Source organism: Cherax quadricarinatus, chromosome 60, assembly GCF_038502225.1.
Source record: "Cherax quadricarinatus isolate ZL_2023a chromosome 60, ASM3850222v1, whole genome shotgun sequence".
NCBI classification, from domain to species: Eukaryota; Metazoa; Arthropoda; class Malacostraca; order Decapoda; family Parastacidae; genus Cherax; species Cherax quadricarinatus.
Window position 1 is genome coordinate 26,142,612 of NC_091351.1, and position 72,089 is coordinate 26,214,700.

At 42.7% G+C, this 72,089-nt stretch overlaps 1 protein-coding gene across 1 annotated transcript; it reads right to left on the reverse strand.

Annotated features, from left to right (window-relative positions):
* Positions 1-20,311: 20,311 nt before the first annotated feature.
* On the reverse strand, positions 20,312-32,332 carry LOC138854456 (uncharacterized). Its single transcript, XM_070097835.1, has 3 exons — positions 32,311-32,332; positions 22,757-22,903; positions 20,312-21,344 (listed from the first exon to the last, which is right to left on the reverse strand). Exons 2-3 carry the CDS (start codon positions 22,875-22,877, stop codon positions 21,109-21,111), a joined length of 357 nt encoding a protein of 118 aa, XP_069953936.1. The 5' UTR covers positions 22,878-22,903; positions 32,311-32,332; the 3' UTR covers positions 20,312-21,108.
* Positions 32,333-72,089: the final 39,757 nt, after the last annotated feature.

Consider the following 72,089-nt stretch of genomic DNA (forward strand, 5'->3'; position numbering starts at 1 on the left):
TATGTCGACACCAGACGTCTGACTCGTCTAGGTGGCATAAGTTATTCGCTATGCACAGTACGATTGCAGAATACCCCAACGTAACACGTTAATTTGCAGAACACGCTTAGCTATGCACAATACGATTGCAGAATACGCATACAAGCGAAGCTGACTGCAAAATTCTCCACAGTAACAACTGACACGCAAAATTGTAAAGCAATGCCAGACAGCAAGCTGCACAATGTTCCTGCTATGAGCTTCACCTTAAGCTCAACCGTTTCTCTAAGTCCAGCTCCAGATCCCGGACAGGCCCCCATATTACAACCCAGGATCCAAATGGCCTGTTACCCCGGGTGTAATGGGAGCAAATAAACACAGTAGAAAAAGTTTAGACTTATATTATCCTTCACCAATTTATAACAGCAATATGTACACTATGTACAGTGATAAGTATAGTGCACTCCACGGTAAGCAAAGCAGAAATAGAAGCCACAAGATAGCAGACCGTGCTTCAACCAGCTCTAGAATGGGAATGACAAGGGCAGACAGGAGAGCGGTACCCACATAACCTCTGCGATTGCCAAAACCATCTTCTTATTGGCTAGAACCTGGTCACTAGTTGAACGACGGGGCCCCATCATCAACTCTTAGCAACCTGGTTCGCTGGTTGGGGGAGATAGCCTGTAAATGAGGGTGTGTACATGCGCCGAATAAAGGTTACGTACTCTTTGCATGCCACAGTGATCAAGGATTTTTTGGATGGGGAGGAGTCCTGTGCAGAAGGTGTCTTCAGTTTATGTGAGGACAGAGCACTGGAGGGACAAAACATGGAGAAAGCCTTGAGTAAGGAATGACTGGAGCGTGTGGTGGTCGTGGAGGTACACCAGGAAGATTCACCTGATGATGATATGTGTGTAAGCGGAAGTTCTAGGAAAAGAACTGCAGGAGCATCAGAGATAGACGAGGTCATCACCCCAGGGCAGAAGCCAGGGAAGAAATCATAAGCAGTGGTGGTGGAGCCGATGGCTCATAGTGGTAGAGGCGTGCCTGAGTTCCACAGTGGGAGAGGGAGGGGGTGAGTGCACAGGAAAAAAAGAGTGAAAAAGTAGGTACACGTAATGTGAAAAGTGCAGTGAGTAAATCCCAGTGACACGCTTAATGTTAATGGCCTTAAGACAGAGGTCAAGAAAGTTTGGTTGGTGTGGTTTTTACGGAGGTTTGATGTCGACATTTGTTTTTTGCAAGAGCATAATCACAGGGCTGGATGTGAGTTGAGGTTGAAAGGATATCGGATGTATGTTTGCAGTGGTTTGCAATTGTAGGGTCGGGTAGCAATGGCGGTAAAGGAGACCAGCCCCTTGTGTGTCATGGGTTGGGAAGAAGGGGGTGGGAGGGTAGTGAGGGTGGATGGTGTCTGGGGTGAGAGTCGGGCTAGTTTCATAGGTGTTTACATGCTAGCGACTAGCAATACCAGGGTAAAAGTAGATTTTATCAGGGAGGTATTGCTGTATCACTCGAGAGGTTTGCCTGCTATAACAGTAATAGGAGGTGATTGGAATTGTGTTATACGGAGTGGTGATTCTGAACCGAGAGGGGCGGGTTGCATGTTGAGTGTTCTGAGGGATGTATTTCGGGATGTTGGGGTTGTTGATGTGGTGGGGAGGGGGGATACCTAGTGGAGCATACGTTCGTCTGTAGGGGATATGAGGCGCGATTGGACAGAATTTATGTTAAGCAGGGTATAGATGTGGTGAGGGTGAAAACATTCGATATGGGGTTTTCTGATCACAGGCAGTGATTGCGGATCTGATGTGGGATGGAGTAGTGCGTATTTATTCTGGGTACTGGAAATTAATCGTAAAGCTTCTTAAGGAGGAGGGGGAGGGGCCTTTTTTCAGTGATTGGTGGTTGCATTTTTGGAAGGCTAGGGATAGGGAGATAGATCTGTTAGATTGTTGGGAAACACAGGCTAAGCCTGAGATAGCGAATTTTTTTGAGGTTAGAGGACGGGAAGAGGCGAGATTTCATTATGGGTTGCAAAATTATCTGGAGGGACAGTTGCAAGACTGTTATGATGGGGGAGGTGGTAGGAGAGATGACATGGACAGTCTTCGGAGTTGAATAGCTGAATTACACTGACAGGTTTGATGCAATCAGGGTTAGGGCGGGGTTAGAGGATGTATTATGGGGTGATAAGCCGTCCGGGTTTGTTTTACGTAAATTTAGAGAATGTCACATGGTAACCACCATATTACAATTGGAGACAAGCTCTGGGGTGGGAGGGTACCCAGAGGGTCGGGTCCTATCCAACACAGAAAGTATGAGTCTCTATGTTGATAGTTGGTTTAGGGAGAAATGGAGTAGGAGGGGGGATGTTCCTGGGAGGGAATTCTTGGAGAGGGGTACCATAGTGTTTTAAGTGAGCAGGATAGAGTGGGGTTGGAGGGTGGTATAAGTGAGGTTGAGGTGGAAGAGGCAGTTTTAGGGATGAGTACCCGAAAAACACCAGGGATAGACGGTATACCAAACGATTTTTATAGAGCACATTGGGGGTGTATTAGGCAATGCTTTGTTGGGGTATTGAATCATATGTTAACTAGTGGGAAGTTGGGCAAATCGCAAAGTATGGGTGTCATAGATTTGGTGCCAAAACAGAGGGGGGGGGGGGAAAGAGTTTTGAGTGCTTATCGAGCAATATCTCTGATGTGCGCAGATTACAAGGTTTTTGCGAAAATCTTAGGCAATAGACGGAGGAGGTCATGGGGTTGGTGATACATGGGGGACAGTTTGGAATTCCGGGGAGGAGCATGCGGGTAGGTCATGGACATATTAGGGATTTCCTCGAGGGTAGCAGTGGGAACGGTATTCTAGGTCTGGATTGGGAGAATGCTTATAATTACGTGGATAGGGATTTTTTGATTGAGAGTATGGTAAGAATGGGTTTTGGAGGGAGGGTGGTGGGATGGGTGAGGACATTGTATGCTGATGCATCGATGAGAGTACAGGTAAATGGTAGGTTGGGTAGTCCTGTACGCATGGGGAGGGGTTTGAGGCAGGTGTGTCCGCTCTCCCAAATACTCTTTGCATGTATACAGAATCCTTTCTATGTGCTTGTTGATGGTGGGACGGGAGGGATGGGGGAGAATGGAGGCTCTTGTGGGAATATTGTTGGTTATGTAGATGATACAACTGTTTTACTTAATGAGATAGAAGAGTTAAGTAAGGTAGGAAGGGTACTTGAGATTTTGGGGAATGCTACTGGGATGAGAGTTAATAAGCAGAAATCATGGTTGCTGGAGGTCGGTACTTGGATAGGCGGGACCTTGGGGAGGAGTTTGGTTGGATAACTGTAGAAAGGCTCAAGATTTGTGGGATTTTGTATTTGGCAGATGCACAGGAGAGCAGGAGGGTTAATTCAGAAATGGTAATGGACAGAGCTTTGAGTAGGCTTAGGAGTTTCCGGGCCGGGGACGTAACCTTGCATCAAAGGGTTGTGGTGGTAAATACGCTGATTTATAGTAAGGTGTGGGGAGTGGCTGAAATTTATCCCTTAAGAAGTCAGGATATTATGGAATTACAAAGGAGAGTATTAAGGTATGTGTGGGGTTTTGGGAGGGAGTGGTTGGGCAAAGATGTGGTAATGACTGCAGTAAGACAGGGAGGATTGGGATTGATGGCAATAGGGTCTAGGGTGAAGGCGCTGTATGTTAAGCAGAGGTATATTCGGGCAGGGGGGGAAAGGGGTCTTCGAGTGGGGGAGGTGATGGGGGATGTCCGCAAATGGTGGAGTGGCAGGGACTTAGTGGAGTGTGAGGATATATTGAGGTTTATGATAAAGGTTCGCAATGTTAAAAAACTCAAGGTACAACGGTTGGTGGGAGTGAGTCGTCGCCAGGAATCACTGCAGGGGATGGCAGTGTATCCCACATATGATTGGAGAGTGATATGGGTGGAATTTAGTAAACTAAGAATACAGGCAAGAGTGAGGGAATTAGTATATAGATTTCTTATGGGGACTTTGGCATCGAAAGAGGTGCTATGACAAATGGGTTTTGTGAGAGAGGCGTCATGCGGTTTTTGTGGGGAAGTTGAAACTTCTTTCCATGTAGTATATTTTTGTTCTGCTTTGGAGGTGGTAAGGTTGTGGATGAAGAGGGTTTTCCTTTTATTGGGGGGGGGAAAGATATCACCCCTTAGGGCTTTAATGTTAGATATGGGAGGGGTGCCCAACGAGGTGGGGAGGGCTATCAGATACGTAATAGTTGATTACTTGTATGTCTCTTGGGAGATGGGGGAGGTGGAGGGAAACATTAGGATAAAAGTGTTGGCGGTGTGTTTTTATAAGACAGCATGTAGGAACAAACAATTATATGGGGGACGGTGGGCAACTTGTTTTCTGGAGGGATATCGTGGACTTACTTTTGCACGTTTACTCCATTTGGTGTCGGGGTGAGGAGGCAAGGGGTTGGTCTTTTCAGTGGTGTGCCCTATTGGAGTGCTTGGATGCCTCAATGAGGAAGGTTGACTAGTTTGCATGGTGTTTTAACATGGAGCCGCGGCAGCGGCAGCGGCAGCGGCAACAGGAACCTTGTCCTCTATTTTTACTTCTACCTGAGGTTCCCAGCAGCCCAGTGATGACCTAATCAAGACCCGCATAACACTAACATGTGTGGATACCCAGAATGATATAAAGCAACTGCAGAAATCACCCAAAAGTTCACAAATTACCAACTAATAGGACTCGTTCTAGCAACTCCTACCCCGCTGCCACTGAAGTGATACTCCACAAGATTCACCCAACACCCATCGCCTACTATTCACCCGAAGCCACAGCCAATGGACAAGGGTCAGAACAATAAAAGAAGATCCAGTAACCAGCTAAGGACTCCTAACATCAAAGGTGAGAGCAGTAATAACACAAGGAAAACTTGTAGTACTGCCAGCCAGGACACAACCCTCATCACCCACCGACACCACCACAACACACGACAGACGACAACAAACATGGCCGCCACTACAGTCCAAGATAACTCCTTCCCAGTATTTGATGTCAAGAAGATCACCGACCCAGAAATAGCTAAACTCCTTATGATTCAGAACCAAACGATCACCAAACTAACTCAGGAAATGCAGGAACTAAAGGCTAGCAATGCAGATTACCTCAACAAGATCACTGCTCTAGAACATAAACTAGACACTCTAGAACAACAAAGCAGCACCCACACCCGGTCCCTAGACACCATCAACACTTTAAAAGACCAAGTCATCCTACTTACTACCAACATTACAGAGGAAAGATCAAGAGTGGACCAACAACTTGCCAATGTCATAACCAACTTCCAAGACCATAATGACCAACAGCAGCTATCTGACGCTGTTGTAGTTAACTGCAAACATCTCCCAGCCACAGTCACCCAAGAGACCTGCATGGAGACCACCCTGCAGCTTATCAAGGACCACCTTCGCCTTAACATACGTAGTGATGACTTAAAGGATTGCAAACTGATGGGCTATCATGCAGGTAAAAAAACAGTGCTGTTAAAATCCCAAACTAGCTTACAAAGAAACAACCTACTAAAAACATCTATTTCTATGAAAACTGATGTTTACGTCAATGAGTGCCTTACCAAAACGAGACAAAACCTTCTTTATCGGCTAAGAAAACTGCGCTATGCCCAAAAAATCCACCAGTGCTTTGTGAGGGATGGAAAAATAGCAGTTAGGAAACAGCCCACTGGAAAGAGATACTTCATCTCCACAGAACATGACCTTAAAACATTCCTAAGTGAGGCTGGACTAACAGAATCAGAGTAAAGTGCAGATAATACCCATAGTCCACCTTTAGTGTTATATTGTCATAAATTTGTGCCCCCCTAAAATTCTAATACTCCAACTACTTTTAATTGTCATTGTTGTATTCAACGACCATTCTACCTCATAGTCTTAATTGTATTAAATATCTACAGAATCTATCTCCTTTTTTACAACTTACCACATCACTGTTCCATCTTATTTTTTTATAAACTAACCATAACTTGTCTTCAATAATTCTACCTCACTTTAAAAAATACTCAATTGCCCAATTTTATTCTAAATCCCTATTATTGCCCAATTTTACTTTAAACTATATTGATCAAACTTATTGTAAACTTCTTTTACTGACCATTTTTATTCCATACTTTTTCAACTACAACTTTTATATCATCCTGTCTACCATCTTACTAGCATATTATAACCAAGTCATTGCCATTTTTATTTTTATCAATTCTTTTTTTTTATTATCTTGCTACCTTAATTTGTGTATTTTATCCTGTCAATTTAAATCTAATTATACTCTAATTCTTGTAAACAACTTATATAAGACCTTAGTGCAATTACAATTGAGAGTCTTGTTCCTTTATTATATTATTAGATTAATCACAGTTTTACTCTAGCTCATTCTAGCTCAATACATAGTCAATACCAAATTCACTATATTAGACAATTGTGCAATTACTAGTGAGAGACTGGTGCTACTTTTAATTTGTATTTTTATATTAGATTAAATTCAGTTGTACCATAGCTCATTCTACCTCAAGACATAGTCAATACCAAATTCACTATATTAGACCATAGTGCAATTACAAGTGAGAGTCTTGTTCTATTTTTAATTTGTATTTTTATATTACTAGTTTATACCTAGTTGTACTTTAGTTCATTCCAGCACAACACACAGACAACATCAACTTCATTATGTGTAGTAGTGACTATACCCTACATGACCAAAATACTCTAGCTATATACTTGTCCAAACTTCCAACCACTACAGATATCAGTAGTAGAACTCAACACACAACTCACGATATAAATAACCATAATTTTAAACCTAGAAGATGATTGATCACGTTGACCCTGATCTAAACCTCCATAATCTGACACCCAATCAAAACCTATTGGAAAGTAACTGCCTTTATTACACAGCATCACAAGCCACCACTATCCTAAACAATGCTAAAAGTCTATCAGTACTTAACTACAACATCAGGTCCTTAAGCAAACACTATGATGACCTCCTAGCACTCCTTGAATCACTAAAGACACCCTTCTCCTGCATTATTCTTACTGAGACCTGGCTTAAGCTGGAGACTTCAACATCAACCTTGGCTTACTAGATGATCAGCCTGTAACTGATTTCATCAACAATATGAACAACACACTTCTCATACCAACAATAACTAAACCAACCAGGCTCACTGAGACAAGTGCAACCATAATAGACCACATATGGACCAATATACTAGCCCCCCTTAAATCAGGGATAATCACAGATAGCACTACAGACCACTACCCTACCTTCCTCCTGACAAACATTAGTAAACCACCACTTGAATACAACAAAGTCTCATTTAGACTCCATGACGAGGCCTCAGTAAGGAAGTTCACAGCTGACCTAGAGACTTGATTGGCCTACAGAATTCTCCAAGGCCAATGGTATTGATGACTGGACAGACATCTTTCTTAACAAATTACTTAGACTATACAACAAACATTGTCCTATAAAAACAAAACAGATCACAAACAAACGGCTTGGTTGCCCATGGCTAACCAGCACCATTCTGAAATCCATAGACAAGAAACACCAATATGAAAAGCAATATAGACAGGGCTTAATACACAAAGATACTCTTAAACACTATTCATCAGCTCTCACCAAAGTAATAAAAAAAGCCAAACAACTATACTACTCCAATAGATTCACAGACACTAGAGGAGATATAAAAAAGACCTGGAAAACACTCTCTCAGATTCTAGGAACCCACAAACTGAGAAAAACCAAGAATATTGTCCTAACTAAACCTAATGAAACACCACTACATCCCACTGACACAGCTAACAAGATAAACGACTTCTTCTCAAACATAGGATCTAATCTCGCCAGTAAAATCCCACATACCAATGCCCATGCCGGGGACTACCTAGATGGAAATTTCCCTAATTCCTTCTATCTTGCACCAACTGAGCCCACGGAAGTCATTGGGATCATAAAGTCACGGCTAAGCTGCACTATACTGCACTTCACTACACTTCACTACATTACACTACACTATTCTACACTACACTTCACTTCAATACACTATGCCACACTACACTTCACTACACTACACTTCACTACACTGCTCTTCACTACACTACACTTCACTACACTGCTCTTCACTACACTTCACTACACTGCTCTTCACTACACTGCTCTTCACTACACTACACTTCACTACACTGCTCTTCACTACACTACACTGCTCTTCACTACACTACACTTCACTACACTGCTCTTCACTACACTACACTTCACTACACTGCTCTTCACTACACTACACTTGAAATATAAACACATATGCAGTATAATGTGATCCTTTATTGACTACGTTTCGCCCACACAGTGGGCTTTTTCAAGTCACAAACAGATCTACCTGGGGTGGAAGGGACGCGAGTATTTATAGTCAGGTTCAGAATGCTGAGGTCAGGTGGAGAATGCTGCATCTGATGATGTACCGAGTGGGGTTATAGAGTCTAAAATCTTGGGTAGCTTGGAAAGGAAAGGAAATTTCATTGTACAATCTCTTAGCAATTAAATAATCAACTACCTCATTTTGTGATTTTACTAGTAAGCATAAATCACCTTATGTGATTTTCTTATTTACTATTGTTCGCTTGAACATTAGCTGAATTGATACTTTCTCTGTCCATATTACTACCTCTTATTTTTTTAAATACTATCAATTGATATTACTTACTAAAATTAATAAATATCATTTTTACTAAAATTTCAATTTACTCTTAACATTTTTGACATTTAATAACCATTACTTGTCTAATTACCTTTACCTGTTTTAATACCACAATTACTATCCTAGATTACTCTTAATTACCTTGTACTGCCATATAACCTCAAGTATAACTACCAGTGCAATATTGAATGAAATAAACATTACTTTTTCACTTTTTTGTAATCATTATTACTTATTAAAATTTTATTAAACACCATATTTACTACCAGTCAATTTTACTTTTGTACATTAAACATTATTTTATACTTCCCATAACATTTTGTTGCTAAATTTTCAAGTTTTTATATTCAACCCCAACCTTTATATTATCCTTTGTACCTGTGTACCTGGGTACCTGTCTACCATCTTACTATCATATTATAACCAAGACATTACCATTGTGATCTTTTACTATTATTCTTTTGGTACTTTAATTGTGAATTTTATTTTGTCAATTTAAATCTATAGTTATAATCTTGATCTTGTCAACAACCTATACCAGACTAGTGCAATTGCAAGTACCATTTCAAATTGTATTTTTATATAAGTTTATATTATAATTCCTACCATCTGTTCATTTAACTTTGCTTACCATTACTTAATTTTAGTCCCTTATATATTTTCTCCTTTATTTTAGCTTTATATAACTATCCTAGTTTATATATCCACAATTGTTAAAATAATCAAGGTGCTATTCTCAGGTGCTAAAGTAGAATAAGTTCACAATTTTGCCATTATATTCCAAAGCTCATTTATTTGATTACCACTTTATTGTTCACCACAACCTATATTAGTCCCTTTTATATTATAATTTTATACTATAATTCTAACTTTAAAAAATTACCTTTATAGTACTACCTACTATCATATTCCCAAGCTCTATTATATGATCATCACTTTATTTGTATTAGTCCCTTAGCTCATTATTTTACATTTGTTAAATAATTCAGGTGCTCTTTTTTAGCTTAAGACTATTTACTTTGTTTTATACTTAATTCTAACTATAGATTCACTACAAATCTTATGATTACAAGCATTGATCCTGATACCAACCTCTTATTTAATGACTTAAATGAATCAAACAGTTACTGTAATTACTACACTGCAGAACAATCAAAGGCACTTCTCAGTGCCAACAACAACATAACTATCTTTAACTACAATATCAGATCTTTAAGCAAGCATTACGATGACCTCATAGCATTACTAAATTCCTTACATGCCAATATGTCCATCATTACACTAACTGAAACCTGGCTAAAGCCTGATAGTACAGATGTCTATGCCATTCCTGGTTACACAGCCATACACAACTGTAGGCCAGACCAACAAGGGGGTGGCACAGCCATATACTACTCAGACCAATTAAAATGTATCACTAATACTTGCACAAGGGATGAACATGGGGAATATATAATAGCTAAATTCAAATCCAAATACCTACAAAAACCTCTCACATTGATAAACATCTACAGAGTTCCACAGTCAAACATTAGCCAATTTAGTCAAAATCTAGGAAGTATGATAACTGATGCACGCATGAACAAAGATCACTTACTACTCTCAGGTGACTTCAATATAAATCTCCTGCAAGACCAGGACCCACACGTTACTGAATTCACAAACACAATGAGTAACTGTATGTTACTACCAACAGTAACAAAACCTACAAGAGTTACAGAGACTAGTGTTTCCCTACTTGACCACATCTGGACCAACACCATATCCCCTTTAAAATCAGGCATAATTACAGATAATACCACAGACCACTACCCTACTTTCCTCATAACAACTCTTGGTAAACTACCCCAAGACACTACTAAAGTCACCTTCAGACTTCACAATGAGGCAGCCATTAATAACTTCACAACAGCAGTAGCAAACATTGATTGGCACACTGAGCTAGAAATCTATACAGATATTGACGAATGTATTAATAATTTTCTAAAAAAGACCCAATACCTCTATAACAAGCACTGCCCTAAAAAAACTAAACAGATGACAGCAAAGAGACTGAACAGTCCCTGGCTAACACCCAGCATTCTCAAATCCATAAATACAAAACACCAATATGAAAAACAGTACAGAATGGATCACATAACCAGAGACCAAACAAAACGTTACTCGTCAATCCTAACCAGCCTGATAAGAAGGGCAAAAAAATTGTATTATGAGAACAGATTATCCAACTTACGAGGTGATATAAAAAAGACCTGGAAAACCCTATCAGAAATTCTGGGAACAAAAAAGATATCACGAAATAGCGAAATAAAATTAGCAAAATCAGATGAACCCCAACTCCCACCAACAGAAACAGCAAACAGACTCAATGATTTCTTCTCCACTATAGGACAAAACCTTGCCAATAAAATCCCAAGCTCAGATACCCCACCAAATGACTACCTCACCGGCAACTACCCGAACACACTGTTCCTAGCTCCGACTAACCCATACGAAGTCTCCCTTATTATCAATGCACTAAAAAACAAGGCAGGAGATTTAAGTACCTTACCACCCTTTATATACAAAAAAGTGTCACAAGTGCTATCTCCAATCATTGCAACACTCTTTAACAAATCCATTGAATCCTCCACCTTCCCTACAGTACTCAAAATAGCAAGGGTCACCCCGATCCACAAAGGAGGAGACCAAACAGAGTTGAATAACTATAGGCCAATATCCAACTTACACCCTCTCTCAAAAATCTTCGAAAAATTCATAAACGAATCTACTCCTACCTTATCTCCCAAAACATGCTCAACCCCTGCCAATTTGGATTCAGGCCTAATAAAAATACTAATGATGCTATTATACACCTGCTAGAACATATATACACTGCAATAGAGAAAAAAGAAGTCCCACTGGGGATCTTCATTGACTTACGTAAAGCTTTTGATACAGTTGACCATGACTTGCTCCACGTAAAATTGTCACACTATGGTATAAGAGGGCACTCCCTCAACTACCTCAAGTCTTACCTCAGCAACAGAAGCCAATATGTGTACGCAAATGGGGCAAACTCTTCTGCGCAACCAATTACAGTTGGTGTCCCACAGGGAAGTGTCCTTGGCCCTCTTCTCTTTCTCCTATACATAAATGACCTTCCAAATGCTTCGCAATTACTCAAACCCACACTATTTGCAGATGACACTACATACGTCTTCTCTCACCCGAGCCCAGTCACACTAGCCAATACTGTAAATACCGAATTACAGAAAATATCTACCTGGATGAGGACTAACAAACTTACACTAAACATTGACAAAACCTACTTCATTCAGTTTGGTAACAGAGCTACAGATGTCCCTCTTAACATAATGATAAACGGATCACGTATCACCAAGCTAACAGAGGGAAAATTCTTAGGAATCCACCTTGATAATAGACTCAAATTTCATACACATATACAACAAATTTCTAAGAAAATTTCCAAGACTGTAGGCATATTATCGAAGATACGGTACTATGCTCCACAGTCAGCCCTCCTGGCCCTATATCACTCTCTTATTTACCCCTATCTCACCTATGGAATTTGTGCATGGGGCTCAACAACAATTAACCATCTCAGACCACTAATTACCCAACAAAAGGCTGCAGTTAGTATGATAAATTCTCACTACAGGCAGCACACTCCACCAATATTCAATACACTAAACCTACTCACCATACAAAACATCCATACTTATTACTGCACCTATTACATACATAGAACACTTAACTCTGATATTAACCCTCCCCTCAAACATCTTGCCAACCTCAACAGAACACATGACCATAACACAAGGCACAGATCACTCTTTGATGTTCCTCGTGTCCATCTCACACTATGCAAAAACTCAATGCACATATAAGGCCCTAAAATCTGGAATTCATTACCTGTAAATATAAAAGAAACACTACCTGTTTATAAATTCAAGTCTCTACTCAAAGATCACTTACTCACCCAAAACCAAATAAATACTGAATAACTGAACCTTATAAATTGTATATCTTAAATGTTTCTCACAATTATATCACATAAATGTTAAACCTAAAACCGAATCTAACTTTATTATTTTTTAAATACACTACCTAACAGAATCCTTCATATGACTGAATGCAACCATATGACCTGTCTTTGTAATACTCACTTGTGCTTTATAGTAATCTGTTTACATTAATGTTTTATCACTGATTTCATCATTGCTTAGTTAATCTTAAGTTAATTTTAAGCCAGCCCGTAATGCTATGCATAGTATAAGTGGCTTTGGCATGCTGCTCTTATCTGTATTTTTTGTACCTCTGTATGTGTGCTCAAATTGATAATAAATAAATAAAAAATAAGTTTGTGAGCTTCTACAGTGTTCTTCCATTCCTGTGTTCTTATGTGGGATAGCGATGAAGAAGTTTCTTGGCTTGTGGTTCACTACATTACATTACTCTACACTACACAGGCGACTCTCCTCCCTCACCTCCTTATACTGTACTACAAACCCCTCACACCTCTGGCTCTGAATACATGAACACAACACTGTTGTTAATTCTGATACAAAGAATAAACAAATACTTAAACAACAATTCACAAGTAAACACGATGTTCTTAGGTTCACTAAGTTACGCTGCTCAGAGTTTTTCCCCTCAAGGAAGGTTCCTTGATGTTGGTGAGGAGCTCTTGATTTAGATTATTATAATTATTATAATCAAAAAGAAGCGCTAAGCCACAAGGACTATACAGCGCTGCAGGGCAGGAAGGAAGCGAGGGCATCAGGTGGCAAAAGGGAGATGGATGAGCAACAGGTTACGGATAACAGCGGGGCAGTGGATGGTGAAAGGGTAAAGGGCAGCAAGAGACTGAACCAGAAAGGGCTGAGGGGAGTGCGAAAAGTATCATCAGAGTTTGTGGAGTAAATCAGTCGTTGTCAAGAAGTCAATGAGAGAGTCAGGATTAAAGGAGGGTCCATCAGCAAGAAGGGAAGGTAAAGAGAGAGTAGGAGAACGAAGACGACGTTGGAGGTAAATTCTGCGTGCTCGTTGATAGAGAGGGCAGTCTAACAGAATGTGGCTAATCGATACTGGAACTTGACACTGCTCACAGAGAGGAACAGGGTGCCTCTCCATGAGATACCCATGAGTAAGACGAGTGTGGCCAATGCGAAGGCGGGAGAGAGTGGTCTCCCAACCTCGGCACTGATGACAAGAAGACGGCCAGTAACCTATGCTCGGTTTAATAGAATGAAGTTTGTTACCGAGCAGAGTTGACCAACGTTGTTGCCAACGGGTGCGAAGGTGGGTAGCTATTGCAGCAAAATAGTCTAGAAATGGAACACCTCGATAGGAAATTGGTAGGTCATATACTGCTGACCGCGCAGCAGTGTCTGCCTGTTCATTGCCCTGTACGTCGACATGACCAGGGACCCAACAAAAAACAATATCTTTATGTTTGGTAGAGATACGGCGTAGCCAAAGTTGGATACGGAGAACTAGGGGATGAGATGTATCAAATTTTCGTATAGCCTGTAGAGCACTAAGGGAGTCTGAGACTACTACAAATGATGACACAGGCATAGATGCGATACGAATAAGTGCTGCAAGAATGGCATACAGTTCAGCAGTAAAAATGCTAGCTGAAGATAGTAAATGCCCTCGTACGACGCTGTCCGGAAACACTGCTGCGAATCCGACGCCGTCTGAAGACTTAGAGCCATCTGTGTACACAGCGGTGGCATGAGAATGAGAGTGGAAGTGATCAAGAAAAAGAGAGCGGGAAGCCACCGTAGGCAGTTGAGCTTTCGAGCAAGGGAGTGAGAAAGAACAGACCCGAACAGCTGGAACTTCCCAGGGGGGTAGGGAAAAGTGAGATGCTACATGAACATATAAAGGTGGTAACTGAAGGGAAGACAAGAGTGAAAGTAGGCGAAGAGAAAAGGGACGGAGCAAACAGGGGCGGCGAACAAATAAAGAATGTCTACTAATATCGGTGACCATTCTATAAATGGAAGGATTGTGTAGATCGTGAGAGCGTACATAGTAACGAAGGCAATGGGCATCACGGCGATCAGACAAGGATGGAACATTTGCTTCTGTATAGAGGCTCTCAACAGGGGAAGAGCGAAAAGCACCAAGGCACAAACGTAAGCCTTGGTGATGGATAGAGTTAAGGCTAGAGAGAGTAGCAGGAGAGGCCGCGGAATAAATCTGGTCACCATAATCGAGTTTCGATAAAACGAGGGCTGAATGTAGGCAAAGCAGAGTTCGACGATCAGCTCCCCAGGAAAGATGAGCAAGGGTTTTAAGAAGGTTTAGCCGGCTGTGACAAGTTGCCTTCAGAGAGGTAATGTGAGGTTTCCAGGTTAACCGACGGTCAAAGAGAAGGCCTAGAAACCTGACTGTATCACGTTCGGGGATACGGGAGCCATAGAGATACAAAGGATGATCGGAGATAACAGAGCGTCTAGTGAAAGTAATTTGGTGAGTTTTGGTACTTGAAAATTTAAACCCATGTGTGGTGGCCCAAGTGGAAACACGGTCGACCGCATGCTGGAGAGAAACTGCAATAAGGTGACAGTCAGCGCCTGCACAAGCAATAGCGAAGTCATCAACATAGAGTGATGACCAAATATTGGGTGGAAGAACAGAGGCCAAATCATTTATAGCAAGGAGAAAAAGTGTTGTGCTTAGAACACATCCCTGAGGGACACCTTCAGCTTGGACGAAGTCCGGGGAAAGAACATTATTGACTCGAACACGGAAATGTCTGTCAGTTAAAAAGTTCTTAAGGAAGGATGGTAGATTGCCTCGGAGGCCTAAGGAATGGGCCTGGGCCAAAATATTATACCTCCAAGTTGTGTCATATGCCTTCTCAAGGTCAAAAAATATGGCAATAACTGAGTGATTATTCGCAAAGGCATTACGAACATACGTATCCAAGCGTAGTAAGGGGTCTATGGTAGAACGACCCTTACGAAAGCCCTATTGACTAGCGGAGAGACTGTTGTGAGTCTCTAAATACCACATTAAACGTCGATTTACGAGGCGTTCCATCACTTTGCAAACTGCACTTGTAAGAGCGATGGGGCGATAGTGGGAGGCATCATGTCCTGTAGTACCCGGTTTGCGGAAAGGGAGAACAATGGCAGATTTCCACAGCTGGGGAAGAACTCCTTGTGCCCAAATAAGATTGAAGAGGTGTAAGAGGACTACAAGGGCTGACCGATGTAAATGTTGTAACATACGAATATGAATGTCATCAGGCCCAGCTGCCGATGATCGGCAAGCTGAGAGCGTTGCCTCCAGTTCTTGAAGTGTAAAAGGCACATTATACTGTTCTTCTCCGAGAGAAGAAAAGTCCAAGGGTACTAACTCTCTGGCAGACTTTGAGGAAAGAAACGAGGGGCATAGATGGAGCCCTCGGGAAATACGGACCAGATGTGTGCCAAGTTCAATGGCAACGTCGAGAGGGTTTGCTATATCAACACCAGTGACCCGTAGAACAGGAGCCGGGTCAGGAGAGTATTTACCACTCAATTTCCTCACTTTTTTCCAGACTGCACTCATAGAAGAAGCAGAGGTGATGGTGGAAACATAGTCTCGCCAACAAGTGCGTTTAGCTTCACGGATGACACGGCGAGCGATCGCACGCTTCTGCTTAAAATCAACAAGTCTCTCAGCGGTTCTATTGTACCGGTACCTGCCCCATGCAGCACGTTTCAAACGTACTGCACGAGCACAAGCAGGAGACCACCAAGGCACGCACTTCTGAGAATGCCTGCCTGAGGTGTGGGGTATAGAATGAGAAGCTGCGGTATAAACTGATGTCGAGAAGATGTGTAGGAGCTCATCAATGGAGGATGAAGAAGGAACCTCACTAAAAGCAGTGAGGTGTGAGTAAAGATCCCAATTTGCCCGATCAAATTGCCAGCGAGGGCTACGGGAAGGTGGTGAATAGGAAGGAGAAGTAAGAATGATCGGAAAATGATCGCTGTCATGTAAGTCTGGTAGAACAGACCAGGTAAAGTCTAGTGCTGTGGAGGAAGAGCAGACTGATAGATCGATGCAAGAGAGAGTATGAGTACGAGGATCAAAATGGGTGGGAGTACCCGTATTTAAAACATGGAGGGGGTGAGAGGCAAGAAAAGCCTCCAACTGAATGCCACGTGAGTCACAATGAGACCCCCCCCAGAGGAAATGGTGGGCATTAAAATCACCAAGTAACAGAAGTGGTGGTGGTAAGGATGAAACAAGAAAGGCAAAGTCTGGGATAGAAAATGCTCGAGAAGGAGAGAGATATAAAGAACATATTGTAAACCACTTATTCAAGTGGATACGGGCTGCAGTGTAATGCAGCGAGGTATGGACAAATAGTTGACAGTACGGAATATCATTGCGTAGAAGAAGGGCACTTTCATTAAAGGTCCCATCTGAGAAAGGATCCGAAGAATACAATAAATTATAGCCTGAGATAGGTTGGAAAACAGCCGAGTGTAATTTTGGTTCTTGTAAGCAAGCACCAACAGGGGAAAACCTGGAAAGCAACATCTGAAGCTCACCCCGATTACCCCTGAGGCCGCGGATATTCCACTGTAAATAGGCCATGATTGGCGATGAAGAAAATATCAGGAATCTGTAGGTAAAGGCACCTACGGACTAGAGGGGTTAGAAAAGTCAACGTGTGGTGGCATTGGAAGATGTTCAAGTAGCGAAGGAACGGAGCGTTGCAAAGAATGGGGTTGTGAAGATGGAGGAGAGGGAAGAGAAGGAACAGGAAGTGAATCAGTGTCCATTGAAGGTTTAGTCTCTGCAATATATTCTGAAATGGCTTCAAGTGTTTCTGAATTCAAAGATGTATGGGAAACCATATTGGAGATAGGAGGAGGAGGGTGAGTAAAGATTGGGACAGTAATGGACTGTACCAAAGTAGAGGGGGAGGGAAAAGTGTAAGGGACTGGAGATGAAGTGTGGGGGGGGGACAGAAGAGGTAGAAACCTGGGAGGTGACAGAAGAGGGAGAAACTTGGGAGGGGACGGGGGTGGAAGGCATAGTACGAGGAGGAGGGTGAATCTCCACACTTGTAATAGAGCCAGAGAGAGGGGAAGAACTAGGTACAGAGACTGGAAAGGTAACGTGTGGAGGTGGAAGAAGGGAAGGAAGGGGCAAAGAAGATTTGAGCAATGTGGATTTTTTGGACTTCTGAGTAGAGGGGCGATTGGTATTAGGTGTCGTACGAGGTCTTGTCGATACTGGGGCTTGTGAGGAAGGACGCGAAGATGTGAGAACAGACTGAGTTGTAGTCGGGACGTCAGAGCCAAGGACAGCAAAAGGATTAGATGCCGTAATGGCTATGGGAGGGGTAACAACAGAGGAGGCTGCAGAAGATGGGATCCCAGAAGTGGGGGGATGTTTGGAAACACGAGAATAAGAAACACGGGGTAGTCTCCCTTGGAGGCGGAGATGAGTAACTGCCATAGCATAAGGGAGACCTTCTGCCTCTTTGAGGCAACGGATTTCACGTTCATTTAAGTAGACCTGGCAACGGCGGGAGTACGAAGGGTGAGCTTCATTACAATTAAGGCAAGATGGAGGTTGACTGCAAGATGTATTAGAATGGTTGTCGGCACCACAGACTGGGCATTCGGCCATAGATCTGCAATATTTCGCTGGGTGACCAAAACGCCAGCAATTTCTACATTGTTGCGGTGTAGATATCACCTTTCGAACTTGTAACCGATGTCCCGCGACATATACAGAGGACGGGAGTTCTCGGCTGTCAAAAGTTAAACGAGCCACATTGCAAGGGTAACGTCTCCGCCCCCGGGCAGGAAGGACATAAGTGTCTACTTTGAGGATTGGGAGATCCTGGAGTTCCAGCTGTTCAAAAATGTCATTGCCACATGACTGGAAATTCTGTTGGACTATGGTATGGGGCAGAATGACAGTACCACTACAAGAATTGAGAGAAAGATGTTTTTCAATAGTGATAGGAGTAGTATCGATATTCGAAAGGAGAGAAAGATCATGAGCTTGGGTAGCATTCTGGACAGTGACGATGCGCGTACCGCTCTTGAGAGCGTGAAATGAAATATCTCTGCCAACACGACGCAGGAGCGCTTTGGCAATACTATGGTCAGAAAGGTAGGCAGAAGAAGAAGTTGGTCTTAAAGTAAAGAATTTAGTCCATTGTGTGGTCCGAAACTGAGCGTGGAGAGGGAGTGCTTGACGTGTCGGTCGTTTCCGAGTAGAATGGGAAGGTAACGATGGAGCATCATCAGGAGATTGACGTTGGCGTTTAGGAGTAGGACCGGAGTTGGTCCGGCATGAAATGGGTGGGCGATTCGAAAATTGCCGTACCGTAGAGGGAGAAGCCGGAAGCATAGTCAAAGGAGAGCGGAGTTCAGACAAATCGAAGGAGTCAGTCGAAGCCCCGGTACCTGAAGCGGGTGAGGAAACAGCACCAGCAAGAGGTACAGGGGCATCAGGAGTGTCCGAAGAGTGGTCTAAACACAAGGCAGGGTCAGAATGGGGTGCGGTATCAAGAAGGGGCCCGGGGGTAGTGGTTTCATGGACTAGGGCTGCCATGGTTAGGTTACTCCTTTGCTTTTTGTTTTTAAGAAAAAAAAAGAAAGAAGAAAAGAAAATAAAAACAAAAAAAAGAATAAAAAAAAGGGGGGGAGCGGGGAGGAATAGTTCCCAGGAGGAATGAAAGGGCCGGAAATCTCCCTCCGCGCCCAAGAGGACTCGACACCGCTAGTAGCGCAGATGCAGCATGGAACCCGTGCCATACCCTACCCTTCATGCCAGTAAACCAGCAATCCGGGATAGCAACCTCACATCTGCCGAGCTACCTCGGTGGACAAAAGAGAGGGCGGCCGGATATCCGCCACAAAGCATACCTCCTTCAGCCACCACCCCCGGAATCCGAAAGGTGGCTTCCAGAGATACACCCGTCGCCCAAAAGACACCCAAAGCTACTCCGGGATACCGGAGAGGGATCGGGACATCCCTAGGCAATCCAGATTCCACGGCAAACTACGCCACCGCCAAGAAACCTCAACGGAATGGGATCGACCCCGGTGTCCTTTCCCCTACCTAGGAACTAGCACGCCTGTGGGAGAAATCACGAAGGCTAAAAAGAGGAAGGGCAAAAGGGAGGGGTGAGGAGGAGGAGGAGGAATGGAAAAAGGGGAGGATGGGGAGGATGGGATAGGGGAGGGGAGAATGGGGGGTAATTAGGTTCGGTCTGAGGAAGAAGACCGACAGGGCTAATTCCTCAGACCAAGAGCCTCTTCACCACGCCAAGGAGCCCCCCTTGAAGAGGTCTTGATTTAGAGAATTGAATCTGTGCTCCAGTTCCTCGAATTAAGCCTGAATACTTTCCACATCCCCCCAGGTGCTGTATAATCCTGCAGGTTTAGCGCTTCCCCCTTTATAATAATAATAATAATAATAATAATAATAATAATAATAATAATGATAATGCTCAGAGTTTTTCTTTATTCCGAGGTTGATAGAATTTTTGAAATTGCAAGATCTTCAATATTGACACATCTGAGTCAAGAAGGACTTTATTAAAGTTAAGACATCTTTTAGCAGAACATCCTCAAGAGTTGAGTGTAAACATGATAATGGACTTATTCTACCTTATAATAAAAACTTGTCTGACCTCACTCGACCTTTTGAAACAACTTAGTGTAGGAATTGACTCTAACAAATACTGTCAAGCATCTACTGATGAACAAATCTTTTAGCCCATCAACAGGAAGAATTTACTCTGTAACTTCTAGGCATACCGATTTTAGGTGTATATATCAAACAAGAAAATATTGGGTGATTGAATCAAAATAAATATGCTGTTACATTGGGAGAGGAGTCTAACACCTTGTTTATACATAGGGTGGACACAGGTTTTATGGCTGGGACTTTGCCATGGTGCTAATCCCATGGAATTCATCAAATTAACATAATATATATAATCTTTTGAATTCAGAATTGCACACATGTCTTATTCATCCCGTGTCTTATTCATGTACTATCAACAATAATAGCATCGGAAAAACTCTCTTCTCTTTTAGTCCAAATGTCGTACCGCTGTTTGTATTGAAGAAAGTACGTAGTTGTTGAGCAATATTTTATAATGACTGCGTTTAAATATGCATAAGAGCTTTTATCATGTCATACAGTTATTAAATCAACACCATCTTAAAACTCTAAGGGCAAACTGTTGTTCCGGTGGCATTTAGTTCTGTAACGCATCTGTGTTTTCTTTATTTCTCAGATAAAAACTTCACATAGTGTTGAATAATATAGAGAAAAGGGTGGTGGTAGCGATGATGCTCAAGTCAGTTTTTCTTCATTTTTCATGTAAAATCTTCACCTGGTGCATAGCATCACCGCTGCAGTAGTAGATGAAGGATAAGATGACAAAGAAGGCGGTGAGGAGGCCCATGGCTGCGGTCATATAGAAGAACACCAGCAAAGGGAGACTCAGGAGGACGATGACTACCACAGAGAAGGTGGTCAGGTCACTGCTGCATGGTGCTGACCCAGAACAAGCTTCTTCTCGAGACTCCGCCAGCCACAGGTATCCTGAAGGAGGAGGTTGCTATTACGTTGGTGTGCTGCATTAAAAAAGACAGACACGTTGCTATCTAGTTGAAATCATAGGACGAAGAATTTTTATAGGAATCATTCAAAATGGAAATGTAATGGGGTTATATCGAGTCCCAATAATGTTAGGTTAGCTCTGATCTTCTAGATCAAGAGCCCTTAGAAGTTTACCACTGACAAAAGCCTTCATAGAAGAATGTGTTAATGCTGGTGAATGGCTCTTGATACAGGAAATTAGTACTATCCTCCACTTCCTACAATCAAACTTAATTACTGACCATTTCCCAGGGACTGTAACCCAGTATGGGTTACAATCCGAGGAATAGTCAGTATATAAACATAGTGAGTGATGGTCAGTATATAAACATAGTGAGTGATGGTCAGTATATAAACATAGTGAGTGATGATCAGTATATAAACACAGTGAGTGATGGTCAGTATACAAATATAGTGAGTGATGGTCAGCATATATATATATATATGTAGTGAGTGATGATCAGTATATAAATATAGTGTTTACACTGTCTTGGGTATTCTTGAGCGAGTGGCTCAACAAGTTTACTTTTCACCATAAACAATAATAAATCTGAAAAACGTAGCAGAGAGGATTAGGAAGGCTAGGACGACTGAGGGTAGGTTCATAATGCCACTCACCCACGAAGATAACAGAGAGGAGCAGGATAGCTAGGACGACTGAGGGTAGGTTCATAATGCCACTCACCCACGAAGATAACAGAAAGGAACAGGATAGCTAGGACGACTGAGGGTAGGTTCATAATGCCACTCACCCACGAAGATAACAGAAAGGAGCAGGATAGCTAGGACGACTGAGGGTAGGTTCATATTGCCACTCACCCACGAAGATAACAGAGAGGAGCAGGATAGCTAGGACGACTGAGGGTAGGTTCATAATGCCACTCATCCACGAAGATAACAGAGAGGAGCAGGATAGCTAGGACGACTGAGGGTAGGTTCATAATGCCACTCACCCACGAAGATAACAGAAAGGAGCAGGATAGCTAGGACGACTGAGGGTAGGTTCATAATGCCACTCATCCACGAAGATAACAGAGAGGAGCAGGATAGCTAGGACGACTGAGGGTAGGTTCATAATGCCACTCACCCACGAAGATAACAGAAAGGAGCAGGATAGCTAGGACGACTGAGGGTAGGTTCATAATGTCACTCACCCACGAAGATAGCAGAGAGGAGCAGGATAGCTAGGACGACTGAGGGTAGGTTCATATTGCCACTCACCCACGAAGATAACAGAGAGGAGCAGGATAGCTAGGACGACTGAGGGTAGGTTCAAAATGCCACTCACCCACGAAGATAGCAGAGAGGAGCAAGATAGCTAGGACGACTGAGGGTAGGTTCATAATGCCACTCACCCACGAAGATAGCAGAGAGGAGCAGGATAGCTAGGACGGCTATGGGCAGGACAAGTGCTTCTTGTGGTGCCACCCAGCTAGCGTCTAGATGATTGTAGTCTCTTACTTTGTAAACTAGCATCACCACAAACACCACCGTCACTACCCCTGAAGTACAATAACATCATTACATACAATCACCACCACAAAACCACCAGGGCCGCCACTACCTTGAATTTGCGTCACTGAAGCTAGTTTCCATTCCCCGTCTGTAAGAAAACATCATTGTTTATAAGAGAATAAATAGAAGGTCTCTTGATTTTTGCTGTTTTTCCTGTTGAGAGTGATCATGTCAAGAGTGTAAACAACAGAGGAGTGAGACTGTTGAAAGCTAGCTGGTTGCCTCGGCACCCAGTGAGGTAGCTTGTTAGAGCAAAATGAAAGGACCTATCTTCGATGATGATGATGGAGGACCTGACTAGGGAGATGATTCTCTAGCCCTGATAGATGATGCAGGACCAGACCAGGGAGATAATAATCCTCAAGTTGTGGATGATGATGCAGGACTACACTTGGTACATGATGGTGGACCACATCTGATAGATGAAGGAGGAACAGTCCTGGTAGATGAAGTTGGACTACTCATAATAGATGATGGGCATCTAGTTCAGGAAAGTAATAAAAGACCAGAAATGAGAGATAATTATGGACTAGTCCTGGTAGATGATTAAGAACTAGTCCTGGGAGAGGACGATGGACTAGTCCTAGTAAATGATAGACTAGTTCTAGTAGATGAAGGACTAGTCCTCGTAGATGGACTACTCCTCGTACATGAAGGACTAGTCCAAGTAGATGAAGGACTTGTCCTGGTATATAAAGGACTAGTCCTGGTAGATGAAGGACTAGTCCTGGTATATAAAGGACTAGTCCTGGTAGATGAAAGACTAGTCTTGGTACATGGTGAACTAGTCCCGGTAGATGAAGGGCTAGTGTTGTTAGATGATGGACTAGTCTTGGTAGGAGAAGGACTAGTCCTGGTAGATGAAGGACTAGTCCTGGAAGATGAAGGACTAGTCCTGGAAGATGAAGGACTAGTCCTGGAAGATGAAGGACTAGTCCTGGAAGATGAAGGACTAGTCCTGGAAGATGAAGGACTAGTCTTGGTAGATGATGGACTAGTACTGATAGATGATGGACTAGTACTGATAGATGATGGACTAGCTAGTCCTGGAAGATAATAGATTAGTCCTGGAAGATAAAAGATTAGTCCTGGAAGATGATGGACTAATCCTGGAAGATGATGGACTAGTCCTAGTCGATGATGGACTAGTCATCGTAGATGAAGGACTACTCCTGGTAAAAGAAGGGCTAGTTTTGGTAGATGATAGACAAGTCCTGGTAGATGATGGGCTAGTCCTGGTAGATGATGGGCTAGTCCTGGTAGATGATGGGCTAGTACTGGTAGATGATGGGCTAGTCCTGGTAGATGATGGGCTAGTACTGGTAGATGAAGGACTACTCTTCGTAGATGACGGACTAGTCCTGGAAGATGATAAACTAGTCGTCGTCGATGAAGGACTAGCCCAGGTAGATCAAAGGCTAGTCCTGGTAGATGAATGACTAGCCCTCGTAGATGATTGACTAGTCCTGGAAGATCAAGAACTAGTCCTGGCAGATGATGGACTAGTCGTGGTAGATGATAGACTAGTCCACGTAGATGAGAGAGTAGTCATCGTAGATGCTTGATTAGTCCTGGTAGATCAAGGACTAGTCATTGTAGATGAAGGACTAGTCCTGCTAAATGAGAGAGGAGTCCTGGCACATGATGGACTAGTGCTAGTGGATGAAGGACTAGTCCCGGTAGATGAAGGGCTAGTCGTGGAAGATGATGGACTAGCCCTAGTAGATGAAGGACTAGTCCTGATAGATGAAGGACTAGTCCTGGTAGATGAAGGACTAGTCCTGGTAGATGAAGGACTAGTCCTGGTAGATGAAGGACTAGTCATGGCAAATGAAGGACTAGTCCTGGTAGATGAAGGACTAGTCATGGCAAATGAAGGACTAGTCCTGGTAGATGAAGGACTAGTCCTGGTAGATGAAGGACTAGTCCTGGTAGATGAAGGACTAGTCCTGGTAGATGAAGGACTAGTCCTGGTAGATGAAGGACTAGTCCTGGTAGATGAAGGACTAGTCCTGATAGATGAAGGACTAGTCCTGGTAGATGAAGGACTAGTCCTGGTAGATGAAGGACTAGTTCTGGTAGATGGACTAGTCCTAGTAGATCAAGGACTAGTCCTGGTAGATGAAGGACTATTCCTGGTAAATGAAGGACTAGTCCTGGTAGATGGACTGGTCCTGATAGATGATGGACTAGTCCTGGTAGATGATGGACTAGTCCTGGTAGATGAAGGATTACTCCTGGTAGATAGTGGACTAGTCCTCGTAGGTGATGGACTAGCCCTGGTAGATAATGAACTAATGGTGGTAGATGAGGACTAATCCTGGTAGATGAGGGAGTAGTGTTGGTAGATAGACTAGTCCTGGTAGATGATGGACTAGACCTGCTAGATGAAGGTCTACTCGTGGTAGATGATGGACTAGTCGTGGTAGACAGTGAACTAGTCCTGGTAAATGAAGAGCTAGTCTTGGTAGATGATGGGCTAGCTAGTCCTGGTAGATGATGGACTAGTCATCGTAGATGAAGGACTACTCCTGGTAGACGAAGGACTAGTCTTGGTAGATGATAGACTAGTCAAGGTATTTGATAGACAAGTCATGGTAGATAATGGACTATTCCTGGTAGATGAAAGACTTTTCCTGGTAGATGATTGACTAGTCCTGGTAGATCAAGAACTAGTCCTGGTAGATCAAGAACTAGTCCTGGTAGATGAAGGATTAGTGGCAGATGATAGACTAGTCCACGTAGATGAGAGAGTAGTCATCGTAGATGGTTGACTAGTCCTGGTAGACCAAGGACTATTCCTGGTAGAAGATGGCCTAGTCCTGGTAGAAGATGGACTAGTCCTAGTAGATGAAGGACTATACCTGGTTGATGAGGGACTAATCCAGGAAGAAGAAGGGCTAGTTCTGATAGATGATGGACTAGTCCTGGTAGATGAAAGACTAGTCCTGGTAGATGATGGGTTAGCCCTAGTAGAAGGACTAGTCCTTGTAGACGAAGGGCTAGTCCTGGTAGATAATGGACTAGTCCTATTAGATGAAGGACTAGTCTTGGTAGATGAAGGGCTAGTCCTGTTAGATGATGGACTAGTCCTGTTAGATGATGGACTAGTCCTGTTAGATGATGGACTAGTCCTGGTAGATGAATAGCTTTTCCTGGTAGATGGACTAGTCTTGATAGATGATAGACTGGTCCAAGTAGATAATGGACTAGTACCGGCAGATGTAGACATTGCCATTGTAGAAGAAGGACTAGTCCTGGTAGATGGACTAATCCTGGTAGATGAAGTACTAGTATTGGTAGATGAAGGACTAGTCCTGGTAGATGAGGGAATAGTCCTGGTAGATGAGGGAATAGTCCTGGTAGATGAGGGAATAGTCCTGGTAGATGAGGGAATAGTCCTGGTAGATGAGGGAATAGTCCTGGTAGATGAGGGAATAGTCCTGGTAGATGAAAGACTAGTCCTGGTAGATGAAAGACTAGTCCTGGTAGATGAAAGACTAGTCCTGGTAGATGAAAGACTAGTCCTGGTAGATGAAGGTCTAGTCCTGGGAGATGAAGGACTAGTCCTGGTGGATGAAGGACTAGTCCTGGTAGATGAAGGACTAGTCCTGGTGGATGAAGGACTAGTCCTGGTGGATGAAGGACTAGTCCTGGTGGATGAAGGACTAGTCCTGGTGGATGAAGGACTAGTCCTGGTGGATGAAGGACTAGTCCTGGTGGATGAAGGACTAGTCCTGGTGGATGAAGGACTAGTCCTGGTAGATGAAGGACTAGTCCTGGTAGATGAAGGACTAGTCCTGGTGGATGAAGGACTAGTCCTGGTGGATGAAGGACTAGTCCTGGTGGATGAAGGACTAGTCCTGGTGGATGAAGGACTAGTCCTGGTAGATGAAGGACTAGTCCTGGTAGATGAAGGACTAGTGTTTGTAGATGATAAACTTGGCCTGGTGGATGAAGGACTAGTCCTGGTAGATGAAGGACTAGTCCTGGTAGATGAAGGACTAGTCCTGGTAGATGAAGGACTAGTCCTGGTAGATGGACTAGTCTTGGTAGATGATGGACTTTTTTTGTTAGATGAAGAACTAGTCCTGGTAGATGAAGGACTAGTCCTTGTAGATGAAGGACTAGTAGGTTGTCGAAGTTGATTGCAGGTCTGTACCAAGATACCCTTGCGTTGCAGTGTCTGACAGATTGACATTAAAATGGTATAAAATACCGACAGGTTGTTAGGTAAGACACATATGCAACAGTTAGGTATCTTTATTTTGAAACGTTTCGCCTAACTGTTGCATATGTGTCTTACCTAACAACCTGTCGGTATTTTATACCATTTTAATGTTCAACCCGGTGACTTATTTTGCTTCAGTCTGTATCTGCTTCAAAACCATTTCACTAGTGACTGTGATGTTACATAATTTATCTTCTTCAGGCCTTTCCCAACCTTCAATGCCACCCAAGAAATAAGCTCTGATAACTATCCACTCTCATATGCAACTCCCACTCAAATCCAACCCCTCTCACTCATGTATTTATCCAACCTATATTTGAAACTACCCAAGGTTTTAGCCTCAATAACCCAACTAGGTAGACTGTTCCACTCATCAACTACCCTATTTCCAAACCAATGCTTTCCTACATCCTTTCTAAATCTAAACTTGTCTAATTTCAATCCATTACTGCGGGTTCTCTCCTGGAGAGATATCCTCAAGACCTTACTAATATCCCCTTTACTAATACCCATCTTCCATTTATACACTTCGATCATGTCTCCCCCTCATTCTTCGTCTAACAAGTGAATGTAACTTAAGAGTCTTCAGTCTTTCTTCATAAGGAAGATTTCTAATGCTATGTATTAATTCACTCATTCTATGCTGAATGTTTTCTAACGATTTTATGTCCATTCTGCAATATGGAGACCAGAACTGAGCTGCATAATATAGGTGAGGCCTTATGATGTATAAAGCTGAAGCATAACTGCAGGACTTCTGTTGCTTACACTCTTGATATAAAGCCCAGCAATCTATTTGCCTTATTATGTTCGCTTAGGCACTGCTGTCTTGGTTTATGATTGCTGCTTACCATAACCCCCAAATCTTTTTCTCATTCTATACGGCTAAGTTCAACATTATTAAGCTGGTAGGTGCTAGGGTTATGGACATTTCCGAGCTTTAGATCGAGTCATGGCTCATTAATAACAAGCAGAGAGTATGCTTAAATGGGGTTAAATCCGAGAGGGGATCGTAACGAGTGGCGTACCACAGGAATCAGTCTTAGGCCCGTTGTTTATAATTTATTTCAATGACCTTAATGAGGGTATTACTAGTGATATGAGCAAATTCTCCGATGACACAAAGATAGGTAGGATAATTGCTTCAAATGTAGATGTTAGGGAACTTCAGGAGGATTTAGACAAACTATTCTTGGTCAGGAAAGTGGCAGATGCAGTTCAGTGTACATAAATGCAAGGTTCTGAAGCTCGGGAGTGTCCATAACCCTAGTACTTATAAGTTAAAAATGTAGATTGCGAAAAGGACTTGGGGGTTATGGTGAGCAGCAACCTTAAACCAAGACAGCAAATCCTAAGCATGGGATTTATATCAAGAAGTGTAACCAGGATGCCCTCTCTTGAGCAACTTTACCAGCAGCTGAAAGAAGAGCTTAGGGTTGCTAAGCAGGATATATGGCGATTAACGGAGGAGAACAAGAGGATTCGAAGTAATCTTCCTGTTGCGAGTCCCCAGGTTAAGAGGGAAACTTGATCACTGGCCGGGCAACATGGAACCAAGCTGAGGATCAAGAAGACTGTTGGAGAGGCAGAAACAACGAGGACTCAGAAGACTACTGTGGAAATTTCCAACCCATTTTCGGTGCTACCTGACGAATGTGGGTGTTCTACTGGGTATGTCACAACGGGCACCAAAGAAGCATTGGCTGACGAGAGTGAGACATTCCTAGAAACCCCAACGAAAACCATCGAGAACATCTTGACGAATTCCACAAGTGAAGGTGTAATGCTACCTGACGAATGTGAGTGGACTACTGGAAGCATCACGACGGACAACGCCAAGGAAGGTAAAAACACTGTTGTTGTTAGGGATAGCCAGATTAGGGACATTGATAGGGCATTCTGCTTGAAGGATAGGAGTAGGAGGCAGAGAGTGTGTTTTCCAGGGGCTGGGATGAAGGATATTGTTAGCCGTCTGGATGACATCATGAGAGGTAATGGGAGCAATCCTATTATCTATCTCAGTGCTGGAGGCAACGATGTTGGCAGACGTAGGAGTGAGGACCTGATTAGCAGGTATAGGTCAGCAATAGAGATAATAAGGAGGAAGGGTTGGAAACCTGTCATATGTGGCATTTTGCCAACGAGAGGAGTTGGAAATGAATGGTTGTCCAGGGCAATTGGTGTCAATTGTTGGCTGGACAAATACTGTAAGGAAAATGCACTAACATTCATTGACAACTGGGACCTCTTCTATGGCAGAAATGACATGTATGCCAGGGATGGTGTTCACTTATCTAGGTGTGGGGTGGGAGCACTGGCCAACGCAGTTGCGGGAGCAGTTAGGTCTTTAAACTAGAATTAGATAGTTGTATGGGTTTTCGTGGAAAATCAATGAATTTTGAGTGTAGTGATTGTGTGAGTTTTAAGGAAGCCAGTTATAGGCAGAAAGAGGAAGAGTTATTGATGAACATAGAAAAGCATTAGGTGACAAGGAGAGTAACACGCATAGTGGAGGAACAGAAATCTACAAGATTGATGGACTGAAGACATCGACTCCAGGCTGAGGGACCGATTACCACAAACTCCTCGTCTCCTTACACCTTTCTGCTTTGTATTGGACTGATGAAGCCACTGTGTGGCAAAATGTTTCCTCAAAGATTCCCATATGTTGCATAAGTGTCTCAATCTTCAACAACACCTTTCCGACACCTATGAGCTGGAATTTCGAAGGGAAGTACCTTAAAGGCCAAAAGCAGGAAAAGGAGAGATGGAAAGGATGAGGCAGGGAAGAGACGAATGTAGAGTAGCCAGGTCCAATTCCTCAGACCAAAAGCCTCTTCACAGCGACAAGTATCCCCCCCCCACCCTAAGAGGACTATTCATCTGAGAAATACTATGATTATTTGACACTTGTATTTTTTTGTTTTACTTTATTGTAAATAACAATTCCCTCTTTTCTGCAGAAAATTAATTAGATAGGTTACTTATATGATTATAGAATTATTCTGCTTTGTCTATTATATTGGGTTTTTGGAGCCTTACTGGTGAAGCTCCAGACATGAGGGTCATATAGTGGTAAGTGAACGAGAAGTAATCCTGCTTGATCCAAGGAAGGAGAGAGTGGCTCTAATTCCTTGGATACAGAGCCATTCAACAGCATCAAGGAAAACTCTTTAAGAATGGTGACCTTGTAATGTTTTGATAAAGTCGTCCTACGCAATATCAGAGTTCAGTACTGCAGCCTCACATTTTATTTCTTATTATTATTAGGCGTCATAGGAACTTTTGTAAATACTGCAGGTTCGTTATTAACTTTTTTGAATTATTAAACATGGAGCACTATACTATGAAAAAAAAAAACTCTCCTGCGTTCAAATCTACGTCAGGCAGCATCGTTGCTGCCAGGAAAACTTTGTGTGGATATGAGGCAGGAGTGAGAGAAGAGTCATGATGAGGCTACCAGTGTGTCAGCTGCAACGTAAGCATCACCTCAAGACCTGACGATCCTGCTTCATACCTTAGAAAATTCACAGAATTTTAATTTCCGAAAGAAAGGCAGAAGTCATTTGTGAAAAAGAAGTCACAGAACCAGCCAGTTGAGCCTAGTTCTGGGGCCACAATGAACGATGATGACAAACTGAGGATGAAGAATAAGGAACTAAATTTTGCAGGTCTAGCGAAAACGACAGATCTCAAAATGGAGAATGAAGGAAGTGTTAAAGCAAAAGTTAGCACTTCCCATCCTGGTGAGCTACACACAACACTAAGCCTCTCAAAACACAGAGCAGAGCAAACAGAACTGGACTCGCCTGCAAAAAGTGAAAGTAAAACTGATGTACATATACGGGAGCCAGTGAAAGAAAAGAATGTTGCAGAAGTTGAAGATGTGGGCAAAGTGCATAGTGAAGAGCAGGGAGGCTGCGGGATGAAGCTGAAGAGAGAGTTGGGACTGATCGACTGTGTGGGATTCACCTTGGGTGCTACTATAGGCTCAGGCATATTTGTGTCACCCAGGACGGTGCTGCAGTATACAGGCAGTGTGGGCATGTCCCTGGCGGTGTGGGCCGTTTCAGGAGCTGTCTCCATGTGCGGATCATTCTGCTACACTGAGATGGGTGAGTACTGCCAACTGCTTAACATTTACTTCGCTAGTGTATAGTAACAAGTAAAAAGTGGTTCGGTTGGCAACGTTCTCGCCTCACACACTAGTGTCCGTGGTTCAGTCCCCGGCCTGGGCGGAAATTGAATGTGCTTCCTGACACCTGTTGTCCCTGTTCACATAAACACTTGGGTGATAGATGACAGGTGTGGGTCACATCCTGAGGAACAAGATTGAAGGATCACAATGGAAATAAGATAGACAGTCCTCAGTCATGCATTGACTTTCTTGGGTTATCCTGAGTAGTTAACCTTCCAAAGAAATCATATCTATCTTAACTGCTGACATGTGTAGGCACCTGTGGTGCATTGTATAGCCTCCTCTGATCGGCTTCAAACTTTAATGCATGTGTAGCCTCCTAAGAAGCTTCCGAGTTTTATTGGAGTGTGTATAGTTAACAGTTTAATAATTTTATTTTTAAAGTGACGTGGTATTATTATATTCCATAAAATAACATAAGAATGCATCTGTTAATATCTAGTCCGATTCCCCTAAATAAAACTTCTTACTAAGGGACGTATGAGTGCTTTCTAATTTGACCCTAAACTGTTGTAAATATTAATAATTGTGCTCTGGAGTTCTTAAATTGATCACAATATTTACTAAGTCACAACCTACTTTGCTCCCTATTACCATAGGTGACCTCTAACACCTCATCTACCGCTGTGTAACTACAGTCTATATTTTGGAATGCTTGAATTAGTTATGGCATGAGCATCGCCTTTCACCTGCCCTTTGAGATCAAATAATTTTGTAACATTGGCTAAGTCATTCCTCACATGTACAGCAGCCTTAAATACTGACCAAAATTCCTCCCAGTTATCTCCTAGACTAAATGATGCCTTTATAGCTTTATTACCCACGGACTTACAATTTGCGTTAATTACAATAACCTTCTCCATGGCTCTTTTATGTATCGTACCAAATAATAACAGTGGCTGTACAAATAATAACAATGGCTAAACCAATAAATCCACTAGAATACAAGGCAGGCATGTACTTACAGTAGTGTTGGGAACTGTGAGTCGAGTGATTTACTGTTTGACCAGAGCCCCACACGTCACCTTTCGAGGGGGGGGTGGAAGAGGGAGGGGAAGGGAGCTAGACTGACCCTAGGTCAGTGTTACCCCTTTCACAAAATGTTGTTATTATTGATATATATGGCTAAACGTGAACGTATACAGCCTCGCATACTCTGCTAATCCTAGCAAAACCATTAAAAACGTGAGAACCACACATACATTATATGTAAAATTAATAATAGCTACAAATTCACAGTAACAGTGGGTAAATACTAACTGTATACTGCACAGGGCAGTACACATACATACCAGCTTATGTCTACCTCGGCTGATACTCACAGATAAACTGACAGTGTGAAATAGAGGCAGCCTCAGGAAGTGAGTGACGCGTACTGGACAGGTCGATCTGGGCTATAGCGGGAGCTAGACTGACCCTAGGTTAACAAGCAGCCGGCAGTCAAACTATCACTTTCAGGGAGGGGGGAGAAAAAGCGGGAAAAACGGGAGATTGACTTACCCTACCTTAACTAGTACCCGGCAGACAAACTATCAATGTGGGAGAGGGGGGAGAAAAGGCGGGAATATCGGGAGCTAGACTGACTATCTTAACGAGTAGCCGGCAATGAAACTATTGTTACTATATATTCCCTCTCTACTCCTATCTATTGAACTTTTCCCTCACACTCCCCCATACCAAGACTTATAGTCAAGGAGTATAAGAAGAATAGGCGAGGAAAAAGTTCTAACATGTGGAAGTCGCGTAAGGCAACAAATCTTCTACTGACTGTCACGACTTAACCAGTCAGAAATAATTGGATGAACCATTGATATACACAATATGGAACTTAAAAGCCTGGAGTGCCAATGTCCATCTCAAGAGTCGACTGTTGGTTCCCTTAAAAGTTTCTAGGTATATCAAAGGTTTGTGGTCCGTTTCTAAAATGAATTCTTTCCCCAGCAAATAAAATTTAAGTTTGGAGATACCCCACACAAGGGCTAAACATTCCTTTTCTATTGTGGAGTATCCTGTTTCTGTGGGAAGGAGTTTCTGGCTTAGGAAGCATACAGGGAAGGGAGTACCATCATGGTATTGTAGTAACACCGCACCTAAGCCAGTATTGGAGGCTTCAGTTCTTAAACAAAATGTTTTATTAATATCTGGAATCTTAAGTATAGGATCTTTGGAAAAGATACTTTTAATCTCATTAAACTTTTCCCGAGCTACGTCGGAAAGTTCAAGAGGTTCCTTCACAGACTTTTTAAGGAAGTCCGTTAAGATGCCTGTAAGATCAGCAAGATTCGGGATAAACCGTGCATAAAAATTTACAGAACCAAGAAAGCTTCGCATGAGCTTCTTGGTTTTGGGGGATTTAAATTCTAATAAAGCTTTGATCTTACTGGGGAGAGGCTGCAGAGTGTTATTAGAAAGTATCAGTCCCAGATATCTAATCTTGTTATACCCAAGGAAACATTTCTTCGGCTTGGCAGTGAGGCCATGTGAGCGTAACCTATGCAAAACTGATGTTAATGTTTGGATATGTTCGCCCCACGTAGATGTCATTACGTAAATGTTATCAAAATAAACTGAAACATTTGGCATATTACCCAAGAGCTTTCTCATCAGTCTCACGTAGGTAGCACAGGCAGTTACCAAACCGAAGGGCATAGTTCTATACTGCATCAGTCCTTGGTGTGTAGGAAAAGCGGTGTACTGCTTAGAAGAAGGATCTAACATTACTTGATGATATGCCTGAGCAATATCAATCTCTGAAAAGAAGGAAGAGTCATAAAATTTGTGTAGATCGCTATCTATTAAGGGCATAGGCTCAGCATCCCACCGAGTTATAGCATTAAGGCCTCTGAAGTCAATAGCAAGTCTATATGAATTATCCTCCTTCTTAACCATGACTACTGGTGAACAATATGAGGATACTGAAGGTTCAATGATCTTTAGTTTTAATAATTTGTCTATCTGTCAAATCCATCCCTAAGGTGAACTGGAACTGGGTATAATTTCCGTTTGATAGGATTGTCCGTCACTAAGTCAATCTTATGGACTATCGTGGAGGTAACACCTGGAATATCAGTAAAGACGTCTGAAAAGTTACTCACACATTGAAGTAGTTCATGTCTCTTATGGTCATCCAAAGATTCATTAATATTAATGGTGCTTGCGTCCGAGTGGTCAAGAGTCACCAAGTCATGTAGTTCTTCATCATAGTCTAAGTTAGAGGTGTCAATTACGCACACTTTACATTCTTCAGTTGTCTTATCAAGTTTGTGTGGAAAAACTAAGTCAAAGTTGTTAAGGCAGTTTGACAAGCTTAGGTTCTTCGAAACTATGTCAGAGGTCTCCTCAAGTTTGGATCTAAGGTCAAGGAGAAACTGGTAAGAAGACTGAACCTCAGCATTTACCTCCTCATTAGTCCATAAGTCATGAAGGATGGACAGTGGACCTCTGGCCTGTCTACCATAGAGAAGTTCAAAAGGTGAGAACCCCAAAGAGTCACTGGGAACTTCCCTCATGGCAAACAAAGCACAGGGTAGGTAACGATGCCACTCCTTAGGTTTAAGGGAGCAAAGTTTCCTTAAAATGGACTTAAGAATCGAATGCTGGCGCTCAATCCTCCCATTACAGCTGGGATGATAGGGTGTGGTGAAGAGAGGCTTCACTCCCAGAAGTTGATATAGATGTTGCATTAAGTCAGATGTGAATTGTGTCCCACGGTCAGACAATTTCTCTAGGGATGCCCACTCTAGAGAAGATGGACAAAAGGGCTTCAGCCACCTCTGTAATAGTTATGGTCTTTAAGGGAACGGCTTCAGGGAAACTCGAAGCATAATCAACTAATGTTAATATATATCAATGTCCCCCAGATGAAAATGGAGATAAAGGACCAACGATGTCAATAGCTACTCTTTCAAACGGTACCGTAAAGACAGGCATTTTGACCATAGGTACTCGCCTGGTACCTCGGCAGGATGACGGTTGGCAAACTTTACACGATCTACAATAGGTAGTGACATCTGAGGACATTTTTGGCCAACAATAGGTTTCCCTAATTTTATTTAAGGTTTTACAATGCGAGAAATGTCCGGCCACTGGCAGGTCATGAGCCATTTTAAGAACAGTCTCTCTGCATTGACTTGGAACAACTAAGATGGAATAGTCTATCTCATCTGAATTTAATTTGAATACTGACTTGTACAAGATACCTTTTATATATTCAAATTTATATGAAAAGTTTTTCCTTTGGATAACTTAATTTTGTTTAGCGGCATTATGGCAATTCTGAAGAGAAGGGCAATTACGTTGTAACTTGACAAAGAAGTCCTTCGATATATCTAAAGGCTTAAAGTCAGGGAAAATCAAAGGATGGACAGTAGGAGAAGCCTGGGCTTTGGTCTGAGGCCTAGTCAAGACATTTATGGTATCGGAGGTGATATCTTCACTTTCATCTAACAAGTTAACCGGTGATCCTACTACCTCGCTTTCAAGAGTAGCATCACTGGTTTTTAATCCCATATGAATCTCACGAGACATTGTCTCATCTGAACTTTCGAGGGGCGTCTCCGACTCTACAGGAAGAGGATCTGAAACAGATATATCCATCTTTGGTGATGAAAGGTCAACCTCAGAAGGAAGAATGGCACCTTTTACATTACCTATTAGTACGGAGCAAGAAGTGATGGGAGCTAGTATGGCTTCAGACCAACCTGCGAACCATTTAGACCTAATGTAACAACGGATGGTAGGAAAAGTGTCTGTACGGCCCAAGTAGTCTGAAAGTATAGCAGAGGAATGAGTTTCTTTAAGGTTAGGAAACAGCTTATCAGAAATGACTATACATGTGCATCCAGTGTCTCGTAAAATGGTAGATACATTAAGTCCATTAACTGTTCCTGAACAGAAGGGTGCTTGGTCATTACAGTCTTTAAAACATCTTCCAACTTTTTGGACCTTCTTAGAAGGACAATCTGGACGTTTATGTCCCTTAACACCACACAAATGACAAACAGGAATAAAAGAGGCTTTGAATTCTTCAGGTCTGATGAACCCTTGCCCTTAGGGTTCGATCCCTTTAGGTCTTTATAGGAATTGTGAGCCTCAGCATACAGGTCAGCAGCCTCAGCAACTTCCTCAGCTTTAATCAGGTTACGTTCTCTGATGAATGTTCGTATCTGATGGGGAAGAGCTGTCAGGAACTGGTCAGCAACCATGAAGTCTCGAAGAGATTCATAACTGTGATCAATTCCTGAACTCTCTATCCAAAAGTCGAACAAACGAAAGAGTGTTACCTATAACTGCTGAAAGTTCTGGCCAGGCTGTAAGGTGGCATAACTGAAATCTTTCCTGTAAGAATTAGTGGTTTTTTGATATGCTTTAAGGATTGCCTTCTTTATTAGGTTATAATTACATATGATATCCTGTGACAAAGTTGCATAGATATTCAAGGCTGTACCAGAAAATACCATTCCTAACCTGGTAGCCCAGGTGTCAGCAGGCCATTCACAGAGGGTAGCGGTATTTTCATACCTGATAATGTAAGAAGTTATGTCTTTCCCCTCTGTGAAGGGAGGTAAATTAGGTGTTGGAATATGTGCACTAGCTGCACGTTGTTCCATTACTCCATCTAATTGCTGTTGTGAGAAAGTTAACTTCTTATTCTCTAATTCAAGGCGAGATTGTTCGAGCTCGCGATCTTTTTCTCTCTCCCTTAACTCACATTCTCTGTCCTTTGCTCTTTCCTCAAGTTCCATTAATTTAACTTTTTCCTCACGTACTCTATTTCTTTCTTCACGATCAAGTCTATCACGCTCCTTTTTGTCTTCTCTTTCGATTCTCTCTCTCCTTTTTCTCTTCTCTTTCGATTCTCTCTCTCTCTCCTTTTTCTCTTCTCTTTCAAGTCTTTCCTGGATCTTAGCACTAATGAAAGATTCTAAATTGTTCCCTGTTATTCCTAACTGACTTCCAGCATTCATCCAAAACTGGTATTCATCCATACTTGCAAGAATAACTTAAACTATCAGGGGAAATGAAACGGGTATTAAAGAAAACGGAGGGTTCAATTCCTGCTCTGCTCAAACTGTAAATAAACCAGAGGGCTCGATCCCTGCTTCAATTAAACAATATGTATTAACGAAAACTAAGGGTTCTATGCCGGCTCCGAGCAAACAATAAGTAGAATGGGGTCCCTTGACCATCCAATCTTCTCACCAACAAATCAAGAGTGTCCTATGACAGTTCCCTTGATAAAATGAAAAGCTCAATGAAACAAGTTATCACTGGAAAATCTCGGGTCCCTAGAGTCTAATCCTCAAAAGTGTTTCAAGCTTACATATAAAAGTGGCAGAATTAAATATTATATCCTGCCTGACTTGACTTACAATAAATTGAGACTATAACAATCACCAAATCTTTCAAATACCTGTACTGTAGTCCTACCATAGAGAATGATTACTCATGGCTGGTGGTAACCGTCTGGTATGTGGCGTTGAAGTTCCAATGGTAGATTCAAGATGGAGTTGAATCTTGATTCAGTAGTTGATCCTGGCAAGGTCGCCACTTGTGAAGACTTACTCAGCCCTGTAACAACTTCAATCAGTATTACTCAGGCTGGCTCCTCCTCAGGAAAATTAGTGAATAGAAAAAGAAATAACAGACAAACACTGTTATATAGAAAGTATAAAATATAAAACACTTAAATATGAAATATTAATCCTACGTTAAAGAAAATGAAAGATGAAAAATATAAATAACTGAATTCAACGCTAATGTAGATACTGGTGTCTGGTGTTGCTGACACTGCGTGTTGTTGAAATCATAGCCGTTGCTGATGCTGGAGGGGGGGGGTCGCAGGTGTTGGTGACCATCCACTGGCTAGTTCTTCACAGTATACCAGTGAGTATAATATCCCGATGACAGGAAAGCAGGTTCTTTACCGCTGCAATGCTGTGGAGTTACGTCCTGCAATTTCATACAGGTGCACAGGTAGTTCAATACAAATGGGGGAGTCTCTGGACGTTAGTCCTTCTCCATCATTTCTCCTCGTTGATTGCCAGGTGACCCTCACTAACATCCAAGCTGGAAAGATAGACAGGTTACCCACTGCTTAAATAATTACTCTCCATGGCAGTGTACAATATTCAAGAGACGTGGTGATTATTACAATAGTCAACCTAGAGCAAGACTGAAAGGACTAAGTTTATTATTGGTCAAAAGTGAAGCTTTTAACCAATAAATCCACTAGAATACAAGGCAGGCATGTACTTATAGTAGTGTTGGGAGCTGTGAGTCGAGTGATTTACTGTTTGACCAGAGCCCCACACGTCACCTTTCGAGGGGGGGGGTGGAAGAGGGAGGGGAAGGGATAGGGGGGGCTAGACTGACCCTAGGTTAACAAGCAGCCGGCAGTCAAACTATCACTTTCAGGGAGGGGGAGAAAAGGCTGGAAAAACGGGAGATTGACTTACCCTACCTTAACTAGTAGCCGGCAGTGAAACTATCACTTTCGGGGAGGGGGAAGAAAGGCAGGAGCTTGAGTTGCCCTACCTTAACTAGTAGCCGGCAGACAAACTATCAATGTAGGAGAGGGGGGAGAAAAAACGGGAATATCGGGAGCTAGACTGACTATCTTAACGAGTAGTCGGCAATGAAACTATTGTTACTATATATTCCCTTTCTACTCCTATCTATTGAACTTTTCCCTCACACTGGCTGTACAAATAATAACACTGGCTGTACAAATAATAACACTGGCTGTACAAATAATAACACTGGCTGTACAAATAATAACACTGGCTGTACAAATAATAACACTGGCTGTACAAATTATACAATGAGACACTGGATGTAATTATTATCATATGCATTAAATATCCTAAATATTTAGGTTTAGCAAAATTAATTACTGATTACACAATGATAATTATTATTATAATAAGAAAAGACAGTGGTTCCTAACTGGGCTTAGCAAATTAATTATAATATAAATTTCACAAATACACACTAATATAATAAATGTAGGTAGTAGGTTGGTAGACAGCAACCACCCAGGGAAGTACTACCGTCCTGCCAGATGACTGTGAAACAAAAACCTGTAACTGTTTTGCATGATGGTAGGATTGCTGGTTTCTTTTTCTGTCTCATAAACACGCTAAGATAACAGGGATATCTTGCTACTCCTACTTACACTTTGGTCACACTTCATAGACACGCACATGCATATATATATATACATACATCTAGGTTTTTCTCCTTTTTCTAAATAGCTCTTGTTCTTTTTATTTCTTCTATTGTCCATGGGGAAGTGGAAAAGAATCTTTCCTCCGTAAGCCATGCGTGTCGTATGAGGCGACTAAAATGCCGGGAGCAATGGGCTAGTAACCCCTTCTCCTGTATACAATTACTAAAAAAGAGAAGAAGAAAAACTTTATAAAACTGGGTTGCTTAAATGTGCGTGGATGTAGTGCGGATGACAAGAAACAGATGATTGCTGATGTTATGAATGAGAAGAAGTTGGATGTCCTGGCCCTAAGCGAAACAAAGCTGAAGGGGGTAGGAGAGTTTCAGTGGGGGGAAATAAATGGGATTAAATCTGGAGTATCTGAGAGAGTTAGAGCAAAGGAAGGGGTAGCAGTAATGTTAAATGATCAGTTATGGAAGGAGAAAAGAGAATATGAATGTGTAAATTCAAGAATTATGTGGATTAAAGTAAAGGTTGGATGCGAGAAGTGGGTCATAATAAGCGTGTATGCACCTGGAGAAGAGAGGAATGCAGAGGAGAGAGAGAGATTTTGGGAGATGTTAAGTGAATGTATAGGAGCCTTTGAACCAAGTGAGAGAGTAATTGTGGTAGGGGACTTGAATGCTAAAGTAGGAGAAACTTTTAGAGAGGGTGTGGTAGGTAAGTTTGGGGTGCCAGGTGTAAATGATAATGGGAGCTCTTTGATTGAACTTTGTATAGAAAGGGGTTTAGTTATAGGTAATACATATTTTAAGAAAAAGAGGATAAATAAGTATACACGATATGATGTAGGGCGAAATGACAGTAGTTTGTTGGATTATGTATTGGTAGATAAAAGACTGTTGAGTAGACTTCAGGATGTACATGTTTATAGAGGGGCCACAGATATATCAGATCACTTTCTAGTTGTAGCTACACTGAGAGTAAAAGGTAGATGGGATACAAGGAGAATAGAAGCATCAGGGAAGAGAGAGGTAAAGGTTTATAAACTAAAAGAGGAGGCAGTTAGGGTAAGATATAAACAGCTATTGGAGGATAGATGGGCTAATGAGAGCATAGGCAATGGGGTCGAAGAGGTATGGGGTAGGTTTAAAAATGTAGTGTTAGAGTGTTCAGCAGAAGTTTGTGGTTACAGGAAAGTGGGTGCAGGAGGGAAGAGGAGCGATTGGTGGAATGATGATGTAAAGAGAGTAGTAAGGGAGAAAAAGTTAGCATATGAGAAGTTTTTACAAAGTAGAAGTGATGCAAGGAGGGAAGAGTATATGGAGAAAAAGAGAGAAGTTAAGAGAGTGGTGAAGCAATGTAAAAAGAGAGCAAATGAGAGAGTGGGTGAGATGTTATCAACAAATTTTGTTGAAAATAAGAAAAAGTTTTGGAGTGAGATTAACAAGTTAAGAAAGCCTAGAGAACAAATGGATTTGTCAGTTAAAAATAGGAGAGGAGAGTTATTAAATGGAGAGTTAGAGGTATTGGGAAGATGGAAGGAATATTTTGAGGAATTGTTAAATGTTGATGAAGATAGGGAAGCTGTGATTTCGTGTATAGGGCAAGGAGGAATAACATCTTGTAGGAGTGAGGAAGAGCCAGTTGTGAGTGTGGGGGAAGTTCGTGAGGCAGTAGGTAAAATGAAAGGGGGTAAGGCAGCCGGGATTGATGGGATAAAGATAGAAATGTTAAAAGCAGGTGGGGATATAGTTTTGGAGTGGTTGGTGCAATTATTTAATAAATGTATGGAAGAGGGTAAGGTACCTAGGGATTGGCAGAGAGCATGCATAGTTCCTTTGTATAAAGGCAAAGGGGATAAAAGAGAGTGCAAAAATTATAGGGGGATAAGTCTGTTGAGTGTACCTGGTAAAGTGTATGGTAGAGTTATAATTGAAAGAATTAAGAGTAAGACGGAGAATAGGATAGCAGATGAACAAGGAGGCTTTAGGAAAGGTAGGGGGTGTGTGGACCAGGTGTTTACAGTGAAACATATAAGTGAACAGTATTTAGATAAGGCTAAAGAGGTCTTTGTGGCATTTATGGATTTGGAAAAGGCGTATGACAGGGTGGATAGGGGGGCAATGTGGCAGATGTTGCAAGTGTATGGTGTAGGAGGTAGGTTACTGAAAGCAGTGAAGAGTTTTTACGAGGATAGTGAGGCTCAAGTTAGAGTATGTAGGAAAGAGGGAAATTTTTTCCCAGTAAAAGTAGGCCTTAGACAAGGATGTGTGATGTCACCGTGGTTGTTTAATATATTTATAGATGGGGTTGTAAGAGAAGTAAATGCGAGGGTCTTGGCAAGAGGCGTGGAGTTAAAAGATAAAGAATCACACACAAAGTGGGAGTTGTCACAGCTGCTCTTTGCTGATGACACTGTGCTCTTGGGAGATTCTGAAGAGAAGTTGCAGAGATTGGTGGATGAATTTGGTAGGGTGTGCAAAAGAAGAAAATTAAAGGTGAATACAGGAAAGAGTAAGGTTATGAGGATAACAAAAAGATTAGGTGATGAAAGATTGAATATCAGATTGGAGGGAGAGAGTATGGAGGAGGTGAACGTATTCAGATATTTGGGAGTGGACGTGTCAGCGGATGGGTCTATGAAAGATGAGGTGAATCATAGAATTGATGAGGGAAAAAGAGTGAGTGGTGCACTTAGGAGTCTGTGGAGACAAAGAACTTTGTCCTTGGAGGCAAAGAGGGGAATGTATGAGAGTATAGTTTTACCAACGCTCTTATATGGGTGTGAAGCGTGGGTGATGAATGTTGCAGCGAGGAGAAGGCTGGAGGCAGTGGAGATGTCATGTCTGAGGGCAATGTGTGGTGTGAATATAATGCAGAGAATTCGTAGTTTGGAAGTTAGGAGGAGGTGCGGGATTACCAAAACTGTTGTCCAGAGGGCTGAGGAAGGGTTGTTGAGGTGGTTCGGACATGTAGAGAGAATGGAGCGAAACAGAATGACTTCAAGAGTGTATCAGTCTGTAGTGGAAGGAAGGCGGGGTAGGGGTCGGCCTAGGAAGGGTTGGAGGGAGGGGGTAAAGGAGGTTTTGTGTGCGAGGGGCTTGGACTTCCAGCAGGCATGCGTGAGCGTGTTTGATAGGAGTGAATGGAGACAAATGGTTTTTAATACTTGACGTGCTGTTGGAGTGTGAGCAAAGTAACATTTATGAAGGGATTCAGGGAAACCGGCAGGCCGGACTTGAGTCCTGGAGATGGGAAGTACAGTGCCTGCACTCTGAAGGATGGGTGTTAATGTTGCAGTTTAAAAACTGTAGTGTAAAGCACCCTTCTGGCAAGACAGTGATGGAGTGAATGATGGTGAAAGTTTTTCTTTTTCGGGCCACCCTGCCTTGGTGGGAATCGGCCGGTGTGATAATAAATAATAAAAAAAAATAATAAATGTGTATACCAGTTATAATCCGAGCCCTATATGGGTACAGAAATAATTTATATAATTACATTTCCGTAACAGATTAGTTAAGTGTCCTTTACACATATATTCGTGTGGTACATATAGTGTACATTTCTGTTACATTATTGTTCATTTTTTATACTAGCTAATACCAGCTACCTCAAATACCTTTTACTTCTTTTTAATTGCTGTTAATTGCTCAAATTTTGTGTTTCAAGTCAAATGTTACTCCTAAATTAATGTTATTCATGGTTGCTATCTGTCCATTTAATTTTGTTTACCACTATTTGTTCTAGTCCCTTTTATATTGTGTGGTGCAATTAGTGTATATTCCAATTTTTTTTTTTTTTTTTTTTTTTTTTATTTAAAAAACACAATACACATCATACATTTGTGCTATATTTAGGTTACATAAACAAAGAAACGTGAACCATTAAATAATAAAAACAAACAACTCCACATTCCTTATCCCAGCACTAAACTTAAACATAAGAAAAACACGTTCAACTGTAAATGCTAGATTCCCCCTCCAAAGTGCCCAACCAGCACACACAACATACATGTAACTAAAAACAGCATTGTCCTCTTCGCTTTCGGGCTGAGTGGACGCACTGCGCAAACAGCTCCTGCTTTCTCTGGTGCGCAACTTCCTGTTTTCACCAAGATGGCTGCCAGCTACCGCAGGAGGAGCAACACCGTGTGTGTTGACCTTGTTAAAGGGGCAATTTACCCTACGAATGCCCCTGTTTTATTACCAACGATTATTCGGGACACGTTTGGCATTGAAGTTGAAGAATTGCACGGAGTAGCACTTAATGGATCATCACGAATCTTCATAAAGTTCTGCACAGTGGAGGCATATGAAAGGACGGTGACTCAGTACCAGGAGAAGAACATCACCGTATCGTCTGGTCTGGAGGTACGCCTGCGAGATGCCTCAAAATACTACACCTGGGTGAGGATCCGCAACGTTCCTTTCGAGGCAGACGATGTGGATATCCGAGAGACATTTCAAAGATATGGTGAAGTGCATGGTATAACTTTGGTTCGATGGACAGAGGGAATCTATGAAGGGTTGCCGGCTGGATCTTACACCGTCAAGATGTCTTTAAGAAGACCTATTCCATCGTATGTTGTCCTGGAGGATTTTAGGACACAGCTGTACGTGACCTACGCGGGACAACGAAAGACGTGTCGCCTGTGCGGCGCTTTTGACCACATGGCGGCCGGATGTGGTAGAGCAGCAGCGCCGCGGCCTTGGGAACGGCAAGTAGACACAGAGTCTCAGGCGGAACCTCTGCCGAAGTCTTTGAGTGCAGCAGGCAAAGGTAATTGGGCGGATGAAGTGGAGGGCGAGTTAGAGAATTGTGTGACACTACCAGTGGCTTCGGATGCTCCCCCGCAAGCGGGCCCGGGAGTTGAGCAGCAGCCTGTGGGGGTGGGAGAGACCGGTGATCCACAGGAGTTATCTACGCCCCTACAGGAGATGATTAAGTCTTTCCTGGACGTGCCTGCGGAGGAGAACCCAACTACAAACAGGAGAATTCTGATGGTTGAGAAGGACTTGATTGAGCAGATTCCAGAGCCTCTGGGGTCAGAGCCTGGCATGTTGCAGTTGCTACAGGTGGAAGCTGAGGTGCACAAGGGCAATGGAAATACTGATATGGAAATTGAGGGCACATCTAGAAAGAGGGCTGGAGGCTCGTCAGACGAGGATGTTATAACACCAGCTCAGCGTACAGGGAAGAAGACGTGGGCAGGAGTGATTAAGAAGGGGCAGGGTAGTGCACAGGGGGGGGAGGGGGTACAGGTGGGAAAGAGTGCACGGGAAAAGACAGAAGCAGCAAAGAGTGGAACAGACAGGACACAGAGACATAGAGGAAAGCCACCCTTTCTGAATCTTTAAGTGTCTAACGATAAACGTGAATGGCCTTAGAGCTGACGGTAAACGAGTATGGTTGGAGGATGTTTTGCGGCGTTTTAACATTGATGTGTGTTTTATTCAAGAACACAATTTCAAGTATGGCAGAGAGTTGAGGCTGAACGGTTTTAGGATGTATGTTGGTAGTTCAGGGAAATTAAAGGGTGGGGTGGCGGTGGCAGTGGCAGTGAGGGAATCCAGCCCATTCCACGTGCTCAAGTGGGAAGAGGGAGGGGAGGGGAGGGTGGTGAGGGTGGAAGGGTTATGGGGTGAGATTAGAGTATGTTTTCTGGGGATATATATGCCGGCAGATAGTAACATACGGGTAAAGGTGCATTTTGTAAGGGAGGTTTTGCTTTTCTACATGCGGGGTTTACCAATGGTTTCTATAATAGGTGGGGATTGGAATTGTGTAATCAGGAATAAGGATGTGGAGCCGAGAGGGGCAGGGTGTGTACTTGGAGTATTGAGGGATTTGTTGAGGGATGCAGGGGTTTATGACATAGTCAGGGGCGATGGGTGGAAAGTAGAGCACACGTTTATGCGGAGGGGTTATGCTGCCAGGTTGGATCGTATATATATAACTCGAGATATAACAGTAGAACGTGTAACGACGATAGATTTAGGTTTTTCGGACCATCGTGCCGTTTTGGCAGAGATGGCATGGGAAGGGATGGTTCGTAGGTATGTGGGTTATTGGAAAATGAATGTGAGGCTACTTCAGGGAGAGGGGGAGGGGTTGTTTTTTAGGGAATGGTGGAAGCAACTATGGGAGGCTCGCAACGAAGAGGAGGATGTCTTGGAATGGTGGGAGAAGCACGCTAAATTGCAGATTAGGGAGTATTACCAGCATAGAGGAAGGGATGAGGCGAGGTGGAGGTATGGGTTACAGAAATATTTAGAGGGGCAGCTAAATGATTGTTATGAAGGGGGAGGGGGGGCTAGACATGGAGAAATAGAGGTTTTAAGGGGAAGATTGAGGGATATACAAAATTCTCGTTTTGATGCGATACGTGTGAGGGAAGGTTTAGAGGAGGTTCTATGGGGTGACAAACCGTCAGGATGTGTTTTGAGGAGATTTAGGAATAGGCAACAGATGACCACGATTATGGGATTAGAGGTGTGTAAAGGGGTGGGGGGATATAGGGTGGGGCAGGTTCTTAGTACCACGGATGGAATGAGCAATTATGCTGATTATTGGTTTAGGGAGAATTTTAAGCAGAGGGAGGGAGGAGAGAGGGAGGGAGAGATTCTGGGAGAAGGAATTCGAGGTATTTTAGGGGAGGAGGAGAGTGCGGTAATAGAGGGTAGGATCAGTGAGGAGGAGGTGGAGGAGGCGATAATGGGCTTGAGTAGGGGAAAAGCGCCGGGCATTGATGGAATTCCTAATGATTTCTATATTACACATTGGGATTGTATGAAGGAATGTCTGGTCCGGTTGTTTAACTGTATGAAGGAAAGGGGAGTGTTGGGGGAATCGCAGGGCACGGGGGTAGTAGTTTTGGTCTATAAGGGAGGGGGGGGGAAGACCTTGGGAGCTTTTAGGGCGATCTCCCTCATGTGTGCAGATTATAAAGTTTTTGCGAAGGTTTTAGGTAACCGTATGAAAAAGGTGCTTGACCGAGTCCTACATAGAGGACAGTGTGGGATTCCAGGTCGAAGTATGCGTGAGGGGCATGGAAGAATTAAGGATTTTGTGGAGGGTAGACAACGGGGGGGGATCTTGGGGATTGATTGGGAGCAGGCTTATGACAGTGTAGATAGACATATGTTGTGGTGTATTTTAAAAAAACAGGGTTTTGGTGATGAGATTGTGCGCTGGGCGACTACTTTGTATACGCCTGCAACGGTCAGGGTACAGGTTAATGGAAAGTTAGGGTTGCCGGTGCAGATGGGGATGGGTTTGCAACAGGGTTGCCCCTTGTCTCAAATCCTCTTTGCATGCATGCAGGACCCTTTTTATAGGCTTATAGAGGGAGGAGTGTGGGAACAGGGAGAGGTGGGTCCTGGGAGATGTGGTATTGTGGGGTATGTGGATGACACCACAGTTTTGGTAGGAGGGGAAATAGGATTGGGGAATGTGGGACGTATAATAGAGATTTTTGGTGGGGCGACATGGATGAGGGTTAATGGAGCAAAGTCAAAGTTATTAGAAGTAGGCACGTGGGTGGGGGGAGGGTTGGGGGAACAGTATGGGTGGAACGTAGTGGATAGAATTAAGATATGTGGGGTTGTGTATATGGCGGACGCTGGGGAGGCACAGAGAATAAATTCCAAGGAAGTAGTGAGTAGAGCGATGGGTAGGATGCGCGGGTGGAGGGCTGGGGATGTAACATTGCAGCAGAGGGTGGTGGTAGTAAATACACTTGTGTACAGTAAAGTGTGGGGCGTGGCAGAAATATATCCCCTGAGGTCGTGTGATATTCAGGAACTGGAGAGGGTGATTTTGAGGTATGTGTGGGGTTATGGGAAGCCATGGCTATGGAAGGTGGTGGTGATGATGGGCGTGCGGCAGGGTGGGCTGGGTCTTATACCTTTGGACACACGAGTGAAGGCAGTGTATGTGAAGCAGCGATACTTGAGGGTGGGAGGGGAGAGGGGTAGAAGGGTGGGAGAGGTCATGAAGGATGTGCAAAAATGGTGGAAGGGAAAGGCACTACTGGAGTGTGAAGATATGGTGCGAAATTTGTTGGCAGTAAGGGAAGCAAGAAAAGTAAGGGTAAGTAGGCTTGGGAGGACAGGTTGGCAGGGTACAGTGATACAGGGAGTAGCTACATACCCAATGAATGATTGGAGGGGCATTTGGGAAGACTTTCGGAAGATCAGATTAAAGCCAAGGGTTCGTGAAGTGGTTTATAGATTCTTTATGGGAATTTTAGCTACAAGGTCAGTGCTATATAGAATGGGTTATGTAGGTGCTGGCACTTGTTTGCATTGTGAGGAAGAGGAGACGGCTTTTCATGCCATATATTTTTGTGAAAACTTGGGTTTAGTAAGGGCATGGTTAGCGAGAGTTCTGGGTATAGTGGCAGGAGGGGGGAGAAACATATCGACTTTGAGGGCTTTGCATTTTGATGTGGGAGGGGTTTCCAAGGACATTCGGAGGGCAGTGATGTATGTTGTGGCAGATTTTCTGTATGTGTCTTGGTGCATGCGGGAGGTGGGGGGTGAATGTAGGGTGCGGGCGCTTGCGGCGAGTGTGTATCGTACAGTATGCAGAAATAGGCTACTATATGGGAGGTTGTGGGTAAATAGTTTTCCCTTGGGTTATCGTAATCTGTCGGTAGGTGTAATGTTAGGGTTGGGTGTAGTTTAGAGCTGGATTGGGCTGGTTCTTCCTAAACTGGCATTCTTGTTTTTTTTTTGAGACTAGTGGAGGATGGAAGGTGGAATAAAAGTGTGTGGTAGTGGAGCATATGGGTGTAAAGTCGTTAGGAATAAGGGGGGGCGTAGGGGGGGTGAACTGGTGACATTTGGTTAAGAGACAGGGGTTTTATGACTTTCGACGTCAGGTACGAACTTGAGCATGGAAGGGAACGTGAGTTTGTGTTTTTTTTTTTTTTTTTTTTTTTAATACAGATAGCATGGGGTCAGGGGATGGCAGGGGGTGGCTTTCTGAAGTGTCTTTTGCCAGGTTGGTTTTGTTAATGATTGAGGTAGTACTGCCCGGTACATGTTTTATTAGGAGCCATAAGTTATATTGTGTAACTTAGTGCGTGACAGAGTAAGTCTGATATTGCTCTGGAACATTGTTAATAAATATATATATCTTGTTGAACATAATACATAAAAAAATGGGAATATGTATTAGTGAGAAAAAATAAAAAAGTATCTGGAGTTGTTAGGAGGATAGAAGTTATTTGTAGTGTAGATGTAAATTTTTTATTGTCTCAGGACTTGAATATGTTAATTTTTTTAGTCAATGTAAATGTGAAAGTTTATTATTAATAATAATATTGATGTGTCAGAATGGTGAAAATGTCTAATAAGCTCAGACGGTGAAGATGGGGTTCTCCTTTTGATACTAAATGTGTATTTTGCGTTGAAATGTAATTTATAAGTAGGTTCAAATTTACTTAGTACGTCTTTTTGTTATTCTGTAATAGTATGTTGATGTGATCATGTAATTATTAGTTATTTCTTCTTATGTATCCTTTGCTGCGCCAGAAGTGTGGCACTCAGTCAGTCCAGCAAAGGAGGTGGGGTAGGGATTGCTATATAAAATTCAAAAGTATAATAGGATGCAATAGAAATACTGTTAAAAAAAAATGTGAAGGTAATGTTCTTGAAATGTAATATGTTTGTTTTTTGTCCTATTGTCTTATGTATGGTTTTAAATAACATATAAGTACAAGTTCTTAAGTGTTATGTAACACTTCATTAAATATCTAAGTTAGTACTGATAGTTCTGGTATACTTACCGTTATTATTATGTAATGTACGTCGTAAGTGACAATATTATGGTTGGGAAGCCTCGAGTGTAAGGCATTTTGGGGATGGTCAAGGTGGTGTTTAGTGGTGCACTGTATATAACAGACACATGTAAAGTAGGATGGTTGGGTTAGAAGGTTCACTGGACCTAGTGTATTATCATGATGTCAGAGTTACCATATATGGGAAATGTTTAGTTCAGGTATAAGGATGCATGTTTGCATGGTAATTATATGGGGTACTGTGATTATGAATTATATGGTGTACTGTGATTATGAATTATATGGTGTACTGTGATTATGAATTATATGGTGTACTGTGATTATGAATTATATGTTGGATACCTGTTTGTTAAGGGATTGTGGTCTTCTATATATTTATTCTTTTATGTTGTAATACAACGTTTTAAATAAAATATAAAAAAAACTAAAAACAGCCCACACCTGTACATACAGGTGGGTTTATTATATCCATAAAATACAGCCAGTATCTAATAACACAAAAGGCAATATAATCCAAAGAATGTCACACTTATTTACATTATATATGAAACTTTATAAACAAAGACATTCTCATATAATCCAATTCGTACACTCTCATTAGTATTGTATATTAAACTTTATACACAAAGACATAATACTAAACACCTCAAAAATTACAATATAATAAAGGTGACAAAATAGCCATTTCCACACCTTACCACAGAGAAACTAAACACACTATTAAAATAACAAAGATACACACTCATGTTACATAGCACATTATTATCAGTGTGTTAACAATGCTTTGAGTGTTCCTTCTTGTAGTTGTCTCACTGACAAAGATCATTTACCTTATTAAAACTATGATCATCAATGACCTCTTGTCTTTCCACACATGGTTAAACTAAAACATTCACACACAAGAAAACTCTCCAGTTACACCACGTCTGACATGTCATCCCTCCCATACAACTCTCATGACAATCCTACCACATTTACATATCCTTCATTATGGTCATAACTCGCTCTAGAAAAGGAAAATGGTCCCTTAGTACTTAAGTAGCCAAATTACTGAGTCCCCTTACCGTTATATTTCTATATGCCTCCGGGAACGCAGTCGCCCACCTGTTACCATAAATGAGTTTATTTCTGCATACCGTGCGATAAATTCCTGCCGCAATAGCCCTTACCCTAATCCCCCCGCCTTTTTCCTTCAAGCCCCAGGAATAAAACAAGAAATCTGTCACAATGTACAGAATGGCTCTCTTTACAACCTCAGACACCCGCCTTACCTCTAAAGTTAGGGCACGCAGGATCTCTACATTGCCCCCACCCATTAACTTGAAGACTCTAGCCAGCCACACCCTTACCTGCCCCAACTCCCTACAAAAATATACGGCATGAAAAGCTGTTTCCGATTCCTCACAATGTTCGCATTTCGCTTCCTTTACCCAACCCATCACACACAAAGCCTGCTTTGACGCTAAAATCCCCATTACAAACCTATAAACTAACTCCCTTACCCTAGGCATTAATCTAAGTTTCTGGAAATCATGCCAAATCGTACCCCAATCATACAAAGGGTATACCGCCACCCCTTGCATCACTTCTGGTTTCCTACTCATCTCTACTAACCTTCCCACCTTGAGCTTTTTTACCTCACCTATTACTAACATAACCCTTAGCATATTCTCACATTCCATCAAGTCCTTTCCTCCCCACCATCGTCGTACATCCCTCATCACCCTCCCAACCCTCACCCCTTTTACCCCCCCCCTCCCTTACGTACTTTTGTTTAACATATTGTTTCAGACAACGGAACAATGCTCTTCTACAGACTGAGGGACTGACCACCTCAAAACTTTAAGGGTGATGGACTGATTACATCGTCTTCAAGTATCTTCTGCTTCTATCAACTTTTCTGTACTCGACTGAAGAAGCCTACTGTGTAGGCGAAACGTTTCAAAATAAAGATACCTAACTGTTGCATATGTGTCTTACCTAACAATCTGTCGGTATTTTATACCATTTTAATGTTCATTCTGTCAGACACTGCAACACAAGGGTATCTTGGTACAGACCATCTACTTCGAAAACCTCTACTAGTGAGAACGGCTGGGTTTGAGAAGGACCTGCCCTCCCAAATCAACCTACGTCTCACCTCCTGGCACTATATAAGGCCCGATTCTGTCACTTCAACTTCATATTGTTTCAGACAACGGAACAATGCTCTTCAACAGACTGAGGGACTGACCACCTCAAAACTTTAAGGGTGATGGACTGATTACATCGTCTTCAAGTATCTTCTGCTTCTATCAACTTTTCTGTACTCGACTGAAGAAGCCTACTGTGTAGGCGAAACGTTTCAAAATAAAGATACCTAACTGTTGCATATGTGTCTTACCTAACAATCTGTCGGTATTTTATACCATTTTAATGTTCATACCATTTTAATGTTCAACATACATGGCCTTTACCCTCGGCCCTAGCATCAAAAGCCCTACTCCCCCTCTGCGCACATTCGTCATAACCACCTCTTTACTTAGCCATGCTCGTCCAAAACCCCATATATAACGAAGCACCCTTCTCTGTATCTCCTTTATCTCCTGTTCCCGTAAAGGATACACCACTGCCACGTTCCACACTTTACTATAAACCAATGAATTTATTATTATTGCCCTTTGCATTAGAGTAACATCCTTCGCTCTTAGGTTCCTAATCCGTTGTACAACTTTCTCTCCCACCAATTCCGAAATCCTCCGCCTAGCCTCTTGCTCATCTGCCATATAGATAATCCCACAAATTTTCAGCTGTTCAGTCACATCCCATCCAGACTCCACCCCCATTCTACCCCCCACCCAATCTCCTATCTCTAATAATTTCGATTTAGCCCTGTTGACACGCATGCCTGACGCCTCTCCAAAAAAACTCATTACTCTCTCCACCTTTCGCAAACCTTCGACATCATTGATCAGTATTGTTGTGTCATCTACATAACCAACTACCTCTGTGAACCCCTTACCCTCCTCCTGTAACGTTGTTGCTTCCTCAACCATTCCATAAAACGGGTGTTGCATACATGCAAACAGAATTTGAGACATAGGACACCCCTGTCTCAAACCTTTCTCCATTTTCAACACGCTACCCAACCTACCATTAATTTGCACCTGAATCGTAGCTTCTGCATACAAGGTCTTCACCCATTTTACTATTCCCTCCCCAAAACCCATAAGCCTTAAAGTGTCAACCATGTACTCTCTATTCACACCGTCATAAGCATTCTCCCAATCAATGCCCAAAATTCCACCACCCTTACAACCCTGCAAAAATTCCCTAATACGACTATGTCCATCCCTCATACTACGACCCGGAATTCCCAACTGACCCTTGTGCACCATACCACCTATTACCTTCTTCATCCTGTTCCCTAAAATCTTCGCAAAAATCTTATAATCCGTACACATTAAAGATATGGCCCTGTACGTGCTCAGTGTTCTCCCCTCGCTTTTTTCTTTACAAGCACGACCACACCCGTCCTCTGTGACGTTCCCAATTTCCCTTCCTTCAGCATACAATTCAATACCTGAACCAAACAAACATTTATGGTTTCCCAATGCACTCTGTAAAAATCATTGGAAAGCCCATCAATTCCCGGTGCTTTCCCCTTACTTAAATTGAACACTGCCTCTTTCACTTCTTCCATACTTATTATTCCCTCCAATCCCCCTCTGTCCTCCCCACCTTTCCCCAAGACCTTCACCCCTCCTCTTTCTTTATTAACTATCCCCACATTACCTTTTTCCCATTTCCTTTTAAACCAATAGTCCGCATAATTACTTATCCCCTCAGTTGTCACCAACATTTGCCCCTTAGTATAACCTTCCAAATCGTCACTAACCTCTAAAAGTATTATAGTGGACTCCTGTTGTCTAATGCAAAAACTTCTTAACACACTACCCGACGGTTTATCTCCCCATAGCACAGCATCCATACCTGCCCTTACCCTTAATTCATCAAATCTTTCATTATGTATGTCCCTTAGTCTCCCTCTTAGCCCTGATATTTCTTCAAAAGACTTCCCCTCATCTCTTGCGTAACACTCATTGAGCTGCTGTTCCAAATAATTCTGTAAACCGTACCTCCACCTCGCCTCCTCCCTTCCTTTATATTTATAAAACCCCGCGATACCAGGTTTAGCCCTATTTTCCCACCAATCCAAAATACTCCCTACCCCATCCCTTGCCCTCCACAATTGTCTCCACCAGTCTCTAAACTCTGCGTTCACCACCTCACTCCTCACCAACCTCGCATTTAACTTCCAGAAACTTGAATATACCTTTACCACTCCCTCCCAATCCAGTTCTACCAAAACTGCCCTATGATCCGAAAACCCTACGTCCACTGTTTTTACCCCTCCTACCCTAACTGCCTCCGTTATATAAATCCTATCTAACCTCGCTGAATAATTTCTCCTAACAAAAGTGTAATCCACTCTCCAAGCCCCACTCCCCTCCACGTCCCTCACCCCTGCATCCTGTAAAACATTGCGTAACGACCGTAACACACAACCTGCCCCCCTTGGCTCCACGTCCCCCCCCCTTATAACACAGTTCCAGTCCCCCCCAATTACAGTGACTCATTGTTCGCATCGCTATTGTGCCGTGCGGACAGGCTGCGCAGTAGCTCCTGATACAACTGGTTTAATGCGCAGTTTTCCTGTTTTGTGCATACAACATGGCGGATCGCATTGGACGCCGTGTGAGCACTGTTTGTGTGGAATTCGTGCGTGGCACGCTTACAGGAACAACCATGCACGTGTTACTGCATGCCATCATCAGTGAGATATATGGAATATCGACCGAAGAATTATATGGAGTAGCAGTAAATGGTGTGTCGAGAATTTTCATCAAGTTTAAAGACGCAGGATTCTACACAAGCATAGTCAACAAATATCAAGAGAAGAGGCTGGCAGTGAACACTATGGTGGAAGTCTGCTTACATGATGTGTCCAGCTATGTGACGTGGGTGAAGGTACGAAACGTGCCTTTTGAGGCGACGGAGCATGATGTGACGGCGGTGTTTGGCAGCTATGGGAAAATCCACTCAGCAGTGATGGGGGTGTGGCAAAATGGACCTTATGAGGGGCTACCTGAAGGATCATTTACGCTGAAAATGACGTTGAGGCAGCCAATTCCATCATACGTATTTATGGAGGTCTTCCGAACGCAGGTCTACGTGTACTACTCAGGGCAGCGGAAGACTTGCAGATTATGTGGTTCTTTTGAACAAATGGTGGCCCAATGCTATAAAAAAGCTGGACGGAGGGAACAGGTACCAGTGATCTTACAACGGAGGGATGCTCTGGAGGTGTTGGAGGAAGGAGTAAGGCCAAACAAGATTCCTTGCCGATGAAGTGACGAAGTGGATAGGGCTGAGGCGGCCATGGAGGAAAGTGTAACACTAACAGTTGATAAAGGACAGACGACATCGACGTCTGATGAGGAGGGTACGGGCCAACAGGATGGCTTACTGGAGGAAGTACTTAGTTCCTTTTTGCATGACGTGGAAGAGGGACAGGTGGATGAAGGGTGTAACCTGGTGCAGGCAACGGTGCAGCAAGATCAGGAGGTTTTGAATACTGTGTGCACTAATGTTAATGTGCACAACGTTGTGGCAGAGGTCCATAGGGCGGAAAAGACAGGTGACGAGGTGTGTGGGGAGGGGAGTTCTCGTAAGAGAACTGCAGGAACGTCTGAGATGGACGATGTTCTTACTCCAGGACAAAGAACAGGAGTAAAATCTTGGAGAATGGATGTATGTCATAAGGGGAAAGAGGGAAGGGGTAATGTAGGGTTCAATGGTTCTAGGGATAATGAAGGGATAGGGGGGGTGAATAAGCAAGCTGTCAAGAAAGATGCCATACAGCAGGAAGGTATAGGAGGGTGTGTGCCAAGAAGAAAGGGTAAACCACCATTATTAAAATAATTCACGATAGTAACTGTAAATGTAAATGGATTGAAGAATGAAGTGAAACGAGTATGGATGGAATGGTTTTTGAGGAGATATAATGTGGATGTATGCTTTATACAAGAACATAATTATAAGATGGGCTGTGCTTTGGCATTAAAGGGTTATAAATTGTATGTAAGTGGGTCTGTTAGGTTAAAAGGGGGAGTGGCAGTGGCTGTGAAGGAAAATAGTCCCTTACGTATTATAAAGTGGGAAGAAGGGGGGGGGAGGGTAGTGAGGGTGGATGGTGAGTGGGGAGCATCTCGAGTATGTTTCATTGGGGTTTATATGCCAGCGGAGAATATAATCAAAGTAAAAGAGGATTTTGTGAGAGACGTTTTAGTGTATTTTTTAAGGGGTTTACCTCTAGTAACTGTAATTGTGGGGACTGGAACTGTGTTATAAGGGGGAGGGGACATGGAGCCAAGGGGGCGGGCTGTGTTACGGTCGTTACGCAATGTTTTACAGGATGCAGGGGTGAGGGACGTGGAGGGGAGTGAGGCTTGGAGAGTGGATTACACTTTTGTTAGGAGAAATTATTCAGCGAGGTTAGATAGGATTTATATAACGGAGGCAGTTAGGGTAGGAGGGGTAAAAACAGTGGACGTAGGGTTTTCGGATCATAGGGCAGTTTTGGTAGAACTGGATTGGGAGGGTGTGGTAAAGGTATATTCAAGTTTCTGGAAGTTAAATGCGAGGTTGGTGAGGAGTGAGGTGGTGAACGCAGAGTTTAGAGACTGGTGGAGACAATTGTGGAGGGCAAGGGATGGGGTAGGGAGTATTTTGGATTGGTGGGAAAATAGGGCTAAACCTGGTATCGCGGGGTTTTATAAATATAAAGGAAGGGAGGAGGCGAGGTGGAGGTACGGTTTACAGAATTATTTGGAACAGCAGCTCAATGAGTGTTACGCAAGAGATGAGGGGAAGTCTTTTGAAGAAATATCAGGGCTAAGAGGGAGACTAAGGGACATGCATAATGAGAGATTTGATGAATTAAGGGTAAGGGCAGGTATGGATGCCGTGCTATGGGGAGATAAACCGTCGGGTAGTGTGTTAAGAAGTTTTCGCATTAGACAACAGGAGTCCACTATAATACTTTTAGAGGTTAGTGACGATTTGGAAGGTTATACTAAGGGGCAAATGTTGGTGACAAATGAGGGGATAAGTAATTATGCGGACTATTGGTTTAAAAGGAAATGGGAAAAAGGTAATGTGGGGATAGTTAATAAAGAAAGAGGAGGGGTGAAGGTCTTGGGGAAACGTGGGGAGGACAGAGGGGGATTGGAGGGAATAATAAGTATGGAAGAAGTGAAAGAGGCAGTGTTCAATTTAAGTAAGGGGAAAGCACCGGGAATTGATGGGCTTTCCAATGATTTTTACAGAGTGCATTGGGAAACCATAAATGTTTGTTTGGTTCAGGTATTGAATTGTATGCTGAAGGAAGGGAAATTGGGAACGTCACAGAGGACGGGTGTGGTCTTGCTTGTAAAGAAAAAAAAGCGAGGGGAGAACACTGAGCACGTACAGGGCCATATCTTTAATGTGTACGGATTATAAGATTTTTGCGAAGATTTTAGGGAACAGGATGAAGAAGGTAATAGGTGGTATGGTGCACAAGGGTCAGTTGGGAATTCCGGGTCATAGTATGAGGTATGGATATAGTCGTATTAGGGAATTTTTGCAGGGTTGTAAGGGTGGTGGAATTTTGGGCATTGATTGGGAGACTGCTTATGACGGTGTGAATAGAGAGTACATGGTTGACACTTTAAGGCTTATGGGTTTTGGGGAGGGAATAGTAAAATGGGTGAAGACCTTGTATGCAGAAGCTACGATTCAGGTGCAAATTAATGGTAGGTTGGGTAGCGTGTTGAAAACGGAGAAAGGTTTGAGACAGGGGTGTCCTATGTCTCAAATTCTGTTTGCATGTATGCAACACCCGTTTTATGGAATGGTTGAGGAAGCAACAACGTTACAGGAGGAGGGTAAGGGGTTCACAGAGGTAGTTGGTTATGTAGATGACACAACAATACTGATCAATGATGTCGAAGGTTTGCGAAAGGTGGAGAGAGTAATGAGTTTTTTTGGAGAGGCGTCAGGCATGCGTGTCAACAGGGCTAAATCGAAATTATTAGAGATAGGAGATTGGGTGGGGGGTAGAATGGGGGTGGAGTCTGGATGGGATGTGACTGAACAGCTGAAAATTTGTGGGATTATCTATATGGCAGATGAGCAAGAGGCTAGGCGGAGGAATTCGGAATTGGTGGGAGAGAAAGTTGTACAACGGATTAGGAACCTAAGAGCGAAGGATGTTACTCTAATGCAAAGGGCAATAATAATAAATTCATTGGTTTATAGTAAAGTGTGGAACGTGACAGTGGTGTATCCTTTACGGGAACAGGAGATAAAGGAGATACAGAGAAGGGTGCTTCGTTATATATGGGGTTTTGGACGAGCATGGCTAAGTAAAGAGGTGGTTATGACGAATGTGCGCAGAGGGGGAGTAGGGCTTTTGATGCTAGGGCCGAGGGTAAAGGCCATGTATGTTAAACAAAAGTACGTAAGGGAGGGGGGGGTAAAAGGGGTGAGGGTTGGGAGGGTGATGAGGGATGTACGACGATGGTGGGGAGGAAAGGACTTGATGGAATGTGAGAATATGCTAAGGGTTATGTTAGTAATAGGTGAGGTAAAAAAGCTCAAGGTGGGAAGGTTAGTAGAGATGAGTAGGAAACCAGAAGTGATGCAAGGGGTGGCGGTATACCCTTTGTATGATTGGGGTACGATTTGGCATGATTTCCAGAAACTTAGAATAATGCCTAGGGTCAGGGAGTTAGTTTATAGGTTTGTAATGGGGATTTTAGCGTCAAAGCAGGCTTTGTGTGTGATGGGTTTGGTAAAGGAAGCGAAATGCGAACATTGTGAGGAATCGGAAACAGCTTTTCATGCCGTATATTTTTGTAGGGAGTTGGGGCAGGTACGGGTGTGGCTGGCTAGACTCTTCAAGTTAATGGGTGGGGGCAATGTAGAGATCCTGCATGCCCTAACTTTAGAGGTAAGGGGGGTGTCTGAGGTTGTAAAGAGAGCCATTCTGTACATTGTGACAGATTTCTTGTTTTATTCCTGGGGCTTGAAGGAAAAAGGCGGGGGGATTAGGGTAAGGGCTATTGCGGCAGGAATTTATCGCACGGTATGCAGAAATAAACTCATTTATGGTAACAGGTGGGCAACTGCGTTCCCGGAGGCATATAGAAATATAACGGTAAGGGGACTCAGTAATTTGGCTACTTAAGTACTAAGGGACCATTTTCCTTTTCTAGAGCGAGTTATGACCATAATGAAGGATATGTAAATGTGGTAGGATTGTCATGAGAGTTGTATGGGAGGGATGACATGTCAGATGTGGTATAATTGGAGAGTTTTCTTGTGTGTGAATGTTTTAGTTTAACCATGTGTTGAAAGACAAGAGGTCATTGATGATCATAGTTTTAATAAGGTAAATGATCTTTGTCAGTGAGACAACTACAAGAAGGAACACTCAAAGCATTGTTAACACACTGATAATAATGTGCTATGTAACATGAGTGTGTATCTTTGTTATTTTAATAGTGTGTTTAGTTTCTCTGTGGTAAGGTGTGGAAATGGCTATTTTGTCACCTTTATTATATTGTAATTTTTGAGGTGTTTAGTATTATGTCTTTGTGTATAAAGTTTAATATACAATACTAATGAGAGTGTACGAATTGGATTATATGAGAATGTCTTTGTTTATAAAGTTTCATATATAATGTAAATAAGTGTGACATTCTTATGATAATATTGCCTTTTGTGTTATAAGATACTGGCTGTATTTTATGGATATAATAAACCCACCTGTATGTACAGGTGTGGGCTGTTTTTAGTTACATGTATTTTGTGTGTGCTGGTTGGGCACTTTGGAGGGGGAATCAAGCATTTACAGTTGAACGTGTTTTTCTTATGTATAAGTTTAGTGCTGGGATAAGGAATGTGGAGTTGTTTGTTTTTATTATTTAATGGTTCACGTTTCTTTGTTTATGTAACCTAAATATAGCACAAATGTATGATGTGTATTGTGTTTTTTAAATAAAATATAAAAAAAAATTACAGTGACTATAGGTAAACCCCTTAAAAAATACACTAAAACGTCTCTCACAAAATCCTCTTTTACTTTGATTATATTCTCCGCTGGCATATAAACCCCAATGAAACATACTCGAGATGCACCCCACTCACCATCCACCCTCACTACCCTCCCCCCCACTTCTTCCCACTTTATAATACGTAAGGGACTAATTTCCTTCACAGCCACTGCCACTCCCCCTTTTAACCTAACAGACCCACTTACATACAATTTATAACCCTTTAATGCCAAAGCACAGCCTATCTTATAATTATGTTCTTGTATAAAGCATACATCCACATTATATCTCCTCAAAAACCATTCCATCCATACTCGTTTCACTTCATTCTTCAATCCATTTACATTTACAGTTACTATCGTGAATTATTTTAATAGTGGTGGTTTACCCTTTCTTCTTGGCACACACCCTCCTATACCTTCCTGCTGTGTGGCATCTTTCTTGACAGCTTGCTTATTCACCCCCCCTATCCCTTCATTATCCCTAGAACTCTTGAACCCTACATTACCCCTTCCCTCTTTCCCCTTATGACATACATCCTTTCTCCAAGATTTTACTCCTGTTCTTTGTCCTGGAGTAAGAACATCGTCCATCTCAGACGTTCCTGCAGTTATCTTACGAGAACTCCCCTCCCCACACACCTCGTCACCTGTCTTTTCCGCCCTATGGACCTCTGCCACAACGTTGTGCACATTAACATTAGTGCACACAGTATTCAAAACCTCCTGATCTTGCTGCACCGTTTCCTGCACCAGGTTACACCCTTCATCCACCCGTACCTCTTCAACGTCATGCAAAAAGGAACTAAGTACTTCCTCCAGTAAGCCATCCTGTTGGCCCGTACCCTCCTCATCAGACGTCGATGTCGTCTGTCCTTTATCAACTGTTAGTGTTACACTTTCCTCCATGGCCGCCTCAGCCCTATCCACTTCGTCACTCCATCGGCAAGGAATCTTGTTTGGCCTTACTCCTTCCTCCGACACCTCCAGAGCATCCCTCCGTTGTAAGATCACTGGTACCTGTTCCCTCCGTCCAGCTTTTTTATAGCATTGGGCCACCATATGTTGAAAAGAACCACATAATCTGCAAGTCTTCCGCTGCCCTGAGTAGTACACGTAGACCTACGTTCGGAAGACCTCCATAAATACGTATGATGGAATTGGCTGCCTCAACGTCATTTTCAGCGTAAATGATCCTTCAGGTAGCCCCTCATAAGGTCCATTTTGCCACACCCCCATCACTGCTGAGTGGATTTTCCCATAGCTGCCAAACACCGCCGTCACATCATGCTCCGTCGCCTCAAAAGGCACGTTTCGTACCTTCACCCACGTCACATAGCTGGACACATCATGTAAGCAGACTTCCACCATAGTGTTCACTGCCAGCCTCTTCTCTTGATATTTGTTGACTATGCTTGTGTAGAATCCTGCGTCTTTAAACTTGATGAAAATTCTCGACACACCATTTACTGCTACTCCATATAATTCTTCGGTCGGTATTCCATATACCTCACTGATGATGGCATGCAGTAACACGTGCATGGTTGTTCCTGTAAGCGTGCCACGCACCAATTCCACACAAACAGTGCTCACCCGGCGTCCAATGCGATCCGCCATGTTGTATGCACAAAACAGGAAAACTGCGCAGTAAACCAGTTGTATCAGGAGCTACTGCGCAGCCTGTCCGCACGGCACAATAGCGATGCGAACAATGTTATTCCAATTACATTACTGTGCAATTACCACAACTATCATTTACTAGCTAGTACCAACTACCTCATAATTTTTTTTCTTTTACTTTTTGTAGTGCTATTAATTGCTCAAACGTAATACATATTACAAGTCAAATCTTACACCTAAGTCAATATTATATCATAGTTACTATCTGTCCATTTAACTTTGTTTACCATTACTTAGTTTAGTCCCTTATATATTTTCTCCTTTATTTAAGCTTTACATAACAACCTTAGTTCATATATTCACAATTGTTAAAATAATCAAGGTGCTATTCTCAGGTGCTAAAGTGTAATAAGTTCATTATTTTAATATTACATTCCCAAGCTCCCTTATTTGATCATCACTTTATGTGTTCACCACTACTTATTTTAATCTCTTTTATATTGTCTCCTTTATTTTAGCTTTAAAGAACTACCTTAGTTATATATTCATATTTGTTAAAATAATTCAGGTGCTATTTTTTAGCTTTAAAATATTTACTTTGTCTTAAAATCAAGTCTAATTATAGAACCACTATAAATCTTATGATAACAAGCATTGATCCTGATACCAACCTCTCATTGAATGACTTAAATGAATCAAACAGTAACTGTAATTACTACATAGCAGAACAATCAAAGGCACTTCTCAGAGCCACCAACAACATAACTGTCTTTAACTACAATATCAGATCTTTAAGCAAACTTTACGATGACCTCACAGCATTACTAAATTCCCTGCATGCCAGTATGTCCATCATTACTCTCACCGAAACCTGGCTAAAGCCTGATACTACAGATGTCTATGCCATTCCTGGTTACACATCCATACACAACTGTAGGCCAGATCAACAAGGGGGTGGCACAGCTATATACTACTCAGACCAACTAGAATGTATCACTAATACTTGCACAAGGGATGAACATGGGGAATATATAATAGCTAAATTCAAATCCAAATACCTACAAAAACCTCTCACAGTGATAAACATCTACAGAGTACCACAGTCAAACATTAGCCAATTTAGTCAAAACCTAGGAAGTATGATAACTGATGCAAGCATGAACAAAGATCACTTACTACTCTCAGGTGACTTCAATATAAATCTCCTACAAGACCAGGACCCACATGTTACTGAATTCACAAACACTATGAGTAACTGCATGTTGCTACCAACAGTAACAAAGATTTACAGAGACTAGTGTTTCCCTACTAGACCACATCTGGACCAACACCATATCCCCTTTAAAATCATGCATAATCACAGATAACACTACAAACCACTATTCATTGTTCGCATCGCTATTGTGCCGTGCGGACAGGCTGCGCAGTAGCTCCTGATACAACTGATACAACTGGTATACTGCGCAGTTTTCCTGTTTTGTGCATACAACATGGCGGATCGCATTGGACGCCGGGTGAACACTGTTTGTGTGGAATTGGTGCGTGGCACGCTTACAGGAACAACCATGCACGTGTTACTGCATGCCATCATCAGTGAGGTATATGGAATACCGACCGAAGAATTATATGGAGTAGCAGTAAATGGTGTGTCGAGAATTTTCATCAAGTTTAAAGACGCAGGATTCTACGCAAGCATAGTCAACAAATATCAAGAGAAGAGGCTGGCAGTGAACACTATGGTGGAAGTCTGCTTACATGATGTGTCCAGCTATGTGACGTGGGTGAAAGTACGAAACGTGCCTTTTGAGGCGACGGAGCATGATGTGACGGCGGTGTTTAGCAGCTATGGGAAAATCCACTCAGCAGTGATGGGGTGTGGCAAAATGGACCTTATGAGGGGCTACCTGAAGGATCATTTACGCTGAAAATGACGTTGAGGCAGCCAATTCCATCATACGTATTTATGGAGGTCTTCCGAACGCAAGTCTACGTGTACTACTCAGGGCAGCGGAAGACTTGCAGATTATGTGGTTCTTTTGAACATATGGTGGCCCAATGCTATAAAAAAGCTGGACGGAGGGAACAGGTACCAGTGATCTTACAACAGAGGAATGCTCTGGGGGTGTCGGAGGAAGGAGTAAGGCCAAACAAGATTCCTTGCCGATGGAGTGACGAAGTGGATAGGGCTGAGGCGACCATGGAAGAAAGTGCAAGACTAACAGTTGATAAGGGACAGACGACATCGACGTCTGATGAGGAGGGTACGGGCCAACAGGATGGCTTGCTGGAGGAAGTACTTAGTTCCTTTTTGCATGACGTTGAAGAGGGACAGGTGGATGAAGGGTGTAACCTGGTGCAGGCAACGGTGCAGCAAGATCAGGAGGTTAGGAATACTGTGTGCACTAATGTTAATGTGCACAACGTTGTGGCAGAGGTCCATAGGGCGGAAAAGACAGGTGACGAGGTGTGTGGGGAGGGGAGTTCTTGTAAGAGAACTGCAGGAACGTCTGAGATGGACGATGTTCTTACTCCAGGACAAAGAACAGGAGTAAAATCTTGGAGAAAGGATGTATGTCATAAGGGGAAAGAGGGAAGGGGTAATGTAGGGTTCAATGGTTCTAGGGATAATGAAGGGATAGGGGGGGGGGTGAATAAGCAAGCTGTCAAGAAAGATGCCATACAGCAGGACAGTATAGGAGGGTGTGTACCAAGAAGAAAGGGTAAACCACCACTATTAAAATAATTCACGATAGTAACTGTAAATGTAAATGGATTGAAGAATGAAGTGAAACGAGTATGGATGGAATGGTTTTTGAGGAGATATAATGTGGATGTATGCTTTATACAAGAACATAATTATAAGATAGGCTGTGCTTTGGCATTAAAGGGTTATAAATTGTATGTAAGTGGGTCTGTTAGGTTAAAAGGGGGAGTGGCAGTGGCTGTGAAGGAAAATAGTCCCTTACATATTATAAAGTGGGAAGAAGGGAGGGGGGGGGAGGGTAGTGAGGGTGGATGGTGAGTGGGAAGCATCTCGAGTATGTTTCATTGGAGTTTATATGCCAGCGGAGAATATAATCAAAGTAAAAGAGGATTTTGTGAGAGACGTTTTAGTGTATTTTTTAAGGGGTTTACCTCTAGTCACTGTAATTAGGGGGGACTGGAACTGTGTTATAAGGGGGGGGACGTGGAGCCAAGGGGGGCAGGTTGTGTGTTACGGTCGTTACGCAATGTTTTACAGGATGCAGGGGTGAGGGACGTGGAGGGGAGTGAGGCTTGGAGAGTGGATTACACTTTTGTAAGGAGAAATTATTCAGCGAGGTTAGATAGAATTTGTATAACGGAGGCAGTTAGGGTAGGAGGGGTAAAAACAGTGGACGTAGGGTTTTCGGATCATAGGGCAGTTTTGGTAGAACTGGATTGGGAGGGAGTGGTAAAGGTATATTCAAGTTTCTGGAAGTTAAATGCGAGGTTGGTGAGGAGTGAGGTGGTGAACGCAGAGTTTAGAGACTGGTGGAGACAATTGTGGAGGGCAAGGGATGGGGTAGGGGGTATTTTGGATTGGTGGGAAAATAGGGCTAAACCTGGTATCGCGGGGTTTTATAAATATAAAGGAAGGGAGGAGGCGAGGTGGAGGTACGGTTTACAGAATTATTTGGAACAGCAGCTCAATGAGTGTTACGCAAGAGATGAGGGGAAGTCTTTTGAAGAAATATCAGGGCTAAGAGGGAGACTAAGGGACATACATAATGAAAGATTTGATGAATTAAGGGTAAGGGCAGGTATGGATGCCGTGCTATGGGGAGATAAACCGTCGGGTAGTGTGTTAAGAAGTTTTTGCATTAGACAACAGGAGTCCACTATAATACTTTTAGAGGTTAGTGACGATTTGGAAGGTTATACTAAGGGGCAAATGTTGGTGACAACTGAGGGGATAAGTAATTATGCGGACTATTGGTTTAAAAGGAAATGGGAAAAAGGTAATGTGGGGATAGTTAATAAAGAAAGAGGAGGGGTGAAGGTCTTGGGGAAAGGTGGGGAGGACAGAGGGGGATTGGAGGGAATAATAAGTATGGAAGAAGTGAAAGAGGCAGTGTTCAATTTAAGTAAGGGGAAAGCACCGGGAATTGATGGGCTTTCCAATGATTTTTACAGAGTGCATTGGGAAACCATAAATGTTTGTTTGGTTCAGGTATTGAATTGTATGCTGAAGGAAGGGAAATTGGGAACGTCACAGAGGACGGGTGTGGTCGTGCTTGTAAAGAAAAAAACCGAGGGGAGAACACTGAGCAAGTACAGGGCCATATCTTTAATGTGTACGGATTATAAGATTTTTGCGAAGATTTTAGGGAACAGGATGAAGAAGGTAATAGGTGGTATGGTGCACAAGGGTCAGTTGGGAATTCCGGGTCGTAGTATGAGGGATGGACATAGTCGTATTAGGGAATTTTTGCAGGGTTGGTTGTAAGGGTGGTGGAATTTTGGGCATTGATTGGGAGAATGCTTATGACGGTGTGAATAGAGAGTACATGGTTGACACTTTAAGGCTTATGGGTTTTGGGGAGGGAATAGTAAAATGGGTGAAGACCTTGTATGCAGAAGCTACGATTCAGGTGCAAATTAATGGTAGGTTGGGTAGCGTGTTGAAAATGGAAAAAGGTTTGAGACAGGGGTGTCCTATGTCTCAAATTCTGTTTGCATGTATGCAACACCCGTTTTATGGAATGGTTGAGGAAGTAACAACGTTACAGGAGGAGGGTAAGGGGTTCACAGAGGTAGTTGGTTATGTAGATGACACAACAATACTGATCAATGATGTCGAAGGTTTGCGAAAGGTGGAGAGAGTAATGAGTTTTTTTGGAGAGGCGTCAGGCATGCGTGTCAACAGGGCTAAATCGAAATTATTAGAGATAGGAGATTGGGTGGGGGGTAGAATGGGAGTGGAGTCTGGATGGGATGTGACTGAACAGCTGAAAATTTGTGGGATTATCTATATGGCAGATGAACAAGAGGCTAGATGGAGGAATTCGGAATTGGTGGGAGAGAAAGTTGTACAACGGATTAGGAACCTAAGAGCGAAGGATGTTACTTTAATGCAAAGGGCAATAATAATAAATTCATTGGTTTATAGTAAAGTGTGGAACGTGGCAGTGGTGTATCCTTTACGGGAACACGAGATAAAGGAGATACAGAGAAGGGTGCTTCGTTATATATGGGGTTTTGGACGAGCATGGCTAAGTAAAGAGGTGGTTATGACGAATGTGCGCAGAGGGGGAGTAGGGCTTTTGATGCTAGGGCCGAGGGTAAAGGCCATGTATGTTAAACAAAAGTACGTAAGGGAGGGGGGGGTAAAAGGGGTGAGGGTTGGGAGGGTGATGAGGGATGTACGACGATGGTGGGGAGGAAAGGACTTGATGGAATGTGAGAATATGCTAAGGGTTATGTTAGTAATAGGTGAGATAAAAAAGCTCAAGGTGGGAAGGTTAGTAGAGATGAGTAGGAAACCAGAAGTGATGCAAGGGGTGGCGGTATACCCTTTGTATGATTGGGGTACGATTTGGCATGATTTCCAGAAACTTAGATTAATGCCTAGGGTAAGGGAGTTAGTTCATAGGTTTGTAATGGGGATTTTAGCGTCAAAGCAGGCTTTGTGTGTGATGGGTTTGGTGAAGGAAGCGAAATGCGAACATTGTGAGGAATCGGAAACAGCTTTTCATGCCGTATATTTTTGTAGGGAGTTGGGGCAGGTATGGGTGTGGCTGGCTAGAGTCTTCAAGTTAATGGGTGGGGGCAATGTAGAGCTCCTGCGTGCCCTAACTTTAGAGGTAAGGGGGGTGTCTGAGGTTGTAAAAAGAGCCATTCTGTACATTGTGACAGATTTCTTGTTTTATTCCTGGGGCTTGAAGGAAAAAGGCGGGGGGATTAGGGTAAGGGCTATTGCGGCAGGAATTTATCGCACGGTATGCAGAAATAAACTCATTTATGGTAACAGGTGGGCGACTGCGTTCCCGGAGGCATATAGAAATATAACGGTAAGGGGACTCAGTAATTTGGCTACTTAAGTACTAAGGGACCATTTTCCTTTTCTAGAGCGAGTTATGACCATAATGAAGGATATGTAAATGTGGTAGGATTGTCATGAGAGTTGTATGGGAGGGATGACATGTCAGACGTGGTGTAACTGGAGAGTTTTCTTGTGTGTGAATGTTTTAGTTTAACCATGTGTTGAAAGACAAGAGGTCATTGATGATCATAGTTTTAATAAGGTAAATGATCTTTGTCAGTGAGACAACTACAAGAAGGAACACTCAAAACATTGTTAACACACTGATAATAATGTGCTATGTAACATGAGTGTGTATCTTTGTTATTTTAATAGTGTGTTTAATTTCTCTGTGGTAAGGTGTGGAAATGGCTATTTTGTCACCTTTATTATATTGTAATTTTTGAGGTGTTTAGTATTATGTCTTTGTGTATAAAGTTTAATATACAATACTAATGAGAGTGTACGAATTGGATTATATGAGAATGTCTTTGTTTATAAAGTTTCATATATAATGTAAATAAGTGTGACATTCTTAGGATAATATTGCCTTTTGTGTTATTAGATACTGGCTGTATTTTATGGATATAATAAACCCACCTGTATGTACAGGTGTGGGCTGTTTTTAGTTACATGTATGTTGTGTGTGCTGGTTGGGCACTTTGGAGAGGGAATCAAGCATTTACAGTTGAACGTGTTTTTCTTATGTATAAGTTTAGTGCTGGGATAAGGAATGTGAAGTTGTTTGCTTTTATTATTTAATGGATCACGTTTCTTTGTTTATGTAACCTAAGTATAGCATACATGTATGATGTGTATTGTGTTTTTTAAATAAAAAAAAAAAAAAAAAAAAAAAAAACCACTACCCTACCTTTCTCATAACCAATCTAGGTAAATTACCCCAAGACACTACTAAAGTTACCTTCAGACTTCATAATCAGGCAGCCATTAATAACTTCACAAAAAGCAATGACAAACATCGACTGGCTAACTAAGCTAGAAATCTATACAGATACAGCACCGTGTCTTCCCAGCCACAGCACCGTGTCTTCCTTTGCAGATGACACCCGAATCTGCATGACAGTGTCTTCCAGGGGCTCTGGTGGCCTGGTGGTTAACGCTCTCGCTTCACACGGTGAGGGCCTGGGTTCGATTCCCAGCCAGAGTAGAAACATTGGACGTGTTTCTTTCCACCTGTTGTCTATGTTCCCCATCAGTAAAATGGGTACCTGGGTGTTAGTCGACTGGTGTGGGTCGCATCCTGGGACACTGACCTAAGGAGGCCTGGTCACAGACCGGGCCGCGGGGGCGTTGACCCCCGGAACTCTCTCCAGGTAAACTCCAGGTAAACACTGCAAGGCTCCAGGCGGACATCAACCAAATCTTTCAGTGGGCTGCAGAAAACAATATGAAGTTCAACGATGAGAAATTTCAATTACTCAGATATGGTAAACATGAGGAAATTAAATCTTCATCAGAGTACAAAACAAATTCTGGCCACAAAATAGAGCGAAACACCAACGTCAAAGACCTGGGAGTGATTATGTCGGAGGATCTCACCTTCAAGGACCATAACATTGTATCAATCGCATCTGCTAGAAAAATGACAGGATGGATAATGAGAACCTTCAAAACTAGGGAGGCCAAGCCCATGATGACACTCTTCAGGTCACTTGTTCTATCTAGGCTGGAATATTGCTGCACTCTAACAGCACCTTTCAAGGCAGGTGAAATTGCCGACCTAGAAAATGTACAGAGAACTTTCACGGCGCGCATAACGGAGATAAAACACCTCAATTACTGGGAGCGCTTGAGGTTTCTAAACCTGTATTCCCTGGAACGCAGGAGGGAGAGATACATGATTATATACACCTGGAAAATCCTAGAGGGACTAGTACCGAACTTGCACACGAAAATCACTCACTACGAAAGCAAAAGACTTGGCAGACGATGCACCATCCCCCCAATGAAAAGCAGGGGTGTCACTAGCACGTTAAGAGACCACACAATAAGTGTCAGGGGCCCGAGACTGTTCAACTGCCTCCCAGCACACATAAGGGGGATTACCAACAGACCCCTGGCAGTCTTCAAGCTGGCACTGGACAAGCACCTAAAGTCAGTTCCTGATCAGCCGGGCTGTGGCTCGTACGTTGGTTTGCGTGCAGCCAGCAGCAACAGCCTGGTTGATCAGGCGCTGATCCACCAGGAGGCCTGGTCACAGACCGGGCCGCGGGGGCGTTGACCCCCGAAACTCTCTCCAGGTAAACTCCAGGTCCAGGTAAACTGACGAATGTATTAATAATTTTCTAAAAAATGCCCAATTCCTTTATAACAAGCACTGCCCTAAAAAAAGATCACAGTTAAGAGACTGAACAGTCCCTGGCTAACACCCAGCATCTCAAATCCATAAATATAAACCACCTATATGAAAAATAGTATAGAATGGGTCACATAACCAGAGACCAAACAAAACGTTGCTTATCAATCCTAACCAGCTTGATATGAAGGGCAAAAAAATTGTATTATGAGAACAGAATATCCAACTTAAAAGGTGATATAAAAAAAGACCTGGAAAACCCTATCTGAAATTCTAGGAACAAAACGATATCAGGAAAGAGAGCAATCAAACTAACCAGATGAACCCCAACTCCCACCTACTGAAACAGCAGACTCAATGATTTCTTCTCCACTATAGGAAAAAACCTTACTGATAAAATCCCAAGCTCAAATACCCCACCCAATGACTACCTCACTGGCAACTACCCCAACACACTGTTCCTAGCTCCGACTAACCCAACAGAAGTCTCCTTTATTATCAACACTAAAAAACAAGACAGGAGATTTAAATACCTTACCACCCTTTATATACAAAAAAGCTTTGTAAGTGCTGTCACCAATCATTGCAACATTCTTCAACAAATCCATTCAATCCTCTACCTTCTCCACAGTTCTCAAAATAGCATGGGGTCACTCCGATACATAAAGGAGGAGATCAAACAGACTTGAATAACTATAGGCCAATATCCAACTTACACCCTCTCTCTAAAATCTTTGAAAAATTAATTCATAAGCGAATCTATTCCTACCTCATCTCCCACAACGTACTCAAACCCTGTCAGTTTGGGTTCAGGCCTAATGAAAATACGAATGATGCTATTATACACATGCTAGAACAAATATACACTGCACTAGAGAAAAAAGAAGTCCCATTGGCGATCTTCATTGACTTACGTAAAGCTTTTGATACGGTTGACCACGATTTGCTGCACATAAAATTGTCGCACTATGGTATAAGAGGGCACTCCCTCAACTACCTCAAGTCATACCGTAGCAACAGAAGCCAATATGTGTGCACAAATGGAGCAAACTCTTCCATACAGCCAATTACAGTTGGTGTCCCACAGGGAAGTGTCCTTAGCCCTTTTCTCTTTCTCATATACATAAACGACCTACCAAATGCATCGCAACTACTCAAACCCACACTATTTGCAGATGACACTACATACGTCTTCTCTCACCCGAGCCCAGTCACGCTAGCCAATACTGTAAATACCGAATTACAGAAAATATCTACCTGGATGATGATTAACGAACTTATTCTCAATATTGACAAAACCTACTTCATTCAGTTTGGTAACAGAGCTACTGATGTCCCTCTTAACATAATGATAAATGGATCATCTATCACAAAACTCACAGAGGGAAAATTCTTAGGAATCCACCTTGATAATAGACTCAAATTTCAAACACATGTACAACAAATTTCCAAGAAAACCTCCAAGACCGTAGGCATACTATCGAAGATACGGTACTATGTTCCGCAGTTAGCCCTCCTGGCCCTATATCACTCGCTTATTTACCCCTATCTCACCTATGGAATTTGTGCATGGGGCTCAACAACAATAGACCATCCCAGGCCACTAATTACCCAACAAACATTCGCCGCTTGACCTGAGCAGAGTGCGGACGTGTGACTACTGCCCTCTGCTGGCCATTGGAGGAGACTTATATTTTCACAACATGGCGCAGTCTGTGAGAAGGCGTTTGCACATGGTGTGCATTGAATTGTTGCGTGGTGCGATAACGCCTCAGTCTGCACAAGTGCTTTTACCGCAAATTATCCGTGACACCTATGGTGTTGCGGATCAAGAACTGTATGGTGTGGCACTAAATGGTGCCTATCGTATTTTCGTCAAGCTGAGATCAGCTGGAGTGTATGAACGGCTGGTTGACAAGTACCAGGACAGGAGTGTGGATGTTAATTCAGCGATACGTGTTCGACTAATCGACGTGTCTAAGCATTACACATGGGTGAAAGTCCGAAATGTGCCATTTGAGGCGGACGAGACTGATCTGCGGTATGTATTTGAACAGTATGGACCTGTACACCTGGCTATGGCTGGTAAATGGACGGATGGGGCGTATGCCGGCTTGCCGGATGGTACGTTCACGATCAAGATGGCGTTGAGGCATGCCATCCCGTCTTACGTCATACTGGAAGCATTTAGGACACAGGTAATGGTGTACTACGCTGGGCAGCAGAAGACGTGTAGGTTATGTGGTGCATATGACCATATGGCGGCCCAGTGTGGGAGATGGCAGCGGAGAAAGGACCTAGGTAGTGAGATGGTGAAAGAGCCAGAACCAGAGGTGGGTCATGCTGATGAGTCACCTGTACATAGAAGTGGCACTTCCTGGAGTGAGGAAGTGGAGCGTGAGCTGCCACTGGTGGGTACCAGCCCATCACTGTCACAGTTAGTGGGAAGTGAGGCATCTGCCTTGGAGAACGGGAAGACTGTGCAGATTGGTGACGTGCGGGTAGAGGAAGGCCTACTGGTGAACGTGCAGGAAAAATCCTTTGAGAAGCAGGTTGCTGAGGATAACTTGAGTATGGTGAGGAATACTGTTCAGATTGAAGATGAGCAACTTGGAAGATTGGCGAACATGGCAGATGACTCGCCA

What these genes read in the sequence shown, in the direction of transcription:
- LOC138854456 (XM_070097835.1), bottom strand. Translation starts at nt 22,877, where the DNA reads ATGCTAGTTTACAAAGTAAGAGACTACAATCATCTAGACGCTAGCTGG. An exon ending in CCTCTCTGCTATCTTCGTGG is followed by an intron (nt 21,345 to 22,756) that starts GTGAGTGGCATT and finishes CTCCTCCTTCAG; the next exon opens with GATACCTGTGGCTGGCGGAG.